The 71,223-nt window shown below is 43.3% G+C and overlaps 2 protein-coding genes across 4 annotated transcripts in view; one reads left to right on the top strand and one right to left on the bottom strand.

The window, feature by feature from the left end:
* Nucleotides 1–15,664, top strand: part of LOC138826761 (glycophorin-A-like) — a 17,121-nt gene extending 1,457 nt beyond the window's left edge. The window contains exons 2-8 of one of the 2 annotated variants that reach the window (XM_070022000.1): nt 650–715; nt 3,099–3,209; nt 9,810–9,881; nt 11,478–11,513; nt 12,968–13,053; nt 14,816–14,894; nt 15,355–15,539. In XM_070022000.1, coding sequence (XP_069878101.1) covers nt 650–715; nt 3,099–3,209; nt 9,810–9,881; nt 11,478–11,513; nt 12,968–13,053; nt 14,816–14,894; nt 15,355–15,362 — 458 coding nt within the window. In that variant the 3' untranslated portion in view covers nt 15,363–15,539. Of the gene's footprint in view, nt 1–649; nt 716–3,098; nt 3,210–9,809; nt 9,882–11,477; nt 11,514–12,967; nt 13,054–14,815; nt 14,895–15,354 lie in introns of both variants that reach the window. The other variant, XM_070021999.1, reaches the window with a different exon arrangement.
* Nucleotides 15,665–34,349: 18,685 nt separating this feature from the next.
* On the bottom strand, nt 34,350–66,482 carry Smarca5 (SNF2 related chromatin remodeling ATPase 5). Of its 2 annotated transcripts, none has more exons than XM_070022133.1 (24): nt 65,890–66,482; nt 62,457–62,531; nt 59,962–60,128; nt 59,140–59,240; nt 57,071–57,171; nt 55,514–55,693; nt 54,568–54,723; nt 54,346–54,477; nt 52,467–52,535; nt 50,706–50,815; nt 49,471–49,697; nt 46,410–46,531; nt 46,056–46,208; nt 44,090–44,222; nt 43,265–43,413; nt 42,973–43,092; nt 41,678–41,788; nt 41,289–41,402; nt 41,009–41,131; nt 39,782–39,914; nt 38,719–38,837; nt 37,744–37,956; nt 36,121–36,228; nt 34,350–35,577 (listed from the first exon to the last, which is right to left on the bottom strand). In XM_070022133.1, the coding sequence occupies exons 1-24, from the start codon at nt 66,064–66,066 to the stop codon at nt 35,512–35,514; spliced, it is 3,159 nt and encodes a 1,052-aa protein (XP_069878234.1). In that variant the 5' UTR covers nt 66,067–66,482; the 3' UTR covers nt 34,350–35,511. The 2 variants fall into 2 exon arrangements, with proteins under 2 accessions (XP_069878234.1, XP_069878236.1); XM_070022135.1 differs by lacking the exon at nt 65,890–66,482 and adding an exon at nt 64,776–64,793.
* Nucleotides 66,483–71,223: the final 4,741 nt, after the last annotated feature.

Here is a 71,223-nt window from a genome sequence, read left to right as displayed (position 1 = left end):
AAACCTGGGTCTATGGCTGACTAGCACTGTGCTTCTACACCACATTGTCTTTACCTAGTCATACAGTAGTCTACTAGGTGGATGTCATAGGCAAGCGACTATGTAGGCCTGAGCAAACCTAGGTGTGGGGCATGTTTGAGTTCATTTTCTCTGACAGTATACTCAGACGCATAGGAGATTGCTGAACCATATAAAACAGGACTGGTTTTAGTGGTGGTTGTTTTTTGTTTGTGTTTGTTTTGAACAACCTCCACAAGCACCTGTTGCTAACTGACGTTCTTACCCGCAAGGCGCAGGAGCCCCTGTGGTCACACATTCTCTCAAGCGTTTTCCTTCTTTAGTCTGAATAGTAGCCCTTCGTAGCCCTTCTAGCCGCAGCTTTGATTGGCATTTCCTGGATGACTGACCCATAGTGAGCAATTCCCTTTCATAGAATTCTTGGCCATTTGTATTTTTTTTCTTTTGAGATGTGTCCAGACCATTTTCCTATGCTTAAATCATGTGCCTGGTTTTTGGATTGTACAGTTTTTTGAATTCCTTATACATTCTGGACCTTAACCCTCGGTCAGGTGAATCATTTGATTGTCTCCTACTTCCTTCCATGCATGGGCAGTACATGTCTGAGTGATTCTCAACCTTCTCTTTGCAGGTTCTATTTTCCCATTAGCCATTGCCCAAGATAATGAAACTGCACCATCAGTTGAAGTAACACCAGGTGGGATTTTATGTTTGTTCATGAAATAGATTTACAATAAGTACTTATCTGGCAGTATGTGTGTGTGTTCATGTGTGTGTGTGTGTGTGTGTGTGTGTGTGTGTGTGTGTGTGTGTGTGTGTGTGTGTGTAACTATTGAACTACACTAAAACCAAAACTAAAAAATTGAAAGAAAAAAAACACCCTCAGGACTGGGAAGGTGGCTCAGTGGTAGAGCGCTTGCCTTGTATGAGGCCTTGGGTTCCATTCCTCAGCACCACATAAACAGAAAAAGCTGGAAGTGGTGCTGTGGCTCAAGTAGTAGAGTGCTAGCCTTGAGCTGAAGAGCTGAGGGACAGCACCCAAGGCCCAGAGTTCAAGCCCCACAACCAACAAAAAAAACCACAAAAAAACAAAAAACTGGGTGCCGGTGGCTCCACCTGTAATCCTAGCAACTCAGGAGGCTGAGATCTGAGGATTGCAGTTCAAAACTGCAGGAAAATTCATGAGACTCTTACCTCCAATAAACCACTCAGAAAACTGGAAGTGGAGCTGTGGCTCAAGAGGTAGAGTGCTAGCCTTGAGCTGAAGAGCTGAGGGACAGTGTTCAGGCCCAGAGTTAAAGCTTCATGAGTGAAAGAGTGGGGGGGGAGGGAAGGGAAAGAAAGAAAGAAGAAAGAAAGAAACAAAGAAAGAAGGAAGGAAGGAAAGAAAGAGAGAAAGGAAGGAAGGAAGAAAGAAAGAAAGGGAGGGAGGGAGGGAGGGAGGAAGGAAGGAAGGAAGGAAGGAAGGAAGGAAGGAAGGAAGGAAGGAAGGAAGGAAGGAAGGAAGGAAGACCCTGAGTTACTTTGGATGATGGAATTGTGGGTAAGCTTCTTTCCCCTGCTTTTTAATTCTTCCTTAAACTTTCTGCTGTTTTTGGTGAGGATAATTTAAAGAATAGCTAGATGGATCTGGGCACTAGATAGAGCTGCCTGCCACCTGTAATCCTAGCTGCTCAGGGAGGCAAAAACCTTGAGAGGCCCTCCCCCCTTCCTGATCTCAGCCAATAAGAAACAGTATAGTGGGATGGGCCTGTCATCTCAGTAGTGTGGAAATGGTAATAAGAGGATTGCAGTCCAAGCCAAATTGGTATAGGGAAAAGGTAAAACCCTGCTCAAAAAATAACAAAAGCAGGGCTGGGAAGGTGGCTCATTGGTAGAGCGCTTGCCTTGCATGCAGGAGGCCCTGGGTTCGATTCCCCAGCACCACATAAGCAAAAAGAAAAAAAAATAACAAAAGCAAAAAGGCAGAGGAGCATAACTGCTCTGGCAGAGCAGAGTGCCTGTCTGGCAAGCAGTTCAAACTGAGTTCAAACTCAAGCACCACCAAACACAGAAGAGATAACTCAATAGACTGATAAAAACAATCATTCACTTGTTTCAGGAAGAAACCTTTGGATTTCTTACAGTGTGTGAGGGGACTAAATGTAGGTGTTATGCTCACCCATGTCTCTTCTGGTCCAATTGGAAAACTAGACCTGATATGAATAACAGAGAACTTTGTCCTCTTGACCTTCTGTGACCTTGACTTGTCAATCTCCACACATGGAACCAATACAGCCCTTCCACTTTTACCTGTGAGCTACCTGTGACTTTAGGCATTATGCACTGAATGATATCAAAAAATCCAGTAAAAAAGAAAATGATTTCTCTGTTTAACAAAACCATGTCAGGAGAAAGCTTGCCTTCTTTTGGTTTCATATTTAATAGGGTTAGGGCATAAAATTTGGGATTTCAAATATGTCTTTTAGAAAAAATGAAAATTTGCAGACAAAGCCAAAAGTGGAGATGTGGCTCAGCTGGTTGAGCTCTAGCTTGAGGATAAATAAATAAAGCAAGCTCCAGGCCCTGAGTTCAAGCCCCAGGACTCACACGCGCGCACGCACACACACGCGCGCACGCACACACACACACACACACACACACACACACACTAGAAATTCATTCTGTAGTCTGCGTTCTCAATGAATACATTCTAATGTTTTGTTTCCCTGTACACAGTGGTCAACTGTGGTCGTGGGCCATTTGTATTTTGTATCTATTCTTGGAGAAAGGAAAAGTGAGGTGTGGGGCTTGAATCCTTACTCCAACATTGTCACCCAGTGTTCTGGCTGTTTGCATTCAGAGGAAGAGGCTCCTGAGAGTTTGTCTTCCCTTTATGGTAGTTAATGAAATACCTGACATCGGGGTGGCTACTATGTTGCGATTCTGCACATTTTTAAGGGCTAGCTAAATCTTTTCAGTGGAGATTCTCTGATGCCTTTTTTCCCCCTTATTTCCCCTCCGGGACCCTATTTAAAATTGAACACCAAATAAGAACACAAAGAACAAAACGTAAACAGCACAACTGTTTGATGTTGCAGGTGAGCATGCCATCCCGACCTCAGAACCTGCCTCTCTGCACCTCAAAACCCAGGAGAGCACCGCCCCTGCCCCCTCTTCAGCAGCTGCTGGGACTCCGCAGACTGACTCAGGTGACAGACAGCACCAGGCGCAGAGGGCTGGGGGTGCGCTTGGCTTGGGGCTGCTGTGTACCTGTTCCACCAGAAACGGGTCGGGCCAGCGGCGGGGGACATGGGGGACAGAGTTTCCATGTCCCCTGAGAATTCTTCTCAGCCAGCCCAGCTCCCTTAAGCTGATGACCACCAGGTAGATTTCAGAGACAGAAATAAGTGCTCAGGTCCTGAAAGAAAACGTCCACAAAGGAGACTCCCCTTGGACCGTGAGGATTCTGTGGGCGGTGGGCGTGAGCAGACTGAATCATGTTTGGCTGGAAAATAATGGCAGCCCTGTTAACACCACAGCTCACTGCTCTACCTTTCACCCGAAAATTCTGTGTTGAGGGTACCCTCATCCAGTCGCTATGCCAGGTGAATTGTCATTTCAATGTCCTTTCAGTTAGCTCTGCTTTGCTCCAAGCCTGCGAGTTAGTAGCAGTATATTTTGGGGGGAGTGTCATCTACTCTTAAGGTAAACCTCCTTGGGTGGGGATATGATGAGGACTGCTTTAATCCCAGCACTCATGCCACGTCCCAGAAGGCTCTGCACACGCAGGTGTGAAGCCCACACATTGTCTGAGACCCGCGCGTGTCTGGGGGCCTTGCACGGCCGCTGTCGTGCGCCTCTCACATCGGAGGGGCAGCCGAGCTGCGCCCCTGCGCCCAGCCCTCGCGATCACAGCACGCCCTTCCTCTGGTCTTTCTGACAGAAGCGCCTTCCTTCCCCTGCTGACCAGGGGTGAGCGGGCATGCTTTTGTCTTTGTGTTGTTGGTGGTGGTGGTGGTGATGGTCATTGTGGGGCTTGAACTTGCCTGGGTGCTGTCCTGCTGGACTACACCTTCTAGGCTCTTCTCACCCCGCCCAGAGGAGGGTGGGCAGTGCGGGGGAGGGGGCCGCAGCTGCCAAAGCCTGCCCGCCCACAGATAAGCAGAACGGGCAGCTGCGCTCAGCCCCTGCATCTCAGATGGCAGCGGTGAGCAGGCCACGCTGTGAGCCACAGCCACAGCCACAGCCACAGCCTGGGAAGCTGCTCAGACCAACCGAAGCCGCCGAATCACCACGCTGCCACGTTCTCCTGGGTAGCACTCCAGCCGTCAGAAGGTTCACTTCGCTGAACTGTAACTGACTGCTCTGGTTTAACAAAGCCCTCCTAAAAAAGAGAGAGAGAAGGAAGGAAGGAAGGAAGGAAGGAAGGAAGGAAGGAAGGAAGGAAGGAAGGAAGGAAGGAAGGGAGGGAGGGAGGGAGGGAGGGAGGGAGGGAGGGAGGGAGGGAGGAAGGAGGGAGGGAGGAAGGAGGGAGGGAGGGAGGGAGGGAGGGAAAAAGGAAGGGAAGGAGGAAAGAGAGGGAAGTTAGGAAGGAAAGAAGGAAAGAAGGAAGGGAAGGAGAGAGGGAAGGAAGGAGGAAAGAGAGAAGGAAGTTAGGAAGGAAAGAGAGAAGGAAGTTAGGAAGAAAAGAAGAAAAGAAGGAAGGAAGGAAGGGAAGGAGGGAGGGAAGGAGGAAAGAGAGAAGGAAGTTAGGAAGGAAAGAAGGAAAGAAAAAAGGAAGGGAGAAGGGGAGAGAGAAGGAAGTTAGGAAGGAAAGAAGAAAGGAAGGGAGGGAGGGAGGGAGGAGGGAGGCAGGGAAGGAGGGAGAAAGGAGAGAGAGAAACAGAAAGAAAGAGCAATGATAGCAGACAGGATATTGTACAATCTGACCCAAACTGACCTCATCAACCTTTCAGCTTAAGAGCAAATCCAAATTCTTCCTTTAAAGTAGCGCCTTCCGGCCACGGTTCTCAAACAGCTTTTGGCACGGCGCCCATCTGGCAAGGGGCCCATTTAGTGGAAAGCACTGTGGAGGTGTGGCAGAAGGTGTGCTGTGTGGGCAGCCAGCGGGAAGGAGTCTTGTCCCAGCTTGGTTGCAAATGGACCATCTAAACTTTCTACAAACACACTTAGCAGTCTTCACGAGGATCACAGGCCAGGAACACTGTACTTAGAAGTCCTTTCTGGCTTGGAAGCTGCTGGAGGCTTGTCTCTCGGGGCCAGATGCTGCTGTGAGATCCAAGTGCTGAGCTTCTCCTAGCCAGATGGGGTGCGTGCTTGGAGGGATCGCTCCTGGTGCAAACTGCAGGGGACGGGTGGCTTTCTCAGCACCGCACACCCTTATCGTGTTTCTGTGTATGTGGTATGTTTGAAATGATAACCCGTGGGAAAAGCCTCCCGGTCTGGGAAAAACAGAGCGTGAAGAGAAGTCAGGAGGCTGGTGCTCTATTCCCCCCATATCCCTCACAAGCCACTACACCAACTTGGCTTCACAGAAGGGCAACAGAGACCCTGTTAACTCTGTCACCAGCACCCACGCCTCATGATTACTGAGCGTAATCATGAGTCACTGATGTCAAATCAGGGGAGATCATGGAGGTAAATCATCACACCCCCACGCGTGGAAGGGAACCAGGGGGATGGAGGGAAATCGGGGGAGATGGGGAGATGGAAGGAGTAATAATGATCAGCATGCAGTGTATTCCACCAATGTTGAATTAAAAGCCCTTCCTATGGAAGGGAAAAAGAAACATATGTAACTACATCCACAAGTAAACACATATGAACGTTAAGTAAGTGAAAGGTAACTGGGGGTCGTGCAGCACTTAACTTTCTGGGAGGTCGAAAATTATATTCCACCCTACTTAGTTCAGGCCATGATGTGGAGTATTTTTTTTCCTGTGGGGCTTGAACTTAGGGCCTGGGCACCTGTCCCTGAGCATTTTAGCTCAAGGCTAGCACTCTACCGCTTACAACCACATGGTCATTCCTAATTTTTTGGTGGTTAATTAAAGAGTCCCAAAGCTGGCACTGGTGGCTCACATCTTAATCCTAGTTACTCAGGAGGCTGAGATCTGTCTGTGGATCACAGTTCAAAGCCAGCCCCGGCAGGAAAGTCCATGAGACTCTTATCTCCAATAAACCAACAGAAAAACAGAAGTGGTGCTGTGGCTCAAGTGGTAGAGCATTCACCTTGAGCTGAAGAGCTGAAGGACAGTGCCCAGGCTCAGAGTTCAAGCCCCATGACCAACAGAAAAGAAAAGAAGAGAGAAAAAGAAAAAGAAAAAAAAGAAAAGAAAAGAAGTCTCGGGGGGACTTTCCTGCTTGGACAGGCTTTAGCCACAGTCCTCAGATCTCAGCCTCCTGAATAGCCAGGATTACAGGCAGGAGCCACAGACACCCGCTATATGGAGTACTTAATACAAGGCAGCATGGAAAATTCCATTACAGTGACTCAGATGACAAATTTTAAGCCAAGTGTTTGACCAAGGCTACCTTCAATGCACTAATTTGCCTCCTGTCCGGCTGAGGCTCACAAACCATTTCCTGAGCACTTACGCTCCCTCCCTCCCTCTTCCTCCCTCTCCCTCCCTCCCTTCCTACCCCCCCTCTTGTTCTCTTTCCCCCTCCACATTTTAGTCTTTATCCTAATCCCCTCCTCCCAATCTCCACCTTAAACTCCAACCACCTTCAGTTCCAGCAGAGATTCATTTGCAAGTAGGCCTGGGGTGAGGGCCCCCCCCACCTCCCTGCCCAGCCAAAGCGCCTCCACTCATAGCCACATGTCTGCCTGGCTTCATCCCAGAGAGGTGAGGGTTTTCAGGTGGACTGTGGATGCGCTAGAGGGAAGGAGAGACAGGCGGAGCAAATGCCCCTCAGGTTGATATCGCCAGAGCAACAGCATTCTCCTCCATGGCCATGGCCCAGAGAGCTTATCCATATTGTCCAAGTGCAGATCAAAGTCAAGACCACGTGATTGCTCTGAAAAATTCTGGCTCTGAGGAGAATTCTCCAGGGATCTCAGAAGAACTGAACTGCACGTGGGGTACAACGTACCACGTGCTCACTGAGTAACATGCTAAGACAGAGAGGAAGTCGTGCTGACAAGGTCTGGAGCAGGTGGTAGGATGTGAGAGGTGCGGCCAACAGAGCAGCAGTGAAGGTCATCTCAAGGTCAGCTGCCACCGGTGGAGCTTGGAGGGAATGGTCTCAACAACCTTTTTTCAAATTATCTGAGGGCATTTGTGGACGCATTTCCTTACTCTGTTGACTTAGACAACTATCAGAAGGAATCGTATCAAAGCAGCTACAGCTAGAGAATGAAAGCAGGTGCAGAATTCTGGGAACCAAGCAGAAAGTTTCCGTGTCACTCACTCTTTGTAAGGGCACAGAGGGGAGGTCAGGGGTTCGGGGAGACTTGGATAAAGTGTACCCAAATTTTGGAAACTGCCTCAAGTCCTGACAGTTGTTCAGGACACTGTGAGATAGAAGTGAAGGTCTGAATCTGGGCAGGAAGAACAGAGTCTTTGATCTAATGTAGGACAATTTTTATTAGCATGAATTAGTTGTTCAAAAGAGCTTCCCTGTATTATTTCCATACAAGCATATAGCATACTATGGCCAAATTTATACCTTCTATTATTCTTTCCATCTTCCCTCTCTCCTTTCTTTCTGACAATTTTAGTGGATTTAATTATGCTATTTTCATCCATATATATATATGTATATATCATAGTTCTATTCTCTCTATATAGCTATAAATAGATATGAAAATAGCATAATATATGTGATAGTTGTATTTTCTCTATATATGAATTAAAATATACAATATAATATACACTATACTATGTATAGTATAGTGTATATTAATATAGTATATATTATATAGTATCTAATATACTATCTATGATTACATACTTCTATCATATTCATATTCACCTTCATTTCCCTTTCTTTTTCCCCCAGTGGTCCCCTACTTTGAGCTAAGCAAGCCTTCTTTTACGATCATGCCATATCATAATTGTTATTTTTTAAGTGTTGATTGTACATATGAGAGAAAAATGTATGCTATTTGTCTTTCTGGTGTCCATTTCTATCCATTTTCCTGTCAACACTAAGATTTCATCTTCCTTTATACCTAAGTTTTGTATGTGTTACAGATTTGTTATGCAATGACTGGCTCTTGGGCACCTGAGTGTGGAGTGTGTCCCATGCACACTCACACCGCTCTGGAGAGAGGCCAGGGAGGAATAGCAAGAGCTTGTGGCAGTCACATTTTGACACACCTCCGTACTGATTTCCACAGTGGCTACACGACTTTCCATCCTCACGAACAGCGCAGGGTTCCTTTGAGCCGGCACCGTGGCCGGCATTAGTGGCTGGCTGCTTTCTTGATGGCAGCCATTCTGACTCAAGTGAGGTAGACATTGGCTGGGAAACATGTCACAGTCACCGTCAGAGTCTGCCTCCTTCCTGCTCTCAAAAGTTGGGTACCATTTTGGCCTTTTGGCGATTTACCTTCTACTTCTGAATACTAACTAGGTGCTCTTTTCCCAAGAGGTAAAGAAAGTCTATGAAGCTGCTAGGAGTTCAAAATGAGTGTAATCAAGTTTAAAACCTATTGTAATGTTCTCTGTCTTCCCAACTGGTTTCTTGTTCTGATAACAAAGAGTTACATATACTCTGTGTGTCGATTTAAAGCCTGACTTTTTATAAAGTGCTGGCTTTAAGAGCTGTTAGTCCTGCTGGTGAAGGCTCTACTCTATTCTTGATGTAAATTCTTCTGCTCTGCTCTCCCTGCAAGACCTGGGGGCCCGGCCTTCCTCACCCACAGCCATGCCAAGGAGTGATAAGGCCTTCCGGAGGGCGGGTGCGTTGTTTGCAGCTAGGTTGCCTATCTGGGCGCGTCTTCACCCCGCAGAGGCTGGATGCTGCCTGGTGTTGATAGCTGAGCCTGTGGCTGATGTTTAAACTGAGCACAAATTGGGTTAAATGTCTATGCATTTCTTCTGGACCTCAATATGTCTTGATTGTTTTTTGCTATATAAGTTTGTTGTTGTTGTTTGTCGGTTGTGAGGCTTGAACTCAGGGCCTGGGCTCTGTCCCTAAGCTTTGTGCTCCAGTCTAACACCCTGCCACTTGGAGCCACAGCATCACTTCCAGTTTTCTAGTGGTTAATTGGAGATGAGTCTCATGGATTTTCCTGCCTGGGTTGGCTTTGAACTGCAATCCTCAGATCTCAGTCTTCTGAGTAGCTAGGATTATAGACATGAGCCAGCAGTGTCTGGCTTCTACATAATTTTGTAGCACATTCATACATAGACTTAATTTCCTCAATTTATATGCCTGTGTGAAACTACAATTGACAGTCCATATTCTGTTCTACAGTTCATGTCTACATATTTTTGTCATTTTAATATTGCCAAACCTCAAAAGAGTGACTGTTCTATTATCTTAAAAACCATCAGGCCTGATTATACCTGAGCATATTATCCCTGAATATAATTATCCCTGAGTGTGTTATATCTGATTTTACTACCTTGAGTCTATTATTCCTGAGTATATATCCTTGAGTATGTTATACCTGGGTATAATGGTCCCTGACTGTATTATCACTAAGTATATTACACTTGAGCACTTTATACCTGAGTACAATACCACCAAGTATGAATATGCCTGAGTATAATTATACCCAAGTATACTATCCCTGGGTACACCCCCCCTGAGTGCTTTCTGGTGCCTTCAGTCCCCTGAACTTCGTTCCCTCACAGGTGCTGATGTGAGGCTCAGGGCTACAGTGAACGCCACTGAACACAGTGTCACTCCAGGACCCTACCCATCAGGTTTGTTCTTTCATCTTCACATCGTTGATCTAGAGTCCCAATTGTGATGCAGTTTTATTCCTCGGGACCCAACCAGTGACTACATGAATAGTGTGACCAATACCGAGACTGGCAGGCTAGGTGGACTGCAGGCCAGGTAGCCACACCAACATGGCAAAGGAATGCTCGCGTCTCACCACACAGAGATGCCAGTACAGTTATAAGACATCACAGCCGTGTGAGGAAGGGGGAGCTGCTCGGGGACCAGGAAGGATCTTTTGAGATGTAGAGTTTTGTCTTAAACTGGTTTCTTTTCAAGATGGAACCAAGCCACGCGTCAGACTGTTCAAGAAATAGCAGAATGTGGGTATATTTTGAGACTACCTGGGCACTGCTAATGTTATTTCAAAGTCACTTTGAGTAACTGCATTTTGCCCTATTTGAACTAGCCAATACGAGCAGACTGTGAACCTGAGCTCCGCCAGTGAGAGCAGAGGGGTGGGGCCTGCAGAGGGCCTGGCCCTGCTGCAAACAGAGTCCATGGCCTTCCTCAATTCTAAAATGAAGCCACCAAGTCCTACCTCCAGTGTTCCTCTAAAGATTAACAAAGACACCAATAAGAGTGGGTAGCTCAGATCCTGGCGTAGCCCCAGGGCCTCCAGGGAGTCTGGCTGGTCACTGAGATAAATGACAGGCACATCTGCCCTCTTTCTAGAGAGGTGGTGACTTTACCAGACCTGTTTAATGATTAAAAAGAAAGCGAGAGGGGCTTCTTGGGAGGGGCTTAGGAAAGATACTTCAGATTTAAATTCACGGCGTGGGGATGGGAAGACACAGAACCATTGAGAAATGCAGGGAAATAAATGGAAGAAATGGATTTTAAAAAAGAGCACAGGTTAAGGGAGAAAAATTAGGCCAAGTGCTTAACAACTCATTACGTGGCTTCTGGGGCCAACAACACAATCCCAGCTTAACAGGAGCTCAGAGGAAGCCTGGGACAAGGTATCAGACTTGAAAGACCCACGTGCAAAGTGCCCTCACTGCATAAACAATAAACAGACGAGCACAGGACAGCACTACACTAACATTTCCTACCTTCATTCATTTTCACAAGAACCTAGAGCAATCGGCTTCACATTACCCACAAAATTACAAACACACACAGCATCAGAAAACACATCACCCCTAAGGATGACAGAAGTATAACCAAGTTCTTGACCACATCAGACAATGCTGCGTGACTTATTATTGATAATAATTAAAAGGTAGGGCTGGGAAGGTGGCTCAGTGGTAGAGCACGTGCCTTGCATGCCTTAGACCCTGGGTTCGATTCCTCAGCACCACATAAGCAAAAAGAAAAAAAGCCGGAAGTGGAGCTGTGGATCAACTGGTAGAGCACTAGCCTTGAGCTGAAGAGCTGAGGGATGGCGCCCAGGCCCAGAGTTCAGGCCCCATGACCGGACCAAAAAAAAATAATAATAATAATTAAAAGGTTTAAATACCTATGTGAGCAGTAAGAAACCCATTCAACAATCTAATTCTAAAATGGTGCTTAAAATGTTTTTTTGATGTAGTCTGTTCATTCTGACTCATTTTGAACTTTTGTCTTCTTTGAAGGGAGGAAACAACTTAAACACATTTTTTCGGAACCAGGTACGTGAATAGCTGTGGCAGACTGATAAGTGATAAATGTCCCATTTCAAATCATTTGTTGTGTGTTTCAGATACCTAAGAATTAAGAAGTGTCCATTTTAAGACAGAAAAGCATGTGTCATTAACATCTCAACTTTGAAAGAATCATTTCTTCTTTTAAAAACACTTTGGAAACAGGAGTGCATAATTTGATCCTGCTTCTCTTAATTTTTTAGCTTTCTCCTCAACCATGAGATCTTGAGAAGCCGTCACTGAGTTGATAAAATAATTGAATTTCTCTCCTCCCCAATATAAAGTGAACAAGGAGCTTGCCTAAAAACCACCCAGTTAATTAGCATTATCTAAAAATTAGAGATCTCTCTGTCTCTCTGTCTCTGTCTCTGTCTTTCTCTGTCTCTGTCTGTCTGTCTGTCTGTCTGTCTGTCTCTCTCTCTCTCTCTCTCTCTCTCTCTCTCTCTCTCTCTCTTCCATGTTTGGTCCATGCTTCCACTAGGGGGCGATCTTCACAACCTCAGATGTAAGTGATACCACTTCCTGCTCCCCTCCCCGCCTCCATACATGGGGCTTTGGTTCATTGATGTACTGATGTACTATTTCCCCACATAAGAAAAAGAATGGATGGCAGTACTTGATCAGAGTCAAAAATTATAGCCAAGTGGATGACAAAGCTGGATAACTCCAGGAAGAGGGAAAGTCTTTTCTAAAACCTATTTTAGCATTTGAAATCAAGAATAGGCCTTTCAGACATAACGTGGCCAAACAAATCTGTCTATCTGTCCTTCAGTTCTGTGGCCTTCACTAAAGCAGGGCTGCAAAGGTACCATGAGGATGGGAAGTTTTGTTTACTCGCGTGTAAAGCAGTTAGACCAATTTCCTTGCAAACTTGTGAATCTGTGATCTGTGTGATTTTCCTAGATACACTAAAATTTCACATTCTCTCTTCATGTTCAAGAATCAGAGCCTCAAGATCTTGGTTCTAGCCAGGCACTGGTAGTTGACACCTGTAATCCTAGCTACTCAGGAGGTTAAGATCTGAGGATCATGGTTTGAGGCAAACCTGGGCAGGAAATTCCCTGAGAGACTTCTATGTCCAATCCAGAAGTGGAGCTGTGGCTTGAAGTGGTAGAATGCTAGCCTTAAGCACAAGAGCTCAGGGACAGCGCCCAGCCCCTGAGTTTGAGCCCCACCACTGACAAAAAAAAAAAAAAAGATCTTAGCTCTATCAATAAATAGTTCTGTGTCCCTGAGTAAAACTTTTTATCATCCACAGCTCAGTTTCTCACAAAGTCACTCTTAAAATAACAGTGTCTGGAGACAAAATATGCAGAATATTATACAGCACTCATGTATGTTCTATGTGATGCTTCCCTCAATTCACCAGTTAGATTCTTCAACTACGAGGGGGTGATTCCTGGCACATGTGTGTGATTTTGCTATTCGCTTTTCTCTCACAGTGATAATAGCCATTGTTTTTGGAGTGATGTTTGGTATAATTGGGACCATCCTTTTAATTTCTCTTTTAATCCAACGGCTGACAAAGGTGAGAATTCAGCTTGGGGGTTGTTTTGGATTTCGTGTGTGTGTGTGTGTGTGTGTGTGTGTGTGTGTGTGTGTGTGTGTGTGTGTTGTGTGTGTGTGTGCGCGCGCACACATACGCATGCACGCATACTGGTCCTGAGGCTTGAAGTCAAGGCTGTTTTTGAGCATGCTCAATCAAAGAGAGTGAGGCACAGCAATGCTTCTGGCTTTTTGGTGGTTCATTGAAGAGTCTCAGGAACTTTACTCCTTGGATTGGCTTTGAACCATGATCTTCAGATCTCAGCCTCCTCCATAGCTAGGATTATAAACTTCAGCCACCAGCAAAAATTCAGATTTTAACCACGCTTTAAGTACCAGTATAAACAACAATTATATATTTTAGAATATTCTTTAGAAAAATACTGCATGAAATTCTACTTTTTACTGATTATAATATAGAGCCACTCTAACAGATTTCTTCATTTGCCCAATTGAAGATGATTTTCCCCAACATAAATCGATCCAAATGAATGATCTCCCAAATATTATTTTGTATATATTTATGGATAGAGATGAATTAATCAAATTTCTACTTTATTTAATTTTCAGACAAAATGTTTTAAATAATAGGACATACTTTGGTATGTTTAAAACTTTCACTTTTTGTTTTTCCATTTTTCTCATTTCCTGAAACAAATTTTTCAGTCTACCTATGAGTTTTTAGCATGTAGTTTTGTTTTCAGTCATTAGCCTAGTTTTATAGCCACATGACAGAGCCTTGCAGATTATATGAGCTTCTGCTTAAGAAGTTTAAGACACCATATACAGCTAGACTTGGTGGTCATACCTCTAACTACCCTCTCTGAAGGCAGAGGTCAGAATGAAGTTGGAGACAGGCCCTGTATAAAACCACGAGGCCCTATTCAAAAAATAATCAAAACATAAAAAACTCTGGTCAATGTTCTAAAATTGGGGGGGGGGGGGTTAATGAAATAGTTCACAAAATTCAGCAAATTTTCTCTATAAATATCTATGCATGATGGATGGAGAAAGAGAGAGAGAGAAAAAAAAATATGACCAGTCAACATGACTAAGAAATCATACCTCCTCTTTATTTTTATTTCTTTTTTTTACTATTTATTTGAATATCAGGAAAACAAGAAAAAGCAAGAATATGGGGTAATATTGTACCTACTAAACACCATATTTAAAATACAAATATAAATTTAAACCCTATTAAATTTAAATAAGGAAATGTAAATCCCTATGAAATCAAGACTTAAAATAAACTCTACCATGTAAATTTCACTAAAACAAACTTCACCAGGCACTGATGGCTCATGCTTGTAATCCTAGCTACTCAGGAGGATGAAATCTGAGGATCTCACTTCAAAGCCAGCTCTGCCAGGAAAATCAATGAGATTCTTATTTCCAATTAACTACCAAAAAGTTGGAAATGGAGCTGTGGCTCAAGTGGTACAAGTGCTAGCCTTGAGCGAAAAAGCTCAGGGATAGTACCTAGGCCCTGAGTTGAAGTCCCAGGACTAGGACAAAAGAAGAAAGAAGGAAGAAAGGAAGGAAGGAAGGAAGGAAGGAAGGAAGGAAGGAAGGAAGGAAGGAAGGAAGGAAAGAGGGAGGGAGGGAGGGAGAGAGGGAGGGGAGAGAAAGAAAAGAAAGAAAAGACACTTTGGAAAAATGTTTTAGTCTAAAGACACAATTTGAATTTTTGGTGTCTTTGCTTTAGAAAATTGTGGCGCTGATAATGTTCTGGGGTTTATTCACAGAAAAACTCAGTGGACATGCAACCTACCTTCCTGCCCAACACAGACCTACCCTTGAGTTCAGTTACAACAGTTCTTCAAGGTACGTGTGAATACTTGTCTGGCTTTCTGCCTTTGGGGATGAGAAATGGCCTGAGTTAAGACAAGAAATAACGGATCAGGATTTATTCAGTATTTATCTTTTCTGAGTCTGGCTTACTACACTTAACATGATGACCTTCAGTTCCATCCATCTTCCTACAAATTATATTATTTCCTTCTTCTTTATGGCTGAACAATATTCTACATTGTACTTCTCTGTATACAGGAGGTGCTAGAGTGGGTATGGTACAATAATTCCAGATGTAGAGCCAGGATGGATTCAGATCCATGACAGAACCTTGGCTAGCACCAAGAATCTTGAGCAAGGCACCACACCTCTTTTGATAGGATACGACTTCACAGAGTTTAATATGAATTGTGTATGCAATAATTTACTGTTGGAATTGAGTGTAACCGTGTCTTCTTCTACTGTTTTGTGTTTCCTCTTATAATTCTCACAGAAGAGTAGTTGAAGAAAATGTGTTCACCATGAGCGACTATGAAGGAACAAAACTCAAAGAAGATACAAAATTAAGTAAACTAGAAATAAACATGTAAATTGGGGTCTTCGATAAATTACACCGCATCATTCCAGGAAGGAAATTTTATCATAAAAAGTTCCAGTGAATAAATCATCAAAAACAAATCTCTGCTATCTCAACCTATGCTGTTGCATTTTAATTATAGTATTAGCAAATGAAAGGCCTGTAACATCTCATGAAATCTAAATTTTTTCTAAATTTTGTTTCAAATAAAGGAATAATGACATTGTCTCTTTCATTTCCTTCATTGAGCAGGCATATTAATATCAGTATTAATGACAGTGATATTTTGTTCCCACTAATGAAATGTGCTTAAAAGCCACCCCAGGCTGGCTTTGAACCATGATCCTCAGACCTCAGCCTCCTGAATAGCTAAGGTGATAGCTATGAGCTACCTTTATCTGGGGATAGATCAATTTCTGTGAGAAATTGGTAAGGAACTTGGAATGTGATAAGGAATGGGATATGAAATAATTTGCCTGATCACCTGATCAGGATTATATATGACATGTTACAGGCAACAGAATCCTATCTCCAGGAAATTCTGAGAATACATCTTTTGGAAGCAAATTAGCAAATCTACTCTTGTGCCTGTAATCCTAGCTACTCAGGAAGCTGGGAACTGAGGGTGATGGTTGGAAGCTACTGGGGTTGGAAAGTCCCACTTGAGCTACAGCGCCACTTCTAAGTCCAGGAAACTCTTATCTCCAGTTAACCACCAGAAAGCCAGAAGTGGAGCTGTGGCTCAAAGTGGTAGAAGAAAAAAACTCAGGGATAGCACCCAGGCCCTGAGGTCAAGATCATGACTGACAAAAAAGAAAGAAAGAGAGAGGAAGAGGGAGAGGGAGAGGGAGAGGGGGAAGGAGGGTGGGAGGGAGGGAGGGAGGAAGGAAGGAAGGAAGGAAGGAAGGAAGGAAGGAAGGAAGGAAGGAAGGAAGGAAGGAAGGAAGGAAGGAAGGGAAAGAAAAGGAAGGAGGGAGTTAGCCACTACACCTTCACAAGAATGAAGGAAGTGAGGGGAAGCCGAAAGCTTGGGTTCCTCTGTTGTGTAATTTTTCAGTCACATTTCCTTCTGCTGTGGAGTGTTCCTGATTACATATTGCATATTTTGATTGCATATTTTCGAGCTCAAATAATGCAGCATCATGACTCATAAAATAATACAAGTGATTTAAAGTCATCCAACACACTCCTTATTTCAGCAAAATGCATTGTAAGTGGTTTTTTAAGATGAATTCTGTTTACAATGGCTGCGGGTCACATGCAGGTTGGAGCCTTCAGTGAACACACTGGAGTTGTGACAGAGTCTGCCATTTTTGTTGTTGACACAGCATAGTTTAGCGAGATGACTGACAGACCCACTTCTATCCTCCTCCAGGCTCTGTACCATGCATGAACTTCACAGCAGATTGCTCGACTGGACCCCACTGGGACCATTTAGAGCTTGTGCTTTAAGATTAGCATTTTCATTTCTAAAAAAAATATTCAAGAGTTTTTAAGTTGAACGAAAGCTTTTCATTTATCTTAATAATTGCAGGCTTGTGGTTCTGGCAGGAAGAAATTGCTGGCAAGTGGAATGCTTAGCCCTGGAAAGAAGGGATGAGGTTGTGCTCTTCCCCTGATAAACACTTTGGTAAGAATGAGCCCAGTGATGAAATCTGAGGATCACGGTTCAAAGCCAGCCAGGGCTGGAAAGTCTGTGAGACTCTTATCTCCAATAAACTACCAGAAAACCAGAAGTGGTGCTGTGGCTCAAGTGGTAGAGCACTCACCTTGAGCTGAAGAGCACAGGGACAGTGCCCAGGCCCAGAGTTCAAGCCCCATTACCAACAACAACAACAAAAAAAGAATGAGCCCAGTGACATCTGTGGATTCCCTGACCATTTTCTTTGATGCGTGGGTCTAACAGTGGAGATTATTGCCACAGAGTTATGCTGTGGTTTCTTTTAGTTCCAAACCTTTCTTTCCTAATTATGATTTCCTCAAACCTCAGCAACAGCTCTAAGCCAGAGATCATCCTTTCATTGGAAGCTGGCCAGATGGGTCCCAAGTCTGGCCAAACCCACTGACAACGGCCAGTAAACCACTGTCTGTGATGGGTAGAACTGTATTTGGTGCATTCACAGGCTTCCATCTTCTTCCCTTTTATGTATATGGAGGTTAATGCACCTTGCCCTTTCCTAACCTTGATAAAGCAAACTACCCTTAGAATTCATCTTTCTTTGTCCTGCATTGTATATAAGCAAGGATAGGAATGTGGCCTTCTTGCTTCACTCTTAAGAGAATAAATGATTTGGATTTTTATCGTCCAGTATTTCAGAGCTACTAGTCACTGATATCAATACAGACCAGTGGGCACCATCTTCTGGGCTGGAGGCCCATTAGGAAGCAGAGGCTTTGGTGAATTTTCAGAAAATACCGATCTATCACATAGACTAACTTTTTCCTAGTGTCATCTATATGACCAGGGTGACATGATCAAATTGTACACAGGTGAAAACAGAGTATAAAAAAGTAGTCAAAACATTCTGTAGAAACCAAAGGCCTTGTTTTTATTATTATTTAAGAGATTTCTGTAAGCCAGTCACCAATAACTGGTAATCCTGGCTACACAGGAGGCTGAGATCTGAAGACTATGGTTTGAAGCCAGCTCAGGCAGGAAAGGCTTATCTCCAATTAACCAGCAAAAAGCCAGAAGTAGACCTGTAGTTCAAGAGGTAGAATACTCACCTGGAGCAAAAAAGCTAAAAGACAGCAGCAGTCTCTGAGTTCAATCCCCAGTACCAGCACACACACACACACACACACACACACACACACACACACACACACACACACGAGGATTTCTCTAGAATAAGAGCCTCAACCTTAAATACTAGTTCACAGACTGGCCATCTACCTAATATTTTGAAGAAGAAACTGCTATAAAAGAAGACTCTAACGCATAGCTAAAGGTATCAACTTGATTGCTGACTAAACTAAAACTTGGCTTTGGACTATGATATTGCTAGACATTTGGGTGGCTAGCTATCCCAGGCCCATGTGCCAGATCTGGAGGGAGGGAAGAAGAGGAAGAAAAGGAGGATGAAGAGGAGGAGGAAAGAGAAAGAAAGGAAAGAAACCACATCTACCTTCCGGGAAGGGCCCCCAAGGGGCCTGATTGGTTGTTCCAGCAAGTGCTCCTAAGGTTCCATTCCCCTCTGGGGTGGGTGAGTAGCAAAACACAGAGTCAAGAAGAAAGAAAGAAAATATAGAGTCTCCTGCCTATTCCTATTTATTTATTTATTTATTTATTTATTGAGACATTGCTCAGGCTGGTCTCAAACTCACAATCCTCCTCCCATCATTTCCTGAGCGTCTGGAATTAGGCGCAGGCACCACCAGGAACCACCAGGCCTGGCTCACACTGACTAATTTTGCAATGTTCCTTAGCAACTTCATTCCCCTCAGGTGTCATCCACCTCAAGCTGTGCTAGAGTTGTCTTCCCCTAATGCTCCGGGGTGCCCACTCAACCAACAGGGCCTGCACATGCCATCATGGGATCAGGTGCAATGCCAGGGAAGGAGATGAGGGGGAGCCCCTATGACTAAATTACAACCCACCCTCCAAAAGGAGGAGTCTAGGCCTGGGCCACAGCACCTGGCTGGATAAATACTTATGAGAGAATATTTTATAACAATCCCTGAGGGGTGGAATAAATAGGCAGTTTCCTCCTGGACATGTTACTCTTGGCTTCCTTAAGTGTTTGATGATATTATTATTATTATCATCATCATCATCATCATTATTAATTCTTAGTATGTTTTCAAACCATCAGTGTTGGGAGAACTGGAGCTGTGTTAGGAAACAGGAATTAGTGACCTCCTCAGAAGAAAAAAATAACAATAAAAACATCACAATAGTGTTTAAAATATCCAATATGAGATACAATAGTGAAAAAGTCTTTCAAGACCAAATTTTCCCTTCTCTACAAAATGTTCAAGAAAAAAATTCTAGTATTATTTGGTTTTTGTGTTTTTTTTCACAGCATCTGGGTTTGAACTCAATACCTTGGGCTCCTTAGGCTAGTGCTCTGCCACTTGAGCCATGCCTCCAGCCTTGCTTTTTGCCTTTTTTGTCAGTTGTGGAGCTTGAACTCTGGGCCTGGGCACTGTCCCTCAGCTCTTCAGCTCAAGGCTAGCGCTCTACCACTTGAGCCATAGTGCCACTTCCAGTTTTCTGGTGGTTTATTGGAGATAAGAGTCTCACGGACTTCGCTGCCCAGGCTGGCTTTGAACCATGATCCTCAGATCTCAGCCTCTTGAGTTGCTAGGGTGACAGGTGTGAGCCACCAGTGCCTGGCTCTTGCTGGTTATTTTGGAGATGGAGTCTAGTGAGCTTCTCTGACTGGCTTGCCTTCTATCATCCAGCTGTCAGCCTCCAGAACAGCTAGGAGTACAGGCATGAGCTGCTGTTGCCTGGCTAATGCTGTTAATCAGCTGCTCTACCATTAAGCCATACCCTAGACTCAATGGCTATTATTGTGTGTTGTGATGTTAACACTCATGATGGCCTACTGAAGCGAGAATACCCAAACTGCGCCACCTCAGGTCTCGTGATAAAGCTTGGATTCTGCAGTTGTTTCCGTGTGTGCATTCATCTCTGAGCTGACACTAGCTGTGGTGGAAAATAACATTTACTGTGATCCGTAACCCCTGCAACAATTCCTCTAGCCTCCTCACTCATCTCGGAGATCCCCACCACTGTAAAGCATGAAAAGCATTTCCAATGTAGCATGAGCAGTGTTGTATTTTGCAAATCTGCTAAGACAGCCTGCAGTTACTGGGAATTGCTCCTTTGGTCTCCTGAGGGAGGGGAGGACAAGGAGGGGGAGGAGGGGCCTCCTCTGCAGCTCAGCAGGGCGGGCAGGCTGCAGCAGGCCCTTGGCTGTCCTTTGTTCCCCCACCCAGGTATGAAGCTGGGGGGAGGGGGGAGGTGTCTTGGCTCTGTGAGCATGCTGACTGGCATGGGACTGGTGCTGGATGGGGCAGTGGTGGGAAGGAGAGGGCTGCGCTGGGCACCTGGGTCCGCCCTGTGCCAGTCTCCCTCCCAGCTCCCCACTGTTCTCCTCAACCACCCGGAGGAATTGAACAAAAGCATCTGTTGGAGCTGCACAGGTCTGTGGGTGAGATCAGACGTGTGCACACCATTTAGAAGAGGTCGTGGAGAGTGTGAAAAGGGCGCTGTCCCTTCTGGGCAGCCCTGGGGAAGCCTGTGTGCCACCAGCCTCTCTCTCCCCCTTTCCAGTGCCACCCCGCAGCGGGCTTGGTGTCCTCACCCCCTCCCTCCTCTCCAACTTCTTCACCCCCAGAGCCAACATGTCGTCATCACATAAGCCGCCCCCTTGAAGTCATCCTCTCTAACTTCTGAGCAGCTGCACAATGAGGAAAGAAAACGTGGACATAAAGGAAGACCACCCAAATGAGAGAGAAAGCCGCCTATTTGTTCATGGGGCTGAGAGTAAGAAAGGAAAGGAAGGCAGAGTAGTAGTGGGGGGGGGAGGTGCAGGTGTGCCTGGCCCAGGCAGGGATCCCATTGGCATGGGGAGCCAGGAGGTGGGAGAAGCTCAGGTAGAGAGTTCTGTGTGACTTGTTATTGCTTATCTGGCACTCTCTAGCGATCCCAAGTTAGATGTAGGGAAAGAAGAAGGACTAGGACAAGGAGGAGGATGAAAGAGGAAGGAGGAAGGAGGAAGGAGGGAGGAGGAAGGAAGAGGAGGGGAAGGAAGGAGGGGAGGAGGAGGAGAGGAGGGGGAAAGAGGAGGAGATGGGGAGGAGGAGGAGGAGGAGGAGGAGGAGAAGAGGGAAGAAGAGGAGATGGAGAAGAGGAGGAGGAGAGGAGGAGGAGATGCAGGAGGAGGAGAAGGAGAGAGAAGAGGAGGAAGAAGAGAGCAGGAGGAAGAGGAGAGGAAGAGGAGGAGGAGAGGAAGAGGAGGAGAACAGGAGGAGGAGGAGAGGAGGAGGAGATGAGGGAGGAGGAGGAGGAAGAGGGGAGGAGGAGAAGGAGAGACGAGGAGGAGGAGGACAAAAAAGAAATGTTGGGAGTGATTGATTCCATCCTGACAGTGTAGAACCAATTGCTACAGAGTTTGTGACTCAGTTTCCTGGGGTCACCGCTGTAGATTTGGGCAGGGGGAGGGGGCATCACTGCTTTTTGTTTGCTTGCTTGCTTTTTTTTTTAGTTTTTGTCGGTCTTGGGACTTGAACTCTGGGCCTGGTTGCTGTCCCTGAGCTCTTCAGCTCAAGGCGAGCACTCTACCACTTGAGCCGCAAGACCACTTCTGATTTTCTATTGGTTTTTTGGAGACAAGAGTCTCATGAACTTTTATATCTGGGCTGGATTTGAACCGTGATCCTCAGATCTCAGTCTCCTGAGTAGCTAGGATTACAGGCGTGAGCCACCAGCACCCAGTTTTATGGTATAGTTACTTCTCAGTCAGTTTCCTGAGTAGCTAGGATTACAGGCGTGAGCCACCAGCACCCAGTTTTATGGTATAGTTACTTCTCAGTCAGTTTCAAAATCTATACTCGCCCCCAATAACAGAGATTTTTTTTCCTCCAGCTCTTCTGCTCTCAATGAATATTTTGCTTTTTGAAATAAACTTTAGGAGACTCCTCTCCTTGGAACAGTCAATGAAGAGCAAACACAAAATCTGAAGCCAAATGTACAGGAACAGCATTGAATTACCCTGTGGTTTTTTTGGTCAGCCCCAAGTCAAATACACTGGAGATTTTCAGTGATTGAAAAGGATCTTGTGGTCAACCACGTGCCCAGGGCTCAGCCACTCCTCTGATTGGCCTTTTTCACATGCTACACAGGGGTTCATCATATAAGGGGGGAAAGGGAAGAAAGCAGATTGTTCTGAGGGCTCCAAGAATGTCCAGGTAAAAGATTCCTCTTTCCTTTCCTTTAAAAAATACTGACTTGAGGATAGGGACAGGAGGGGGGAAATGGAGGGGGGGGAACGGAAGGAGAACAAAGGAAGAGATGACATTAAGAAGTTTTGTAGGGGCTGAGAAGGTGGCTCAGTGGTAGAGTGCTTGCCTTGCATGCTCAAGGCCCTGGGTTCGATTCCTCAGCACCACATAAGCAAAAAGAAAAAAAGCTGGAAGTGGTGCTGTGGCTCAAGTGGTAGAGTGCTAGCCTTGAGCTGAAGAGCTGAGGGACAGCACCCAGGCCCAGAGTTTAGGCCCCACGACCAGACCCAAAAAAAAAAAAAAAGAAAGAAGTTTTGTACTCATAATCTGACTTATGGAATTGTAATCCTTTTGTACAACTACTTAATAGTAATAATAATACTCTATACATCATCTTTATGAAAACAATAAAAATATTTGGTCAAAAAATAATAAAGCCAGGGGCTGGGAAGGTAGCTCAGCAATAGAGTGCTTGCCTTGCATGCATGAGGCCCTGAATTCGATTCCTCAGCACCACATAAGCAGAAAAGCTGGAAGTGATACTGTGGCTCAAGTGGTAGAGCACTAGCCTTAAGTTGAAGAGCTGGGGGACAGCACTCACGCCCAAAGTTCAGGCCACACAACCGATGAATAATAACAACAACAACAATAAAGCCAGGCACTGGTGGCCATGTTTGCAATCCTAGCTACTCGGGATGCTGAGATCTGAGGATCATAGTTCAAAGCCAACCTGAGCAGGAGAGTCAATGTGACTTTTTTTTTTGGAGGGGGGGTGGGTCCGGTCATGGGGCCTGAACTCTGGGCCTGGGCACTGTCCCTCAGCTCTTCAGCTCAAGGCTAGCGCTCTACCACTTGAGCCACAGTGCCACTTCTGGCTTTTTCTTTTATTTTTTTCTTATGTGGTGCTGAGGAATCAAACCCAAGGCCTCATGCATGCAAGGCAAGTGCTCTACCACTGAGCCACTTCCCAGCCCCTCAGTGTGACTCTTATCTCCAATTAACCACCAGAAAAACAGAAGTGATGCTGTGGCTCAAAGTGGTAGAGCACTAGACTTGAGTGGAAAAAGCTCAGGGATAGCACCCAGGCCCTGAGTTCATATCCCATAATTGACAAAAATAATAATAATAATTTATGTTTTGCATCTCAAAGGGTATGGTGGGGCTATCTTCTTTCTGAAACACAACATATATCCTACAGACATTTCCTTCCAGACAGTTCTGCTGTAGTTTTTTAATCACAATATTACTTTCCTTGAAGTCTTTTCTTTGTCTTAAACAGATGTACAAAGGGGTTACAATTCAACCTGTCAGTTTATGAGTACAATGCATCTTGATCAATGTCATCCCTTCTGTCATTCTTCCCCATCTCTCCCAATCTCACTCAATTTACCTGGTTCCATTTTCACATATACATTGAATATTATGACTGACTCTTTCACCCTTCCTCTCTTTGCTCATCTCTCCACACACACAGTCTTGGAATTCTAGGTGGGCAGGTTTATTCCCTACACACATTTGGAAGTTATTACACCATTGTCTTCCAGCTTCCACTGTTGTTTTTCTAAAGTCTGCTGTTAGTCTAAAAGTCATCTTTGAAATGACATCTTCTACTGTTTAAACTCTTCTACAGGTATTTAATGTAGTGTGGTGAAAATTCTCGAAGCTTCACTTAAAGAGGTTTTCCTCTGCAGAGGATTTGCTTTGCTTCTTTGGGGTCCACAAGACACTATGAACCTGAGAACCTTCTGCTGCCCTGGATCTCTAGAAGTCATCACTCAGTTTCCAGTCACTCTGACAAGTGCCCCGGGCCTGAAGCCTGGTTTCAACACCTGCTTTGAGCGGGGGACCCTGTTACAGGGTTTTGTTTTAGGTCTTGGGAAATTTTGTTGTTTTGTGACCTAGATGATTTCCCTTGCTTTCTATAAGCACAGGAAAAGCCACAACAATTATTTGTACTTGTCTTGCAATGTGAGAGAATTCCAGAAAACTCAAAGATGCCATGCTGCAGCAGCCCCACTATCCTCTTCTCTCTCCCACACTTCTCTACAATCATGACCTGTCCTCCAACCCCTAGGCCTTCCTAACTTACTAGCGATGAGGTATTTTTTTTCTTTTTTTTTTTGGGGGGGGGGTCCAGTTGTGGGGCCTGAACTCTGGGCCTGGGCGCTGTCCCTCAGCTCTTCAGCTCAAGGCTAGCGCTCTACCACTTGAGCCATAGCATCATTTCCGGCTTTTTTTTTCTGCTTATGTGGTGCTGAGGAATCGAACCCAGGGTCTCATGCATGCAAGGCAAGCACTCTACCACTGAGCCACCTTCCCAGCCTGTATTTTTCTTATTAAATACTAGTATTCTGTGTTCCCAGGTAAAGAGATTTCATAGTTATATTTAGTAACATGATTTGATATAACTTACTATGTGAGTAGTATGTGTGTGCTCGTGGTATTTATCCTGAGGAGCTAAACATGAGTTCTGGACAATAATCTTTTTCCTACAACCTGTCATACCAACGTTGTGTATTCTTGATGCCTAAGAAATATGTTCTCCAACACTCAGTCTTTTTGAAACAGTTGGCTCTTTTAAAAGGCATTGAAGTACTGCTTTAAAAAATCAAAATGTTTGTTGTAGTAGTATGGCCCTTTGCTCCTTGTGTGCCCACCCAGGGGCCTCCCTGAGAAGCCAGCTATCTGGTCTTGTCCTGTAAGTGTCCTGTGGTGCCCGGTATCCATCTCCCTTCCCATTAGCTAAGGAGTGCCTGCCTCTGGTGTTTGTGCAAATGCCAGTCTCTGCCATCCCAAGAACCAGCCTCTTCTGGTGAACCTGATCTCAGAGAACTCTTTCAGGCGTCAGTGTTCCCAGATAAGATTCACACTCAAAGTTGCCTAACACTGCCCTCCCCCCATCAAATGGAGCCCTCATCCCCCATGCCTGTTCATTACTAGCAGTCTCTGCCCTCTGCCTGCCTCACATACATATGAAGACATAGTCCCAGACATCAGCTTGCAGTTACTTAAATTTAGATGATGGGGGGCATTGGCATTATCACAAAGCTGTGCATATACCACAGCTCTGAGCAAGAAAGACCAGAGTATCCAAGCCAGAACCTCACAGTGAGAGCCTCACTACTTCTTGTTAAGAAAACACATGATAGGAAACTTTGATACTTTGCAAAAATTGCTTATCTATAGTATATTGAGTAATTTTAGATGTTGGTATCATACATTAGTATGACCCCTCTTGCAATTTTAGTTCTAAATCTTTTGTGTTGCTGGATTTTTTTTAATGTTTTCATCTTTTAGTGGGACTGCACCAAGGGTCTTGTGCAAGCTAGACAAGTGCTCAACCACTAAGTTATATACTTAGCCGGATACTTTTAATAACATTAAGTCAAAGAAATTCTACTCCTATTCACTCCAGAGAAATAAAATTGCATACCCAAAGCCCAGAACTAGATTAGTCAAAGCAGCAGTATATATAGTAGCTAGGCACTAGAAAGACCTTGTCATCAACTGTAAATGAATAAAACAAACTGGGATACAGCCACACAATGGGGAACACCAGTCAGCAAGAAAGGGAAGAAAGGGAAGAAAGGCCACGACACATGGATGAGTCTCAGGGGCATTGTGTTAAATGAAAGAATCCAGACACAAAAAGCATTGTATGTGTCCATTTCTGTGCAGTTCTCATAAGGGTAAATAAGTCTACAGTGACACAAAGCAGATCTGGGGTTTCCAGAGCCTGAGAAACAGGGAAGAAGATGGATTTACATGGAGTATAGCTCAACATTTGTGGGTGTACTAAAAGTGTTCTAAGTTATGTTTTAAGTTAAGTGGGGGGTCACGTGATTATATGTATTTGTCAAAACTCACAAAATTGTGCACGTATGTTGATGAATCATGATGTCAGTAAATTTAAGGTGCACTGAGCTGAAGTGGAGATGCTCCAATTGATCCTGTACTCCTGGTATTCTAATAAGTACTTGTTGACTGATGGCATCTTACAGCAAACTCTACTCAGGATAGACCAACCCAGCAGATGATGGAGGTGTTGCCATAGTTGTCACTGTGGGTAGAAGAGGAGCCGGAGGAATGCTGTACCAGAACACTGTGAAGGATTTTCTAATCCCCACAGAATTACAGTATGCATTTTCTAATCCTACTTTCTCTGCTCCTTTGACCTCGGCTAGGAATGAAAGGATTAGGCTAAGCCAGTGCCAGCGTACAGCCACGCTTCAGCTCATTTGGTCCCTAATCTATTTATTTGTATGTCATATTGGATATATTGAATATATACTATTTAAAGGCCACTAAATCTGGGTCACATCAAAATATCAATCTATTCTGTATAAGAACTTCTGATTCATATTTGTGACTGCAAGGGAAAGTAAGCCTGCCCTCCAATTCCCAGTTGGAATTCCATGTCTTCTCATCTTCCCTGTTCCTTCTCACATTCCTGCAGGTTCTGCCATGGGAACCATTCCTTCCCTGGTGTTAGTGTCCTCTGACTATATACCTCAAGACAAGAAGACCACGCCAGCACCCTCCACTCTGACAAGCATGACTCTGAGAAGCCCTGATCAGCAACAACACCCTTTATGAAGAGGAGGAATCCTTCCTTGTTTCAGGGCCTGCCCGTGGGAGGAAAGCCCAGAGTCAAATTCCCCACCACCACAGTGACCATGCTGGCTGAGCCCGAGGATGGTAAGGCCGAGTCTTACATCCTGGCTCTTGGTAATGGCTGTCTTCTGTTCACACATTCCTCATGTTGAAAAACAAAGCTTGCATTCATCATCTTTTTTGTTTTCTTAAAAAATTACTTTATTGTAAAGGTGTTGTACAGAGGGGTGACAGTACGTAAGTAAGGTAATGAGTACATTTCTTCCTTCCTTCCTTCCTTCCTTCCTTTCTCTTTCTTTCTTTCTCTTTCTTTCTTTCTCTTTCTTTCTTTCTTTTCTTTCTTTCTTTCTTTTTCTTTTCTTTCTTTCTTTCTTTTTCTTTTCTTTCTTTCTTTCTTTCTTTCTTTCTTCCTTCCTTCCTTTCTTTCTTTCTTTCTTTCTTTCTTTCTTTCTTTCTTTCTTTCTTTCTTTCTTTCTTTCTTTCTTTCTTTCTTTCTTTCTTTCTTTCTTTCTTTCTGTTGGTCATGGGCCTTGGACCTGGATACTGTCCCTGAGCTCTTCAGCTCAAGGCAAGAGCTCTAGCACTTGAGCCACTGTGCCACTTCCAGTTTTCTGGTGGTTCATTGGAGATAAGAGTCTCATGGACTTTCCTGCCTGGGCTACCTTTGACCCATGATCCTCAGATCTCAGCCTCCTGAGTAGCTAGGATTACAGGTGTGAGCCACCGGTGCCCAGCTAGCAAGGATTTCTTTTAGTAAAATAGTTAATGTAGGGAGAAATGGAGAAGAGAAACATTTCTTCTCCTTATACATGGGACTTAAAACATTGGTTCTAACCAGTTGCTTTCACGCTTTGAGCTCAGAGAATACACATGGGTGTGCTGGTTTAGAGACTCCTAATCCTTAGACAATAGTTGTAGTAAGATGGGTGAGGCCGGCTTCAAACCCAGGTAACCTTTGGAACTTCTTTTTTTTGGGGGGGGGTCCGGTCGTGGGGCCTGAACTCTGGGTCTAGACACTGTCCCTCAGCTCTTCAGCTCAAGGCTAGCGCTCTACCACTTGAGCCACAGCGCCACTTCTGGCTCTTTTCTTTTTGCTTATGTGGTGCTGAGGAATCGAACCCAGGGCCTCAGGCATGCAAGGCAAGCACTCTACCACTGAGCCACCTTCCCAGCCCCCCTTTGGAACTTCTTGTTGCCAAATGTGCAAGACCTATCTATCAATTTTCTGCTAGATTTTCCCGGAAGGAAATCAAGAAGAGAACCTGAGTCAAGTATCAAAGTTCCCATTGAGGACCACCCAACAAGCAGCGTGTGAGTTTTCAAAGGGCGCAGGGTGCCTGGAGCTCCTTGTGTGGGCATCTGGGGAATTTGGCTCCAGGCCCTGGAGAACCCAGCTGAAATTGAGCCAGAGAAGAGAAAGGCTCTTCATTCCTCAACACCAGCTCTCTCTTCTCAGATGTAATAAGAAGCATCAACTGTAGTGCTCCTTTCTCAAGTACTCACTTCTCTTTCTATAAGGAGCATGTTTAAAAGAGAATGGTAAAATAATATATAAATAAATAGACAGGGACAGGATCAGACTCTTCATTACCAAATTAGACCGAGGGCTACATCTCTCAAGCTGTCAGGGCTTGAGCGCTGCAAGCTGCTTGGCTCAGGTGTAGGCAGGATTAGACTGGCACTTGCAGACCCCAAATTAATATGATTGTCTCATGGATCCAGTGCAGTTTCCTTTAGATGGAGAGCAGGGTACATACTCTCTAGGCAAGTACAACAAACAAGCATGTACTGTGTTGTTCTGTTCAAAAATTTACCTTTGATTGCGCTGGGAAGGTGGCTCAGTGGTAGAGCACTTGCTTTGCATGCATGAGGCCCTGGGTTCGATTCCTCAGCACCACATAAGCAAAAAGAAAAAAGCCAGAAGTGGCGCTGTGGCTCAAGTGGTAGAGCGCTAGCCTTGAGCTGAAGAGCTGAGGGACAGCGCCCAGGCCCAGAGTTCAGGCCCCATGACCGGACCCCCCCGCAAAAAAAACTATCTTTGAAATGACCACAGGGGCAAAAAAACCCAACCCAATCCTTATAGGGCAAGGGAGATCAACAAAGATTTGTTCTCAAGCCAGGCACTGGTAGCTCATGCCTGTTATCCTAGCTACTCTGAGATCTGAAGATCATGGTTCACAGCCAGCCTGGGAAATAAGTCCGTGAGATTCTATCTCCAATGAACCAGCAAAAACAAACGAACAAACAAAACCTAGAAACTGAGGTGTGGCTCAGGTGGAAGAGCAACCAGCCTTGAATGAAAAAGCTAAGGAACAGTACCCAGGCCCTGCATTCAAGCCCTAGTACCAACATGTTTGTGCACGTGAACACACACAACCATATGTGTTGAGGACTTAGTAGACTGGAGGCTGACTTTCCTAGAGAAGCGCAGTGTCTGACATGAGCTCTTGGCTCCTTTCTTGGGTGAGCAAACAAGAGGAGCCACTTTGGGGTTTAGCAGGATTGCAGAGTCTAGCCAGGCAAAGGATGAGTCACAGTGAAGAGCCAGCACGGGCTTGCTGGAGGTCTTGTCCAAAAGCGCCACCTAGGGGGATGAATGGCTCTCAGCAGAGGCTTTGCCCAACATGAAGTGACCAAGGGGAAGGAACCGCAGCAGAGAGATGCCCAACTATGGGAGCGGCAGACTTCCCAAGAACCCAGAGCGTGCCCATGAGAAGCCATCCACTCTCCTAACACCTCCTGTGCTCAGAACAAGCACTGATCGCCTCGAAGCCACCCGTCAGGAAAGACGCACCCGGCTTCTCCCGCCCCTCCTGTTCCAACCTGGAGACTCCAGAAACATCCATTAGCAAGCACTGATGGAGAGGAAGGTGTGGGTAGGGAAAGAAAGGATGACCCCAGGACCTTTCTGAGTGCAGGTCCCCCCCAAGTCCCTTCCCTGAGCACAGGGCTCAGCTATGAACCCGGTTCATCTTCTAGGGAAAATCGCAGAGCAAAAAATTGTTCATGTCTTGAAAGAACCAACTGTGTCTCATCCCAGTGCAGAACTCGTTATCAGCGTGTTAAGGAAGAGTTGGGCATTCCTTCATGAACTCAGCACAGGCTGTGCTGGCTGCATTCTGAGCTGTTTGGTGTAATGCACTGTGGGGTATGGTTTCCGTGGGTTTGTGGGGGGATGGACTCGATTCAGATTACAGCAAGGCTTGTGTGGTATGGTAACATAGTATAACTTTGCTCACCCTTTACAAGATCCAATAAACGATATCCCAGGCAAACAATGCTTGTTAAGTCTGATTTCTACCAGACCAATTTTTCATTCAATGTACTTCCTCACTATAAAGTCGGCAAAGATGTCATCCTTGTGACTTGATTTTCCACCTGGTGCCTTTAAATCATCCCAAAGGCATTTGCTTCACTACCTTTTCAAGGATGGTGTCTCCATAGTTAGTGGCCAGGCTGTGCACAGGTTTCAAATAGTCAGAAGCTCCTTTTCAGAAGAGTGAACCAAGGACAGGGGCTTCGCTGGAGCCTGGTTGGGTCCCACTATGCCTCCGGCCCTGTCTCCATGGAGCCTCTTGCCTCTAGGGAGAGTTTCTAGCATGTGAGCATCTCAGCTGACACAACCCACCTCCTCTAGATCTCTTACTTCTGTGGCCAGCAAAGCTGAGGTCCTGACTCAGAAGCCTTGCCCAAGTGTCATTCAACATAGAACCATGTTTTTCTTTCTGCAGAGAAAAACGCTGAAAACTCCTTAACTTCCCATCATCTTTTCCAATCAACTGATGATCTGTAAGCTACAGCGCACTGGCCAATTTCGGTTTGACTGAAACCTCCTAACATAGAAACAAAATGAGTAAGATCTCCAACTGATTTTATTTCCCAGCACTTCCTGGAGTCAAAGTGATGGCATGTCTCTCTCTGATACGGTCTTTTCTCTCCCAGACCTGTCAGAGAGGGGAACTGTAACATACTCATAAGGACAAGGCCCACACAGGACCAGAGACAGAATGCCTGAGAAGCATAGCATCGCTGCTGGATCTTTGTCGGCCTCCCTGAAGCCTGTCTCACACTTTGAGGGAGCTGACGGGGTGGGCCACGTGGGAATGTTTGGCGAACGGGCACTGATCTTCCCTGACCATCACCCATCAGCGTACCCTCTGGGAGCACAGGGCAGAGCCCAGTGGAAGATGAGCACCGTGGGATGAACAGGCATGGGGTGTGTGCAGGGGAAGCGGGGTGTCTGTTGGGTACAAGCATGCCTCATCTTTGCTGACCAGCTCCCATCATTTCTACTACCCGAAGCCGGGTACCAGGGGCTCATGCCTGTAACCTTAAGCTCCTCAAGAGGCTGAGATCTGGTTTTGAATATCAGAATATATCAGGAGTATATGTACACATACCATGTGTGCATTTATATACATTATGAATGCATATAAATGTGTATATTTGTATATGTATTGTATTACATAAATATAATTTTGAAAATGAGTGTCCAATTATGAATAAACGTGTGTGCACATTACAAAGGTATATAAATAGTATACTCTAGATTATGTGGGCATCAGCTGACACCTAGACTCTGCCCCAGGAGTGGTCGTGCAGACAAGCCACGTGACCATTCTGGATGAGCAGAAGCAGCCCATCCTGGAGGGCCCAGAGAGGATTCAGTTATTTCTCTGGGTATCACCATCAATGACACCATCCCTGTGGGCCGAGTGCTGTCAGCGCCCACACTGGAAGATGGTAGAGAGTAAGTACCAGGCAGCCAACAGTCTCCACAGCAGAATGAAATGCTGTTTCAGGCTTAACGACTGTGGGAGAAAGGAGATAGTGTCACTGGTACCATGTGCAAATAAACTTTGTGACTGCATGGGTATACATACATACATATACTTATGTATCTATATATGCATATATATACATATATATGTGCCTACACACACGTGCGTGTGTGCGTTTATGGAACTGATTGAGCCTGTGCAAAATGACACTGTATGTTTGTCATCTTTTTAGGCCAGTCCTGGGGCTTGAACTCAGGTCCCTGAGCATCTCTATGCTCACTTGAGCCACAGCACCACTTCTGGCTTTTTGTTGATGTGGTACTGAGGGCTTCATGCATGTTAGGCAAGCACTCTACCACTAAGCCACATTCCCAACCCTCATCTTCTATTTTCTTCTACTTTGTTTCTAAACTCAGTAGAAGTCCATCACTATCAGTTAAATCAACACTTGGGACTAAAAGAGTGACCTCTTAATGTTGGGCAAAAGCACTTACACACACACACACCTTATTTTAGATTTTCACATTTGATGTGAGTGCCCTAAGACATTTGCAAGTAAGCCCAAAGCTTATTTGGGCAGAGCCATGGAAGTCGGAAAATCTTTTCCTCTACTCTCCCTTTGTCTCTAACAGTAAAGTGATAAAATTCAAAAACAAAAAACAAAAAACAAAAACTTGAAAATTAACATAGCCCCCAATTGCCTAATAACTAGTTGTCGATTAGTTTTAAGCTAACAATAGCAATGGTCATAGGTATACCTTGCCTGTATCTGATAAAGACTTGGAATTTAGTCAGAAACCAATTTTGATTTTCCATCATTTTCTTTTAGGTATTTCTTGTAGTTTTGTTTTTGTTTGGTTAGTCATGGGGCTTGAACTCTGTGTCTGGGCGCTGTCCCCGAGCTCTTCAGCTCAAGGCTAGCACTCTACCACTTGAGTTACAGCACCACTTCTGGGTTCTAGTGGTTCACTGAAGTCTTACAGACTTTCCTGCCCATGCTGGCTTTGAACTGCAATCCTCAGATTTCAGCCTCCTGAGTAGCTATGATTACAGGAGTAAACCAACAAAGCCCTAATGTGTTTGTTGTATTTGGGGTGGGTGGGGGGTAGATAGCATCTTGCTATGCATATGTAGCCCTGTCCTTGAACTCTTCATCATTCTGCCTCAAGATCCTAAGAGCTGAAATTATAGTCATGTACCACTCTACTTGGCAAAGTGTACACGTTTTAAAATTGACCTTACAAATTAAAAATATTGATCCCTAGAAAAGTTACCTCTAGCTAAACTAGCTAAACCACAATGCTCAATTTGGTTATTACCTTAGATGATTTTTTTTCATTGGAGTTTTTTACATTTGTTGTTAATTTGAACCTTCAAGCTTAAGACCTGACAATAAACTGTTTCCCCTCTGTATCTTTTCCTCTCAGTTTCTTCATCACTTTTGGGAGCTTCATAAGGATATTTTTTGTAGGTTGTGGGACTTGAACTCTGGGCCTGGGTGCTGTTCCTGAGCTCTTCAGCTCAAGGCAAGCACTCTACCACTTGAGCCACAGCACCACTTCTGGTTTTCTGGTGGTTCACTGGAGGTAAGAATCTCACAGACTTTCCTGCACAGGCTGGCTTTGAACCACGATCCTCAGATCTCAGCCCCTTAAGTAGCTACAATTACAGTCGTGAGCCACTGGGGCCCTGCTGTCCATTATGTTTTTTTCTTTCTTTTTTTTTTTTTTTGTCAGTTGTGGAGCCTGAACTCTGGGCCTGGGCGCTGTTCCTCAGCTCTTCAGCTCAAGGCTAGCGCTCTACCACTTGAACCACAGCACCACTTCCAGCTTTTTCTGCTTATGTGGCGCTGAGGAATCAAACCCAGGGCCTCATGCATGTAAGGCAAGCGCTCTACCACTGAGCCACCTTCCCAGCCCCATCCATAAGGTTTTTTTTCTTTTCTTTTTTTTTGGGGGGGGAAGGGGGTTGTCGTGGGGCTTGAACTCTGGGCTTGGGCACGCTGTCCTTGTGCTCTTTAGCTCAAGGCCAGCGCTCTACCGCTTGAACCACAGCGCCACTTCTGGTTTTCTAGTGGTTTATTGGGGATAAGAGTCTCACGAACTTTTGAACCGCGATCCTCAGATCTCAACTTCCTAAGTAGCTAGGATTACAGGCAGATCTCAGCTTCCTGAATAGCTAGGATTATAGGCGTGAGCCACCGGCACCCAGACATCCATTAGGTTTTCTACAGCTTTACATTTTCAATCATTTTCAGCAACAGTGAGTTCACACTCCTATTAAAACCCCAAACCTTATACACAAGTCAGCGTAGGGGAGCATGGAGTGAGTTCAAATTACTTTGGAATTAACTTGCCAAAAAGAGCGTGGTTAAGGGCGCCAATGCCCACATCTCTGGAAGATTATGCAGAGTATTAGTCATACTGTAGAAAATCAAAACTTTTAATGACTTGTGAGGGATAATTAAAAACAACAAAAAATCGAGAAGAGGAGACCATTTCCTAAGGAAGAAAGTAAAAAATTAAATGAAAAAAATTAAAGAAATGGAAAGAATAGACCACGTTAAGGATTATAAAAGTTATATTTATTCACGATGCTACATTTATTGCATTCCCTTAGAAAAATGGAGAACTGTTTATGTACCCAATTTGCACATATAAAACTTTATACAAATTATGTGTAGCACATAAAGGCCTCTGGTACAGCTAAAATCCTGACACTACAATTTGGGTATTCCTGCTTCAGGGTCTCCAGTTCATCAAGTCTGTTCCATAGAAATAAAAACTAGAACTATACTCAATCCTAACACTTAGAAATTATGTTAAAATATAATAAAATAAAATTTGCATTTACCCTAAAAACTCAAAAATACTATCAACTGGGAGGGGATACATTCTGTTACCAATTTTAACAGTATGGTAAGGTCATACCTTAGTTTGGCTGATTCTTTCAAAATAAAAAAAAAATCACCTTAGTTCTGACATTATCTTTCTAAGTTGTGGCTGTGTGGGAAGGTCATTTGTCAAAATATTTACCAAATACTTAAAAAAAAATATTCCTTTTACAAAATGGTGTAATACTAAATGTCTTTGGCTATACAACTAAAAGGCCACCCGTCCAACGGAGGAGGGCGTCTTTACTCCAGAGCCAACTACAGAAAAGAAAGAAAGCGCAACAGATATATGCACAGAAATGATCATTTGCTTGTCTTTCCCCCTGTTCTACAAGAAGCAAGGAGAATGGAGTTTACATGATCTTTTGATGAGACTCAACAACATTACAAAGAAAATACCAACATTTCTGCAAAGGCAAAGGGAGTTAAAGCAAGTCCACCACTAAGTGAGGAGGAGCAAAGGGACAAGCGCTATCTGCAATGTCATTACTTGTTTGCTTGTTTTTAAGCCACACAAGTGTAGAAATCATAGCTGATAACAAAAAGCCACAAACTTCACAAATGGAACTGTAATAGAAAAATAAATCAAATGAAACATTTATTAATAAATGAAGCCTATTTTATTACTTCAAGTTAATGATAAAAAAATTTTCAGCACAGCTGTTGCATTTAAAAAAGTGAAACTACATACTACGTTTCTAGCTCAGTAAACAGATGAACCTGATGTCTTTGAATGACATAACAATTCAGCATTGTACAGTACATCTTATGAAGACCCGTAAATTAAAGAACTACTAGTTTAAAGTTAGTGATGATGAAACAAATACGCGTTCATAGTTTCAGCTTCTTCTTCCTCCCTCGACCATCAGGTGCTCCATCCATCTTACGTTTCTGTGTCTATAAACAAACACAAAGATTACTTCTCATGACAAGACATAGTAACCATGAAATATTCAGACACATGACTGCCCTTTATAGTGACTGCTAAGTACATTTTCCTCTCCAAGACATAATAAATCTTTCAAAATTAACTATCCAATCTCCAAATTTTACTAAGTTACAAGACAACTTTTTTCCCCTTAAAATGCTTGTCTTCACATTGCTAAGACAGAGCTGAGCAGTAAATCACACTTTAGAAGTCAATCTTAGAGGTTATAAAACTATTTCTGTCATATTACGAAATAAATACCCTAAAATGATTGCATGTATTCCCAAAGAGAAATGCACATCCTGACATTCTTAGGACATACTTTCCCAAACTTTTAGAAACCCCTTATAAGATTTTCCCTATACAGTGTAATCAAGTTTTAATTTATACTTTTTTTTTTTTGCAAAACAAAGAGGCTAATAATACACATGAAAGCCATAAGTTTAACTACTTAAGAAACAAATATATAGCTTATATAATCTTAAAATCTTCACATATTCATGAATACTTACTGTAGGCTTTGGTCCACGTTTCTTTTTCTCTGCCTTCTCTTTCTCTTCTAGTTCCATGTTTTCTCTTTCAATCAAGGTAATTAGGGTATTACACCTCCTCTGCAGTTCCTGCATTACAAATACCCACAGTAAACTTGTACCTGCCATTTGCCTGTGGTCAGGATTTCAATGTCTAAACAAGACTATGCTTTACTAGAAGGAAAGGTATATCATAAACAAGTTTTCATTGTTTGTTATTGCTGAAGCTGTCTTCACACCAAGTTCTACAGCTAGGTAATCTAAATATAACTATACACATTTTCCCACAAAAAATTCAGCATAACTAGAACTGCTCTAAGCTCATGTAAATGACATTCTCAGTTAAAAATGTAGCCGGTGCCAGTGGTTCACACCTGTAACCCTAGCTACTCAAGAGGCTGAGATCTGAGGATTGTGGTTCAAAGCCAGCCTGGGCAGGAAGTCTGTGAGACTCTCATCTCCAATAAACTACTCAGAAAAAGTCAGAAGAGACGCTGTGGTTCAAGGGCAGGAGCAATAGCCTTGAGTACAAAGAGGCTCAGGGACAGCACCTAGGATCTGAGTTCAAGCCCCAGGACAGGCAAAAAATTAAAAAAAAAAAAAAAAAAAGAAAATACCATACACAACTCATTAAATATCTGAAATAATAACATAGAAGGTAATAATATCTAATTAGTTTCCCTTAGTAGGCAGGCATATATTGCCACTGGGCTACTGATAGGCTAAAGTATAGTTTTCACTTTCAGAGCCCTGTATGTTAATGACTTTCTCTAAAAAGGATATCAAAAAACAATGATATCAGTCATCAAACACAAAAACACTTTACTCCGTCCATTGCTGTGTTGTGTGACAATATACTTAAAAGGCACTGAGAACTATAGAAATATTGGAAGACTTGCTCATCCCAGTATGTCCAAACCTAGCACTAGAAAATCTCTACATTTTCATCATCTTGCACAATCAAGGAGTTTAAGAAGTTCAAAACCGCTCAACTACTGAAGGAAAAGAGCCATCTCTTTTTTAGACACAAATGGGATAAACAAAACCCAGAGTTAGATCTCCACCAGGCCAAGTGCTTCTCCATATTGGCCACTTAGAAACACACTCACAAACTAATAAAATGTCAAAAACTAGCAATGCTACAAGTACGTGGCATTAATGGATGGGACTAACAAATAAGCTTTTTAAGTTATGTGTTAGATTTGCAAGCTGTGGATATGAATTACTTTTCTAAAAAAGTTTACAATTTCTGATATCACCTCAAAGTTAAAAAGTATAGGATATATATATATACATATATACATATATATATACATATATATATATATATATATATATATATATTCTGAAGGGCTGGGAAGATGGCTCAGGGGTAGACTGCTTGCCTTGCATGCATAAGGTCCTGGGTCAATTCCTGAGCACTACATAAGCAGAAAAAAGCCAGAAGTGATGCTGTGGCTCAAGTGGTAGAGTGCCAGCCTTGAGCTGAAGAGCTGAGGGACAGCGCCCAGGCCCAGGCCCAGAGTTCAGGCCCATAAAAAACAAAAAAATAAAATTATATTCTGAATTCTGCTCTATTACACAAAAACACAATTGAAAACTCACCATTGCAGTTCTGGACTTAAGAAACCAATCAAATCTAAACTGAGGGGAGTTTCGAATACACTGTCGCAATTCATCATAAACATTTTCCTTGTCAAATCCGAGTTTGTGAAGCATGCAGATGAGAAATCGATCCTCCTCTTCAGTGTAGTTTTTCCCTTTGTTAGTGCCATACGATATTCTCAGCTGATGAAAAGGTGCTTTGTACCGGCCAATCTACGGAAGTCAGACTTGTTAGTAACTATAAATACCATCAGAATATTCTGTCCGAGAATCTCAATTGTACTTCTCCTATAAAACTTTGATGGTGTTTATCATTTTCTAGAGAAATATAAACTCAGACCACCTTCCTGATGCTACTTAGGAAGGACTAAGCTGAGTGTCTGTGACCCAGTATCAGTCAATTCACAGGCTCTTTAACAGTTAATCATTTTTCTCTGAAAAAATTTTAAATTCTCATTTTTTTTAAAGTTACTTTAAGAGGATGGGAATGTAGCTTAGTGGTAGAGTGCTTGCCTAGCATGCATGAAGCCCTGGGTTCTATTCCTCAGTGCCAGAAGCAGCGCTGTGGATCAAAATCTCAAGTGGTAGAGTGCCAGCCTTGAGCAGAGAGAGGCTCAGGGACAAAATCCAGGCCCTGAGTTCAAGCCCCATGATTGGCCAAAAAGTTACTTTACGCCACACATTTGTGACTTGCATGTATAATCCTAGCTTGCTCAGTAGGCTGAGCAAGATATGAAGATCGTGGTTCAAACTCAGTCTAGGCAGACAAATATGAGAAACTCAACTCTAAAATACCACAGAAAAAGACACAAGTGGCAAAGTGCCAGTCTTGAGCGAAAAGGTACAGAACAAAATCAGGCTGAGTTATTAAAGTCCCAGTACCAACACCCCTCCTACCCTAAAAAAGTTACTGCAACTCACAGATAGGAGTTAGGACAGCAACCATCATACTTATTAATATAGTACCAACTGTACCTTTGTATCAAGTGCTTTTTTGATACTTATTCTTCTTTGGATTCTTGCCTCTCCCCTCTCTATCTGAGCCATAATCTTCTCTATGTCCTGGAGCTCATTGCATCTTTCCCAGAACACAGCTATGGAGGAAACGTTGGACAGATGGAGGGAATGAAGGAGAACATTAAAACAAAAGCTTGCCAATACAGATATACATGTGTAATTGATTTGCAAAGGACTAAGAAACATTTTCACTTATTCTACATTTTGTTTCAGTTTTCTTAAATGTGAGAAAACAATTCTGGGTGTTAAAAGTTTACTTCCACTTCTTAAATATTGCTACTCTAAGATTCTGTACATTCTTACCACAGCATATTCAGTATGAAACAAAAATTGAAGTGCCACTGTGCAGTGACCTATTCTGGGTCTTGTGGCTATAGTTAGTTGACCTAAACAACAACAACAACAACAACAACAAATCTAGCCAGGTGCCTGTGGTTCACACCTTTAATCTTAGATACTGTGATTGTGACTCAAAAAAGTTTGAAACTCTTACCAAAAAATCTGTGAAACTATCTTCAACTAATCAGCAGTAAAGGTACACTGGAGATATGGCTCAGAACCACCAGCCACAAGAAAAAAGCCAACTGAAAACTGAGCACTGGTGGCTCACGCCTGTCATCCTAGCTACTCCGGAGGCTGAGATCTGAGGACCACGGTTCAAAGCCAGCCCAGGCAGAAAAGTTTGTGAGACTCTTATCTCCAATTAACCAGCAAAAACCTAGAAACAGAGGTGTGACTCAATTGGCAGAGCATGAGCCTTGAGCAAAAAGGCCAAGCAAGAGTTCAAGACCCCGAGTTTGCCTGTGCCAGCATGCTGCACATACATGAACGTGGATGCACATGCACGTGTGCACGCGCCCACACACACAGTATTTTTAAATAAAACAATTAGGTCCTATCTTAATGAACATACCAGGCTATACCATAATCAGCTGAGATAAAGAAGAGCAGAAGCTTCTACAACTGATAACCTCCAAAGGCCTAATAACACACTTGTTCATTCAATTAATAGAAGTATTACCTGAGTATTCAATGACTTCTTCCGGAGTTTTCCCTTCCACTTCTCTGGCTATGTTTTCAATATCATCACGGCCCCACTTCTCATTGGCTTTGATAAACTGGTTAAAATCTCTCTTATTCCAATTAGTAAATCCCTACAGAGCAATGAATAAAACAATCACAGCATGTTACACTTGGGATAGACTTAAGTTTTTTGGTTTTTTTTTTGGTCGGCTGTGGGGCTTGAACTCTGGGCCTGGGCACTGTCCCTCAGATCTTCAGCTTATGGCGAGCGCTCTACCACTTGAGCTACAGCGCCACTTCCGCATGTTACACTTGGAAACAAAGCCATTACACTTTACCTATGCATTTGAAAATTACAGATAAAGTTTCAACTGCTCCTACTTCAATTAAGTTCTTTTTACAGTGGTTAACTTACTTGTACAGATACACACTTTTACCAACACTTTGTGTTTACTAAAAGAAATAACATTCAATGTGAGGGAGTAAGGTGCAGATGGCATTTTTTTCTGAGCTTTGAAGTACGACTGGGAGTTTTTAAGGAAGGGTCAACATAAGCATCTCTTCAGAGCAGAGATGCCCACAGAGAGAAATGAGAGAGCAGGAAGCTCCAACGGGGGATCACAAGATGGATTCTGAAAGGCTCCGAATGAACCCTGAAGGCTGACAACCAGCACCATGAAGATATCTGTAATTGAAAGTAACTTTGCTGCAATGGGAAACATTCCGGGAAAGATGTGAACACTGAAAAGAAGGTCTTGAAAAATAAACCCTCCACCAATGACTAATCTAGAATCTTCTCAACCATGGTGACAAGTTAACAAACCAAACAATTCAACCATGGTTTACCATCTTCAATCAGTCTGTATTTTCCCTCAACAGGGTATTTTTGTTTGTTTGTCAGTTGTGGGGCTTGTTAGGCACTGTCCCTGAGCTCTTTTTGCTCCAGGATGGTGCTCTATCACTATAAGCCACAGCTTTCCTGCCCAGGCTGGCTTTGAACATGCAATCCTCAGTTCTCAGCCTCCTGAGTAGCTACGATTACAGGTGTGAGCCACCATCACCCGACTCTCACAGTGCTTCTTGCATGGTAGGCAAATGCTCTATGATTGAGCTACAGAACCTTCAGTAACTGTTCTTTGAAAGTAGAAACTTGTATGTACAAATACAACCTTAAACAGCAATTTACAAAATAACTGTTTGCAACTGTGTTGATTGCAGCCTATACCTGTGTCAAAAGCTTCTCTTTTTCTTCTAATTCTTCATCGTTAAGTGGTTCTGCCTCATCGATTTTGAGCTGTTCTTCCTTCTGGGCCTGGGCTGCATTAGGTAGGTCAGGACTTCGAGGTACCTAAGAGAGATGCCATCAATCAGCACACTTAAAGGACATGTAACAGATTAACAGATTTCTCCTCAGGAGAAAGGGTATTGGCTCTACCCTAGTTTTATATGTTTAATATATGAAATTGGTTTTCATTAAAAAACATAAAGTGTAGAATTTCACTTACCTTGTACCCAATAGTTTTTCTGTAATACAGAATTTCTTTTTCCAATAATTCAAATAAACGGGGGGGAAAGAACTGGAAATCCTGAACATTGGGTTGTTTTGGAGGTCTAGGAGCCTAAGAAAAAATAAAACACAGTATTGTCCATTAAAATATAAGCAACAAAAAAACCCTCGACCTACTTGCGTTTGTCATTTCGTAAACCATGACAGCCAATTTTTAAGGAAGTGAAAGCATAGCTCAGTAACGCTGAACCAAAAGAGCAAAAGGATCACCCCAAAGAACTTTTCAGTATTTAAATAATAATGGAAGGGGAATCTGTACAAAAACACACAGAATGTAAGTCTCAATCTTCCTTTGTTGTAACAATGTACGAACAAGCATCAGCTCACCTTGGGTGCTTTCGGTTCACTGACTCGAAGCGCTTCCCTGAAATAGGCATCGACAGCGTAGTTAGCCTTCCTCTCTCGCTTAGGAGGTTCAATCCACTCTGTGAATGCAATCTAGCAGTGGGAAACAAGTGGAATGGCCACTGTTCATTATATACGGTAACAAATGTTAGGGCACATGATGGGCCTAAGTAAGGTACTGATGAAACCCTGACGGCAGGCAAAGGCAGTACAAAAGTCGGGACTATCTTTTGTGCCAGTGAATAATTCTGCTGGACAAGGGTGAAAATACTACAAGATGCAGGTATGTTTAATCCAGAAAAAAAAAAATCTGAGGACATACTTATCAATGTTAACCAGAAAAACTCTACAGAGAATTACATTTTTCTTTTTTTTGACATGTCCTAATTTCTCTCCACATTGGCATGTAGTATTAGCGAAATTAGAAAAAAATTGTCTTAATCCCTACCAATTCTGTTAAATAAAATCCAATTTGTGACATTTTTCTTGATTTTCATTTTCAAGTATCTCAAATTATACTCACTGTACACAAGAAGGTATGTTACAGTACAATCAACTTAACTGCATGAACTTAAGAATAAAAAATTCAAAGCCGGACGCTGGTGGCTCACGCCTGTAATCCTAGCTACTCAGGAGGCTGAGATCTGAGGACTGCAGTTCAAAGCCAGGCTGGGCAGGAAAGTCCGTGAAACTCTTATCTCCAATAAGCCACCAGAAAACCAGAAGTGGTGCTGTAGCTCAAGTGGTAGAGCACTAGCCTTGAGCTGAAGAGCTGAGGGACAGCACCCAGGCCCAGAGTTCAAGCCCCACGACTAACAAAAAAAAAAAAATTCAAGCCAGAAGCTGGTGGCTCACACCTATAATCCTAGCTACTCTGGACTTAAGATCTGAGGATCAGGGTCCGAAGCCAGTTTGGGCAGGAGAATCCATGAGACTCCAATTAACTACTCAGACAAGGCTAGAAGTAGTATTATGGCTCAAATGGTAGAGTGCTAACCTTGAAGAAGCTCAGGGACAGTGACCAAGCCCTGAGTTTAACCCCCAGGACAGATGCACATGTGTGTACACAGATGCACACATAGCGCACATGCACGGGCACACTTACACACACATACACATGCATACACTATCAGAGCTTACCACACAGAAAGTGTTAAAAAATTAGATATGAACAAACAGAACTGTTACTTAAGACAAAATTACAAAGCATTGAAAAACAAAATTCCAAGCTTTCAGCAATATATAGCGCAGGTAATTAAATCCTCATTCTGCAATACCTTTTGTTTTTCTCTGTAGTCTTCCCCTTCAAAGTTATAAACACTTGACTCAGTGTCCATTGTGAAGTTCCTAAGGGAGCTTTCACCCATCTTGGAGAGCTTTTCATTCATTTCTGCAGTCTGAATTGAAGACCAAATGAAGAGCATGAGATCTGTAATCAAGACAACCTAAGATTTTACAGTACATACAAAAGCTTTCTTTATAGGAGGACTATAGGCAGATAACCCACGCCACGGGTCGAGTAGGAAGCACGTCCGCTTAAAAGCAGTGTGTGTTCAGCCTGCAGCTCACCTTCTTTGCACCTCTTTCCAGAATGCCATCGATGTCCTCGTCAGTGATTTCACTCTCCTTTGAGGCGAATACATGAGTGGCTCCATGTCGTATCATTTGAAGCATTTCATCTTTCCCAATTTTGTTCAGATTCTGATCTACAAGCCTCCCTGAAAAAGATGGTGTTAACAATATCATTTTACTGGAAGCATGGAATCTTCAATGTTAGATGTTAATTCACTTCAGATCATTTTCTTATTTATTAACTTGTTAATGCCAAATTTTCATCTTAGGCATTATTTATTGATAAAATGTTTTGTGAAAGGTAAATATAATATCTGAGATATTTAAAAATCAGATTGGGGGGAAAATTTCAACATATATGAAGCATTACAAACACAGTAACTCATTTCTGGTGAGCAGAAGATGCCACTCCTAATCTTCTCAAGGCAGTTTTTTCTTTAAAAAAAGTGAAAGTTAAACTGCAATAAAAACTTATAAAATTCTATTATTTCAATCAGAACAAACACTGCCAGGAGCTGGGGTAGCTCATGCCTGTATTCCTGGCTACTCAGGAAAAGCTGAGAGGATTTTCGTTTGAAGACTTTTACCTTGAATTAACCAGCAAAAAGCCACAAGAGATGTGGCTCACGTGATAGAGCCAAGAGCCTTGAGGGAAAAAGGTAGGAGTGGGACAAGCAGCATTCTAGCTCAGTACATGCACGCACGCACGCGCACACGCACGCACGCACGCACGCACGCATGCACGCACGCGCACACGCCGAGTGTCCCCACCAAAAAAACAAAACAAAAGAATAACAACAATAATAAAGTTCAAAACATTACCTTGCTGAATAACTATTGAGTCCAGTCTGAGTTTCATCTCGGCACGTTCCACTATTCTTTCTTCCACTGTGTTATCTGTTATAAAGCGGAACACTCTGACTGTCTTCGTCTGTCCAATTCTGTGAGCTCGGTCCTAAGTGATTTACCATGTTATTTTGAATACAGTGAAAAAGTCAAATAATAGACAAATGTATACACTGACAAAATTTAAATATTCTTCAAGTTTTTCAAATATGTCAGAGCAACCTATAATAAAAAGATTTGTATTGATATTCCTTAAAATTCTTGGTCAAGGCCGGGCATCAGTGGCTCACACCTCTAATCCTAGCTACTCAGGAGGCTGAGATCGTAGGATCACAGTTCCTGCCAGCCCAGGCAGCAAAGTCCATGAGACTCTTTTTTTTTTGGGTCCAGTCGTGGGGCCTGAACTCTTATCACCAATGAACCACCAGAAAACCAGAAGTGACACTGTGGCTCAAATGGTATAATGCTAGCCTTGAGCTGAAGAGCTAAGGGACAGTGTCCAGACCTCAAGTTCAAGGCTTATGACAGACCAAAAAAAAAAAGGTCAAAGTAATTGGTTTTCTTACAGGGAAAACTTCTCTAAGCATAAAACACGTCAGAATAGAATCTTTCAGAAACCATCACATAAATGATAAAACTATCCAGATAATACAAGCAAAATTCTAAGTTTGATGATAAATGATAGTCTAGAATCTCTTAGGTTTAAATTCAAAGTATGTTTCTATCTAAATCAAGTCTTAATTTTCATTTATTAGGGAAAGAAGTGACATAAAAATAAGTTCCATAAACTACACCAATCAATCCTAGTCATTTGCTTACATGTGTGAAAATTCAACAATGAAACATTCAGAAGCAGTTGAGGGGGAAAGCAGGACGCAGGAGAGTGAGGGGTGAGGGTGATGGGCTGCGATGTGACATGTGGTAAGTCACAGTGAAGCCCCTTGTACAAATAATACAGGATAATCAAAACTGCAATTAAAAATGCTAATCTTTAAATATCACACAATCAACTAAATGTAAGGAATCAAGATATTTTGGATGCCATTTGTATTTGCCTTCTGGGTAAAAGCACAAAACCACATTCCTATCAAACACTGTTCTAATAATGTCAATTTTGCTAGCTGCCCTTACAAAGAGTTTAACGTGAAAGTAACTAATGTGAAGTTTCAATAAAATTGCATTTATGGACACTAGTATCATTCTTCATGTTAGTGAAAGAATTTGTGCCTCTTCACGTTAGTTTATGGGTCATAAAATCTCTCAATGTAAGAATTACCTTCCTGATCTAATCAGATGTTCCCCAAAGGCCATGAATTTTACGCTTCCCAAATGGTAGAGATCAAACCATTTCCCTTTTCTCCTAGCACAGAACTATACACTCATTTTAGCAGTGTCCTTCCAATCAACTACACTTCTGTTCTGGCCAATCAATCTGAGAATGCTTTGAGATCTAATCCATTAAAAATTTCCTTGGCAAGCCTTATTTTTCTCAGGATGTAGAGGCTGTGGAAGGCTCTGGGTTTTGAGAGCCATAAAATGGACATAACTTGATTCAGAGAAGAAAATGGTGTTCAAGGGCTGGGAATGTGGCTTAGTAATAGAATTCTTCCTTAGCATGCATGAAGCTCTGGGTTTGATTCCCCAGTACCACATAAACAGAAAAAGCTGGAAGTGGTGCTGTGGCTCAAATGGTAGAGAGCTAGCCAAAGAATCGCAGGGACAGTGCCCAGGCCCTGAGTTCAAAGAACTGGCAAAAAAAAAAAAAAAAAAGGTGTTCAACATACCCTCACTGAGCCATTAGGTCTGGAAATATAAATTTAGTAGAAGTTAGAAGTACACCACTATAACTTCATAAGTGGAAATGTAACCCTGCAAAATTATTTTGCCTGAAAATAACAAAATAACATCTACTAAGCACAGATTAAATTTCTTTATTTCTTACCATCGCCTGGAGATCCACTTGGGGATTCCAATCTGAATCATATAAAATGACCACATCAGCAGTAGCAAGATTGATGCCAAGGCCACCAGCCCGCGTGCTTAACATGAAAACAAACTTGGTACTGTTTGGTTCATTGTACGCGATGATGGAATCCTACGGATATAAAGCAAGACAAGTGTCAAAGTGATTTTTGTTTTGTTTTGTGAGATGGGGTCTCATGCTGCCCAGGATGGCCTCAAACTCTTGCCTGAGCCTCCCAAGTAGCTGGGACTCCGGAGGCATACCACGGTGCTCAGCATAGAGAATTATTTTACTTGGCTTGGTTTTGTCTTTCTTCCCTAGCATTTTACTCACCTGTCTTTCATCATGGGGTGTCTGTCCATCCAACCTACAGTACTCATAATTTCTCCACATGCAATAATCTTCCAAAATGTCTAGTACTCTTGTCATTTGACTGAAGATTAATACTCGCGAACCTGTTAATATAGAAGCCTATCATGAGAAGCTCCCAAAGTAGAAAAATTCAAACTAAGACTAATACGTTATCCTTTAATTCTAGGTTACTTTGCAAAGAAAAAAATGGCATTATTAATGTCACACAAATCAATCATTACCCACTACTTTTCCATCATGGCATAAATAAAAAAGGAATGGTCATCCAGCCCTCTCAAGCAGATAGAAAGGACTCCATCTCTCCTATGGGAACTTGAGAGAATCATTCGCTTGTTATCTCACACATTTTCTATCACCTGACCAAAACTCTTTCATGCATATCATTCCCTACATCTCCAATGCACATTCTGGTTCTGGAGACACAATCCAACTTGAAGGACCACAAATGTATTTTATATAGATATATGTATATATATATATATATATATATATATATATATATATATATATATATATATATATTTTGGTCGGTCATGGGGCTTGAACTCTGGGCCTGGGCGCTGTCCCTCAGCTCTTCTGCTCAAGGTGAGCGCTCTACCACTTGAGCTACAGCACCACTTCCGGTTTTCTAGTGGTTTATTGGAGATAGGAGTCTCAGCCTGCCCGGGCTGGCTTTGAACCATGATCCTCAAATCTCAGCCTCCTGAGTAGTTAGGATTACAGGCGTGAGCCACCGGCGCCCGGCTTGTATTTTATATTTTAAAGCCCTACACTTCTCTGAACCTCACGCTTACAATAAAATTAAATTTAAAAAAAAAAAAAGAAAAAGCCTTTCACGTAAGTCCTGAGCACTGTCTCTGAGTTTCTTTTGCTCAAGGTGAGCGCTCTACCACTTGAGTCACAGCACCACTTCCAGCTTTTTCTGTGTATGTGGTGCTGAAGAATCAAACCCAGGGCATCATGCATGCAAGGCAAGCACTCTATCACTGAGCCACTTTCCCAGCCCCACTTAATAATTTTTTAAGCCTTCAGAATGTTTGAAGATGAAGGGATCAAATAGCTACTCGTCATATGCTCCTCTCTCAATCTCCAGTCACACATTCACACACCTGAATGCATGAGAGTCGAGTGTCCACTCTCCCTATAGTTTAATGCAGCTTTCAATAAAATCTAGGCATTGCTACCAAGTTCCTGCCACTCTTTCCCGTAAAATCCATTTCTTTAATTATTGAGCTTTCAAAGAAAGCAACAGAAAATATACTTTTCACAAAAAGTTGTAAAAATCAGGTAGTTGTGGCGTAAGTGATAGAGCACCTGTCTAGCAAGTCTGAGGACTACAGTCCCTGTCATCAGAAAGAGAAAAAAAATTCACCAATAATCTTTATATTTCTGACAAGTCATTATCAAAGGAAACCATCTCGGACAATTACCTTTCCTACCCAAATAATACATAGAAACACAAATGGAGAAATATGAAACCCAATTGTATTCTATTCTTAATATGGAATCACTACAATTTTGCAGAAGTGTTTTTCTTTTCTTTTTTTTTGTCGGTCTTGGGGCTTGATCTCTGGGCCTGAGCGCTGTCCCTCAGCTCAGGTCAAGGCTAGTGCTCTATCACTTGAGCTACAGCGCCACTTCTGGTTTTCTGTGTGGTTTATTGGAGGTAAGAGTTTCACAGACTTTCCTGCCAGGGCTGGCTTTGAACAGCGATCCTCAGATCTCAGCCTCCTGAGTAGCTAGGATTACAGGCCTGAGCCACCAGCACCCAGCTTTTTGTTGTTGTTGTTGATTGTGGGGCTTGAACTCTGGGCCTGGGCGCTGTTCAGCTGAAAGCAAACACTCTATCACTTAAGCCATAGTACCACTTCCCATTTTCTGGAGATAAGACTCTCATGGACTTTCCTGCTCCGTCTGGCTTTGAACCGTGATCCTCAGATCTCAGCCTCCTGAGTAGCTAGGATTACAGGCGTTGAGCCACCAGCGTGCAGCCAAAGTGTTTTAAGAGCCATATAATAAACAATTTATGAAATACTGCAATGTTTAGGGTACATTTCGAATGCTCTAGAAGGAAAGGTGTAGCATAACAAGTTTTCATTGTTAATGCTGAAGCTGTCTTCACACTAAGTTCTGCAGTTAGGTCATCTAAATATAGCTATGCATGTTTTCACACAAAAAAGTCAGCATAACCAGAATGTTTCTAAGCTCATGTAAATGACATTCAGTTAAAATTTTAATTGGAAAACACCCTAACCAACAACAAAAAACCACCATTATCCAACAAAGCATATGATATGCATTATTGATATTAAAAAAATGAAATTTCTCAAAAAGCTTATATAAAATGAGAACTTGTCCCTAAATCTAGGGACTTTGGCTGTTGTCACTATTTATTACCTTCTAAAAGACTTAAGGCCAAGCCAGTGTAGGTGGCTCACACCTGTAATCCGAGCTACTCAGGAGGCTGAGATCTGAGGATCGCAGTTCAAAGCCAGACCGAGCAGGAAAGTCCACGAGACTCTTATCTCCAATAAACCACCAGAAAACCGGAAGTGGCACTGTGGCTCAAGTGGTAGAGTGCTAGCCTGAGCTGAAGAGCTCAGGCACAGTGTCATGTCCAGGCCCAGAATTCAAGCCCCAGGACCAACCAAAAAAAAAAAAAAAAAAAAAGACTTAAGGCCCAAAATTAGGATAGAGGTGGTTAGCCAAAATGTATCTAATATGGTTTTGTGGGGTCTTTTGGGGTTTTTTTTGTCAGTCCTGGAGATTAAACTCAGGGACTTCCACTTGTTCATCTAGCACTCTAACACCTGTACCATTCTGCCTTGATAGACCTTCAGATATCAACCTCCCAATCACAGCCTCCAGTGTAGCTGGGAATACAGATTGTTAATGTTTCACACTTCAACATTAGAAAGTGGAAGAGCAGTCATTTCAAAGTACTGTGTTCCTTTCCTTGTTAACATTAGGACTATTAGTCTTCATTACCTCTCAGTTTGATACCAATACCACAGATACATACCTTGTTCTTTTAATTTGGGGAGCAACTTGTCTAGTACCACCATTTTGCCACTGTTGGTAACCAGATGCATATCTGTTGTGTAAGGTGGACCAGGTTCAGCTCCATCGAAGAGGTATGGGTGATTACAGCACTTCCTCAACTGCATTAGGATATTCAATAACCTCATTTTATCCATCTTTCCTGCTGAGTTTAGTATGTCTATGTCCTTCATTAATATCCGAGTATACCTATTGATAAGAAAAGTATTTTTAAGAGGGCACAAATGTTCCCTGACCGTTCTCTGTCACTTTATATACTTAATCCCTCTCCCCACCTGAGCCCACAAATAGCTATAATGAAAAAATTATGAAATGCTGTAATTCCGGGATTGGCTTCAAGTGATCTAAGAGGAAAAAAAGTTTTCCATGACACAGGTGTGATTGAAAATGTTACCTACTGATGCTTACCTTACAGGTAAGCAATTATGACTGTCACACACCAGGTGGTCTGTAAGATTTCTCTCCAGCTAACCAACCATGAGGCCAGTTGAAGCTCAACTGGTAGATCACCAGCCTTGAGTGAAAAAGCCAAGCAAGAGTAAGAAGTTCTAAGTTCAAGCACTAGTATAATACTGGCCCAAAAATAAGTAAATAAATACAAATAAAGTTAAAATCCCAAATTGAGTTCTCTTACAGCTTGATAAATTGCATCTTAAATTTAATTTTTAGATTCATGACTCCATAAATTCACCATACTTCCATCCTATATATTCCATTCAAGACTCTGTGAATGTGATGGCTAATTCCTAAGTCACTCTAATATTCAGCTCAATTCAGCCAACAGGAATTCCATGAAAACACAAATTAGAAAATACCATATAAATCAGCATGTGGTTCAAGTGGCAGAGAGCCTACCTGCCTGTCTAGTAGTAGGCCCTAGACCCTCAGTTCAAACACCAGTACTAATCAATTATTGGTCAAATGAAAATTAGAAAACAGTAATATCAGGGGCTGGGAAGGTGGCTCAGTGGTAGGGTGCTTGCCTTGCATGCATGAGGCCCTGGGCTCGATTCCTCAGCACCACATAAGCAAAAAGAAAAAAAAAGCCGGAAGTGGCACTGTGGCTCAAGTGGTAGAGCGCTAGCCTTGAGCTGAAGAGCTGAGGGACAGAGCCCAGGCCCAGAGTTCAGGCCCCACGACTGGACCCCCCCCCCAAAAAAAAGAAAATAGTAATATCAAGCATCTCAGAACACATACCATTCCCTTTGCATTTTGCTGAGACCTACGTAGATTTTGACTTCCTTCTTTGGAGGCAAACTCTTTTCCACATCAGCCTTAATTCGACGAAGAAGAAATGGACGCAAAACCTTGAGGAAAATAGAAAGTAACAGACATAACCTTATGTGTAATGTTGATATTATTTCAAAAATCTTAAAATCTTGTGTTAAATACATGGAAAAGAAATTTCTCTTTAAATATTAAATGAATTTAAGACTCCTCCTTTTCAAATTTCTGATTGGCTACTTAACACCCAGAAAGTAATAATACAATTAAACTTACTCTCACAAAATAGTAGAAATGGTACACTTTGAATATGTTTTCAGAATTAGAATTAGTTACTTGCACACAGACTTTGTGATAACGCTTCAGAAATGGCTAGGTGATTACAATCTTTTTTCTTCCCACCCCTGAAGACTTATCCAGACCAAAATATCAACAGTCACCAAAGTCCCTGCTGTAGGTAATGAAAGAACCTTATATAAGGTAGTTGGTAAGGTTCTGCTTCATACTCCTGAAGAAGGGTATCTCAAGCATAGTAAGATAAATTTCTCTAACAACTATTTTGTGTCAATTTTTAAAGGAAGGAATAAACAAAGCTATCTATCAAAGTAAAACCTACAGTATGGACCCCGTTACTAATTCAGCTATTTGTTGCTTCATATCCTGTCATTAGATTTGCAAACAACATGATCATTAGTCCTTTCCACAATGTTAGATTCATCTATGGAATCGAAATAACACTAAGCTTTAAAAAGCTGTCTTGGAGCTGGGAAGGTGGCTCAGCGGTAGAGTGCATGCCTTGCAAGCATGAGGCCCTGGGTTCGATTCCTCAGCACCACATAAACAGAAAAAGCCAGAAGTGGCACTGTGGCTCAAGTGGTAGAGTGCAAATTTGAGCAAATGAAGCTAAGGGACAGTGCCCAGGCTTGAGTTCAAGCCCTAGGACTGAAGGGAAAAAAAACACAAAACACCAAACAAACAAAAAACTAATTAATCATTAAGTGACTCTTCCACCCTCCCACTGTGCTTTTCCTGACAATTAACTTAAAATCCATCCCAGGTTTCAACAGTTAAAACCACCACACAATCGCTTCACTACCCCATTATACGATCAGTTAGATGGCAAAATGCAAACTGATCTGATGCTACAGTAAACATGCTTTTTTCTTTTTTTTTTGGGGGGGGGGGGGGGCGGGGGTCCGGTCATGGAGCCCGAACTCTGGGCCTGGGCACTGTCCCTCAGCTCTTCAGCTCAAGGCTAGCACTCTACCACTTAAGCCACAGCACCACTTCCGGCTTCTTTCTTTTTGCTTATGTGGTACTGAGGAATCAAACCCAGGGCCTCATGCATGCAAGGCAAGCGCTCTACCACTGAGCCACCTTCCCAGCCCCATGCTTTTTTCTTTTTTTTTTTGGTCAGTCGTGGGGCTTGAACTCTGGGCCCGGGCGCTGTCCCTCAGCTCTTCAGCTCAAGGTGAGCGCTCTACCACTTGAGCTACAGCGCTACTTCCGGTTTTCTGGTGGTTTATTGGAGATAAGAGTCTCATGGTCTCTCCTGCCCAGGCTGGCTTTGAACTGCGATCTTCAGATCTCAGCCTCCTGAGTAGCTATGATTACAGGCGTGAGCCACCAGCGCCCGGCTCCCATGCTTTTTTCTTAACTGGAAAATAACCTACTTATTTAAATCTCAACTTTCTTCCTATTAGAATGTATTGGATACTGCTCCAAAACACTTACCATATGAAGCCTCTCAACTAGCTTCTGATCCCCAAGGCAGTTGTTGGTATCAAACCAGGAATCAAAGTCCTACATTAACAAAAAATATCTTAAGCCACTAATTTTTTCAGATTCTGATTATAGAACAATTATTTCCTAAGTATTTTACTCAAAAATATAAAGAAAGCACAAAGAAATTTAAAAAAATATATAAAGACGACAGATTTCATAATAAAGGGTCTGAAAACGTTTAGTAGAAATAATTAAAATCCTCAATACAAGGTTTCTTGAACATTGCCAATTTTGATTAACAAAAGGAGGTAAAAGGCATTTAGTTAGTATTTGGATAGGATTTGAATAAAGACAATTTCCTTACCCGTACCTCAAACATTCAGTTTAAACCTTCCAATCTGACTAAATATCTTTGTGTATGTACTAGTTATTGGGGCTTGAATTTAGGACCTCACACTTCAGCTTAAGGCTGTCATTCTACCACTTGAGCCACACCTCCATTTTCAGCTTTTAGGTAGTTAACTAGAGGTGACAGTCTCACAATTCTCTTGCCCAGTGACCTTGAATCACAATCCTCAGACCTCAGCATTCTGAGTAAGTAGGATTTAGGTATGTGCCTTAAGCATCTTTTTATAACACAAATTTCTGTTTTTTAAAAACATCCTTAAGCCAGGAGCAGTGGCTCACGCCTGTAATCCTAGCTACTCAGAAGGCTGAGATCTGAGGATCCTGGTTCAAAGCCAGTCTAGGCAGATTGGAGATTTTTATCTCCAATAAGCTACCAGAAAACTGGAAGTGGCACTGTGGCATTGTGGCAGCCCAAGCAATAGCCTTGAGCTGAAGAGCTGAGGGACAGCGCCCAGGCCCAGAGTTTAAGGCCCATGACTGACAAAAAAAAAAAAAAAAAAAAAAGATCCTTAATAAATCAAAATGAGTATCTTTCTAGAACTTACTTCTATACATGTACTAACATGGAGCTCTTCAAAGTTTTCTGTATACACACTCCAGATGAGGAAATCAAGGCTCAACAATGAACTATGGCCCAGCAAAATCCAATTACTAACATCACAGACTCTTGGTATACAAAGTGTATGTTCCTTCATGTGACTAATAATTAAGTACTGCTACCAAATCTACTATGCAAATAATCTATAAAGAGACTACAACGTGAAAGAGGTTAGAAAGATATTACCACATCTGAAGCCACCTCTGAACTTCAAAACACAAGCATTGTGCAATTAGCAATTCACTTGCAAATGCTAGAAAAATAAGCAGTCTATCTTAAACCCTTACTTACAGAGTTAAGCCAACATGATTGTTAAGTAAGATCCCACTGTTCCAATGGAGAAAACTGATGTAACATACTAAACCCAAAGGCTCAAAAGTAAATTAACAGATTGTATCATCAAATTTAAGACCAGCCTTACTACACAGAAGCATGTAAAAATGAATGAACTAAAAAGGCAGACTATGTTCTACTATAAAAACAAATGGAATCAGAATGGATGTGCTAGTGCACACCTGTAATTCAGGTACACAGGAAACAGGTCAGTCTACAGGAAACAGGTTATAGTCAGTTAGGCAAAAAATTAGCAAAACCCTGTTCTCAACAAATAAGCAGTGTGACAGTAAACAGCTATATAGTGAACAGCTATAGGCTGTAGGTAAGAGTTCAGGCCAGGCCAGCCCTGAGCCAAAACACAAGATTACGTAAAACAACAATAAAAATCTAAAGCAGAAAGGGCTGGAAGCAAAGTTCAAATGGCAGAGTGCTAGTCTAGCAAACCCAATGTTGTGAGTTCTAACCATATTTTTTCCTCTGAAGGAAAAAAAAGCAGAGAGCAAGATAAATCATTAAACAAAATAGAAAACTATTAGAAATACTTACATCAGCTGAATTAAACACATCTGGTAACAAAAAATTCAGAAGTGACCACAGCTCATGTAAGTTATTCTGTAGAGGTGTTCCAGTGAGTAACAGCCGATTTGTGGTCTTGAATTCCCGCACTATTTCTGACAGCTGAAAGAGTCAAATTCCATCGAGACAACATTTTGAATATGGGACAGTCTCAAATAAAGGCAAAATTCTCACATGGAAATAACGAATTACCTTAGATTTTTCATTTTTGATCCTATGAGCTTCATCTATAACCAAGTATCTCCAGTTAAATTTTTTGAACACAGACTTCTCCTTAATAAGCATCTCGTAAGATGTCACACACACATCCCATTCTCCTGGTAATAAAACATCCCGGACAAAAGCAGCCTGTATAGCAAGAGAAAGAAAATTTACCACCCAGGAATCAATTAGACACTTATTTATAAAGTAAACACATAAAAAAGGGAGTGAGAATAATTCTAGTGGTATTATGTAAAATTTAGAACTAGTTCTGTCACCAATAAAATAACTTCATTGATCATTTATGTGACAGATTAAAAAAAAAAAAAGGAGAGAGAGAAAAGATAATCAACCAGCACAAAACTTCGTAGCTAGTGGCTCACATCTGTAATACTAGAATGATTAGACAACTGAACTTCAAAAAAAAGCAAGTTGATAACTTAGAATACCCTAAGTATCTATAAAAGGAGAAAAGATATAGAAAGTACAGAAGCATCAGATAGCTAACTGAAGGGAAAACAAAAATCATTTATAATACACTGTGAATAATTGCAAGTCTGAACTCTATATTAAATGTTTATTTCTATATTTTCTTTCTAAAAGAGTATCCTAACAGTCCATCAAATTACCATGATATATTAATCTCAAAATCCAGCTCCTGAAAGTTCTTAGTAACTTCACACATTCAAAGCCTCTTTAAAAACAAGATTATACTTCTAATCATTTCCAAAAAGAGAAGCAAACAATATTCCTACAGATCTGTCTTTGCCGTCTTTTCCAAATAACCACTCCCTTGAAGAGTACCACTTATAAGTTCCTAAAGCTTACCTTTGTAAATGTTGAAAAAGGTTTTCCTTTTCTCTCCCTATTCTCCCACCCCAAGTCCCAATTCCAATTCCTTTAATATCCCAAGTACAATGAAATACTATAAACTTACTCTTTGTTCTTTATCTCCTATCAAACAAACAGATCTAAGTGTTGGTACCCATCTCTTGAATTCACTCATCCAGTTGTGTAATGTAGACTTAGGAACCAAAACCATATGAGGACCAGGAATGTTTCTATAGTGTTTCATGTATCCAAGCAGAGAAATGGTTTGAAGAGTCTTCCCCAGACCCTAAAAATTCAGCACATACACAAAGCAAAGGAAGACACAAAAAGTATTTCGTATTAATACCTCCATAAATACATACATATGCATATAGACATTGAAAAGAAATGTTGTGTTTAGTGGCTATAACATATGTCACGAAGCTAACAGACAGGAAAGCTGACAAATGCTGTCACCTAACCCTCCAAGTCTATGATCATCACCACCGAAGGCCCAGAAAAGTGTGTCATTCCCAAGGAGCTTAGCACACCTAGAACTAAAACACAGTTCTTCTGATTTCATACATCATCCCAACAACAAATTGCTTTACCATTGTAAAGATAAGGAACCTTTTTCCACCTTAATCATGTAACTAGTAAGTATTAAACAGGAGACTGTTTTATGAAACAAACCTGGAAAGCATTCACATTTATAGATTATTCACAACCAATGGCCCACTTGTTTCTTTTTCAACAAAAGAGCAGAGAGAGAGTCAAACTATTGTAGTACTAAAGTAAAACAAAGCCAGGTACTACTGGTGGCTTATGTCTATTATCCTAGATACTCAGAAGGCTAAGCTCTAAGGACTGCTGTTAAAAACTAGTCTGACAGACTAATCTAAAATATGCAAAATGTGTTATTTTAAAGCCTTTTCTCTGACTGAAGGACTAAGACTGATCAATATGCATTGAACACGCCAGGTTTATAGTTCTAGCGACCTAGGAGGCTGAGATCTGAATATAACAGCTTAAAGCCAAACCAGTCAGGAAAGTCTGAGAGACTCTTATATCAATTAACCATGAGAAGTCCAAGTGTAGCTGTGGCTCCAGTGATAAGAGTGCTGGCCTTGAGTACAAAAGCTGAGACAGCGTCTGCCCTGAATTCAAGTCCCAGGACCAGCACACATTAAAAAAAAGTGTTATACATGTATTAGACACATAATATGTTGAATTATACAACTATGTAAAGGTTTTTCTAAAACTTTACTCTCATAGATAATTCTTCACAAGTGAAGCTCATTTATGAAAATAAAGCAAGTTGGGCTGGGAAGGTGGCTCAGTGGTAGAGCACTTGCCTTGCATGCTCCAGGCCCTGGGTTCAATTCTTCAGCACCACATAAGCACAAAGAAAAAAGCCGGAAGTGTGGTGCTATGGCTCAAGTGGTAGAGTGCTAGCCTTGAGCTGAAGAGCTGAGGGACAGCGCCCAAGCCCAGAGTTCAGGCCCCATGACCGGACCCAAAAAAAAAAAAAAAAAGAAAAGAAAGAAAGCTGTTCGTAGTGGTTTGAAGGAAAATTAGTTATCAGCCCTAGATTATAATTTACAAAACTGCGAATCTTCTACAAACTTTATAAACAGTATCTTTATGAAATATGGTCTTGAAAGAAACACTACTGAACACATACCATTTCATCTGCAAGGATACCATTGATGCCGTTCTCATACAAAGAAATAAGCCAATTCAATCCTCGGACCTGATAATCTCTTAGTTTACCCCATTTGACATCTAAGAACAAAAGAAAAACCATAATGCAGATTTTTAAAACATCAAATACCACACCTCCTTTATCTGACTCAGAGGTTTAACTAGAGGCCCATGTGTTTACTAACATTACTTTCACTTCAGGAAATTCTGTCACTAGGGCAAGTTTTCACAGGTAGATGATAAGGTCTGGAACAGAACAGCAGCAGATGGACAGGCAAGACAGCTTGAGCAGACAAATTGGAGAGATTCTGGTCTCCAACTAACTGGCAAAAAATTGGAACTGGCTGGGTGCTAGTGGGTCATGACTATAATTCTAGCTACTGAAAGCTGAGATCTGAGAATCAAGGTTCAAAGACAGCCCAGAGAAGGAAAATCCATGAGTCTTATCTCTTATTAACCAACAAAAAGACAGAAGTGAGAAGTGGCTCAAGTGATACAGCACCAGCCTTGGGCAAAAAAGCTAAGGGATAGCTGGGAAGGTGGCTCAGTGGTAGAGTGCTTGCCTTGCATTTCATGCATGAGGACCTGGGTTCGATTCCTCAGCACCACATAAGCAGAAAAGTGGCACTGTGGCTCAAGTGGTAGAGCGCTAGTCTTGAGCTGAAGAGCTGAAGGACAGCGCCCAGGCCCAGACTTCAGGCCCCACAACCGACCAAAAAACAACAAAAAAAAAAAGCTAAGGGATAGAGATAGACAGATAAAATTAAGTATTAAAAATTAGCATGAAAGCAGGTCCTAGCTACTCAGGAGGATAAGCTCAAAGGATGGCAGTTCAAAAAAGTCTATGAGACTCTCATCTCCAACTAGCTGCCAAAAAATGCTGGAAGTGGAACAGTGGCAAGTGGTAGAACTGTAGCCTCTGAGCAAAATAACCTCAGGGGCAGAGCCCAAGCCTTGAGTTCAAGCCCTGGATCAGCACCAAAGGGGGTGGGGAAGGGAAATGGAGGGGGGGAAACATAAAAAATATATTAGGAAATGAGTAAGTCAAATTCTTCATTATTTTTTGTTTGTTGTTAATTAGTTTTCTTTTTTTTTGGGGGGGGGGGGGGTCTGGTCGTGAGGCCTAAACTCTGGGCCTGGGCACTGTCCCTCAGCTCTTCAGCTCAAGGCTAGCGCTCTACCACTTGAGCCACAGCGCCACTTCCAGCTTTTTTTTTGCTTTTTGCTTATGTGGTACTGAGGAATCAAACCCAGGGCGTCAAGCATGCAAGGCAAGCGCTCTACCACTGAGCCACCTTCCCAGCCCTTAATTGGTTTTCTTTACCTGTGACAAATACATGGCAAAACAATTCCAACTTTCACATGTGCCTTAGGACAATAATAAATTAAATGGCATTTTATACACCTCTGAAATATAATGCCACTCTTCTATAATATAGTACCATCTCCATTAAAAAAAAAAAAAACACCTCTCACAGGGCACATACCTATGGTACATACCTATAAACTCTACTTGGAAGACTGAGGCTCAACAATCTCAAGGCCAACCTGGGCTACCTTGTGAGATGCTATCTCAAGAAAAGGAAAATAAAAGAACCAGCAATGAAGGTTCATGCTTGTAATCCCATCTCCTGGAAAGGCAGAGATAGGAAGATCACCATTCGAGAGTAGCACAAGGAAAAAAGTTCGTGTCACTACCTCAAAAAAAAAAACAAGTTCTGTCGTATGGCACATGTCTACTGTCCCAGCTACTTGGGAGGCAGAGGTAGAAGGATCGCAGCCAAAGGCTAGCCTTATGAAAAACACAAAGTCCTACACAAATATAGTAAAAAGGGGATGGGTGGCTCAAGTGGTAGTCTTTGCCCACCCAGCCTCAATGCCATGAGTCTGAATTCAAATAGATAATTCCCAAATCTGAAGCTTATTCACAACCAATACAAATATCAGATTACTGAAGATGCCCTTTGTAAGTTACAGCAAAGGCAAATCCAAAATATGTTTCCAAGGAAAATATTTTTTAAAACAATCAATGAGATATATTTGACATACATGAGGGAGAATCTTCAAATCGAGTGCACACATTGGTTGCTTTGGAGCTTTCTGTTAGTAATTCTTCATCCTCCTCTTGCTCTGTCCTACGGTGTCGATAGCTATAACAATGAAAAGAAAATCAAATGTGAATTTTGCCTTTTCAGTTGAACTCCCAGGTACTATTCTCAACCTACTAGCCAGACAGCTAACAGATAGCCAGTGACCCTTCCCAGGCCAAGAACAGGAGCATTCCTCAGAAGCTCCTCCTCAAGGGCCTTCCTGCTTGTCATATGAGTTTCTAATCGGAATGTGTCTTAGTATTACTTCCTGTACTCTTCTGCATCTAACTCGAAATGGAGAGCCAATCTCTACTCCACCCAAATTATTCTCATAAACTTTGACATTTTTATAAACTCTCCCTAACAATATAGCTTTTAAACTAAGAGGTGCAAAACTGCTGTGGCATCAATTATCATGATACCCACCAGACTAGACTTCCAAGTACCCCCTTCAATTATGTATGTGGTTTAGGAGACCACAACATACACCCCAGCCAGAGCCATGCTCAACCCTGGTGATACCATCTACTTTTAAGAGATGCAGAATAAAACACTTAACTTCTACATTGATAATTTCTCTAAGGAATGGCACAGCCTCTGAATCCCATGTTCAATACACCTGTTAAAATGCATAAAGCACTTAATGATGTAAAAGATTAAGAATACCTATTTGAAATACTTGTAACACTTATGGAGACACTCTGACATTCTAGTCAGGCCAAACTACAACACATTTTAAGCTTTACTGAGAATAATTAAGTTGGGTGATTTTATTACTCACTCGCCAACTGAGAGTAAGTTCTGTTTCTCATCCTTCTTTATTCGTGGGCGCCCTGGTTTCATCTTTAAAGGTGAGGTTGGAGTCTTCTGAGCAGCAGGCTGAATGAAATGTGCAAACAACTCTGTCTGCTTTAATAAATACTCAAATCTATTTGCTCGGTCGGTTTGCTGCAACAACAACCAAAAAAAGTTAACACACATTTCATCAAAACTTCAGAAACCAGTTTAAACTTGGCTCTACATGATGAACTTAGATTTAAAAAAAATCAAGCAATTAAAACCTGCAAATAAATGGGACTCAAAAGCACATTGCCAAATGACAAGCACTAAATACAACTGACTGCTGTAGGAGTCTACTAACTGTATATGAAATGCTAACTTATGATGAAAACAGATTCGAATTGACATGAGCTAGAACCAGGAATGACAGCAAAGGGGCAGGAATAAACTCTAAGATAATGAAAACTGCAATATCTTAGTTGTACTAGTGTGTAAATTACTCCGTTTACAAGCCAAAACTTATCAAATTGCAAACCTAAAACTTTACGTAAATTATCCTTTGAGATACCTGGTGAGGAAAATGCTACAGCATGAAGACATTGAGCAGGTATGGATGGGTAATGCTTGTAGTTCTAGCTACTATGAAAATGTTACAACTTTAAAAGACATTGAGTTAGGCGTGTGACCGCTAAACCTAGCTACTGATATCTGAGGGGTGTGGCTCAAAGCCTGATTGGGCCAGAAAAGTCTGAGACTCTTATTTCTAATTAAGCACCAAAAAAACAGTGATAAAGTACTAGCCTTGAGCAAAAAAGCTAAGGAACTACACCCAGGGCCTGAATTCAAGCTCCAGGACCTGTATAGCAAAAAGGAATAATGAAGCAGGGCGCCAGAGGTTTATGCCTATAAATCCTAGCTACTCAGGAGGAGATCTGAAGATCTAAAGATCTAAGTTTGAAGCCAGACCAGACAAAATAGTTTGTGAGATTCTTATTTCCAATTAACCAGCACAAAGCCAGAATTGGAGGTGTGCTTCAAGTGATAGAAATACTTGCTTTCCAACAGTGAAGCCGAGTTCAAATCCCAGTACCACTAAAAAGAGCGAAGTACCGGCATAGACGCCTTGGGCATATATTAAGGGGAACTTCCCCTCATTGAGTTAACAATAAGTATATGCATTCATTAGTTAGATGCATTCATTAGTTAAATGGCCTGTAGATCCATCACTTGCAGTAGAAAATTAACTTAGATTTACTTTTAAACTGTAATCACTTTAATGTTCATTCTAAAAAACAGAGCTGCAAATGTTTTTCCTTTAAATAAATCTGATTGTAAGAGGAAGCATTTGTATAACAGGTAGAAGAATTCCTGTTAACAATCATTTGTATCTTAAACTGTACTGGAATATGTTTACATACATCATCTTTGTATGTCCACTTATATGTGTACATAAAATATATATAACACAATTTTAAGATTTTGAAGCTATTTAAGAGAATCAAAAATATCTGTTGATTTTGAAGTGAAGGACAAGGTAAAAATCACATTCCATGCCAGATACTAAAGATTGGTATACTGTTCCTACTTTCAGCCACATGCCATGTAACAATGTTACTAATGAACACATTGTAACTTTCTTTCCCTCAAGGCTATTTCCTTTACCACAGGAGCCATAGCTCTACTTCTGGCTTTTTCTGGGTTAGCTGGAGATAAAAAGTCTGGGACTATCCCACCCAGGCCTGCAAACCTAAGTAGCTAGGAATATGGGAGTAAGTCACCAAGGCCTGGCACATTTTAACTTAAGAGTTCAATGTGATTGAGTTCACACCAAGTAATCAACAGAGCCTGATACATAGCAAGGATTCACTGTCAGCCATTACTGTTATCCTTAAAAATAAATTTAAATCCAAAGTGCTTTGTAGACAATGGCTGTCAAATCATAAAGTTCCCTAAAAGGAACAGGGTGTAAATTGGGTATGTAAAGGAGTAAACATCTATTCGCAGGATGGGCGGGCTACTGAGCTCACAAGTCACCTGACTACCATGTAAGAGTGTGATTCTCCAGCACCTCAAGAAGTAAAAGTAAAGAATGCTGTGGACAAGGAGCACAACACTTACTCCTTAAAACCAGTAGAATGCAATGTCAGATGGGCACTGTCCCTGAGCTCCTTTTGCTCAAGACTAGCACTCTGTCACTTGAGCCACAGCACCACTTCCGGCTTTTTGTTTATGTGGTACTGAGGAATTGAACCCAGGGCTTCATGCATGCTAGGCAAGCACTCAGCCCTTTACCTCACTCTTGATGTTACAATCTTAACGATAAGCTAATTAATTATCACATTATTTCTATTTACTTTATGCAAATAAGAGAAACTGTAACACCCCATGTTATACATATTTTAGATAACTATGTTCCGTTAACACTAAAAGAGATATTTTCTGCATTTAATTTTTTAAAAAGTTTTTAATAAGACTATTCAACTGTCTACAACATACCATTTTCTCTTCATAGGTAGGGTCTGGTTCTTGGATTTCTTTCTGCTTTCCAGGTGAGGCGTCATCAAATACTTCCTGATAGGAAGGAAAAACCATGGAATGATTCAAGATTTCTGTCCAAAACACATTCTACATAATGTTACTGCGGCCTCAACCGCCTTAGATATTTAAAATGCCTAACCAGACAGGAAACCTGTTGCCTGAAAACTGCAAGAACAACAACACAGATGTAAACTGTAAAACTACTGCTGAGATTAAAACAAAATGTAATAATCAACATCACCCTAAAATGTCTTTCAGTGTAAGTCATATGGGCAAATCTGCACCTTTTCTAACAGTGCCTAAATCTACTGTGCTGGTATACAAATGCACACATAGAAGGCAGCATTAGTCACTGACTTTCATTATCCAGCCTGTTACATAAGCTCTATCATCTAAATCAAGTACTCTTAACAATCGCCTGTTTCCTAAATTAGTAATATATCCTATCCTTTCGTGTGTGTGTATGTGTGTGTGTGTGTGTGTTTGTGTGTGCGCGCGCGCAGGCGCACAAGTGTGTGTGCGTGCGCTAGTCCTGGCTCTTGAACTCAGGGCCTGAGTGCTATCCTGGAGCTTTTGTGCTCAAAGCTGCTGCTCTATCACTGAGCCACAGCTCCAATTCTGTTTTTTTGGTGGTTAACTGGAGATAAGAGTCTCATAGACTTTCCTGTCTGGGCCGGCTTCAAACCAGGATCCTCAGATCTTAGCCTCCTGAATAGCTAGGATTACAGGCATGAGCCACCAGCATCTGACAATAAATACTATCCTTGTAGATGATTCATTCCGACATTCAACTGCCACAAACAGCAAAAATCAACAACAGCAGGCAATACAAAACTTTAAAAGTTGACAAAATATAACTTTTTATCAATCCTGTACAATACTGTGATTATAATCAAACAGAAAGTGATTAAAAAATTGAGGGGCAGGGTCTGCTGTGTTACTAATATGAGGGTTCAAATGACCTCATTCCATGTTGAACTTCATTGCTAAGACTTGTAAGCCCCTGTGACTGTTGTGCTCATCATAAACCCCTCATATCTACATGTGAAAGTGACAAAGCCAAACTATCTTGTCCAGTTTACGGAGTTCCTTCTGGAATACAACAGATATACCCTACCTAAGTAAAATGTCACTTGTTCTTCTGTGGTCTAGTGTACAATTATTGCCACTTAGTATGCCTATCTACCAATGTCATTAATAGTGAGAAATGAGAATGAATGAAAATAGGCTGAATATTCTCAAAAGCAAAATAAGAAATGAGATTTCTCCCTTTACCTAGTACTAATGGAAGAAAAAAATTTAATGAAATACACTGAAATGCATTACTTCGGCCTAAATGCGCTTTATCATTAAAAAATTCACAAATGCTCAATTTACTTCTGACTTTGAAAAAATTCACTTTAAGTTCTACTTTCAAACAAAAAAGGGCATTTTAAAATCTTTTTTTTCCATTGCAAAACAGATTAAGATCATCAGATATTATGCATGTGTGCTCAAACCTAGCTTTTAGTAAATCTCAGTGATCCTCAATTAAGGAAATAAAAACAAACTGAGGGTAAATTGTTTTAAAAGAAACACAAATCCACCAAAAAGATGGGGGGGAGGGGAAGGGTGAGTGGTCAATGAATTGATAAAAGATACAACTATCGATATGCCTACACTACCTAGGCAAAAATACTAAGTCACTCTTCAATAAATGAGATTACCAAGTATCTATTTTTAAAGTATTAGACAAGACAAAGAAGTGGAGGGAAAGGCTCATTTTTTGGAGCCAAAGCTGAATTCTATCACAGGTTCTACTTATCCTCATCTGGCAAATACCTACTTTGAATTTTAAAAACAGCAACTCAAAGCCACAGCATTCTGTGTGCGCTTTAAAGGACTGTCCTTTCTGACATTTAAAACAGGCCTCTGGTGTGAGGTCATTCAAAATCTGAACTGCAAACTCTCAGCTCCAAAGAAATTTTGCATTTGCACACACTTGCTTTTAACCTCCCAGGTTTTCGCACCCCTTAAATCACAAAGCTGTAATCCCAAAGAGACTACCTAACCCGAAAGAACTACTTAATACCTTTAAGGGAAAGAAAATGCAACCATGAATACATCTAAGTTCAAACAAATCTAGATCGCTGAAAACTGCCAACTGCCTCTGGGAATGCACTAGGGCCCCCCGGACCTATCCTTACCACCAGAAGTTATTTCAAAGACGGGCAGTATTACTTCACCCGGGAGCCCCGAGAAGATTGCGCCAGGGCCTCGGTGGTAACCTGTCCTTACCATTTCCTTCCAGTGTCAATTCTGCACTACGGCAGTATGAACTTCTCATTCTGAGGATGAAAAGCCCATAGATCTTCGGACTGGGACGACAAAAAAAAAAAAAAAACCCTCAAAACGGATCGAATGCTGAGAATAAAAGGTGGAAGCAAGCACTTTGTGCCCAGACGTTGCTAGGCCTGGGAACACACCCGAGGCACCAGCCTGGCAGCCCCCTGCCTGCTCGCCCCGACGGCAGGCAGCACCGGCACCAAAGGGCTAAGCGGACAGTGGTGCCATTTCTTTCAAAAAAACAAAAGAAGAAGAAGAAAAGATCTCAAGTCCCCCGAAGACAAAAACTGCGTGGCACGGACAGCCCACCCACCACCCCCGGTTCCCCGACACATCCTCCCGCCCTCCACCCCCCAGACTAGCGGGGGATCCCAGACAGCTGCTGTCAGGGCCGCCGGCCTCCCCGGCCTCCCGGGGGAGCAGGGCGCGGGCGGGGCCTCCTCTCCCCGGGCGGCGGCAGCTGCGCCCCGACGATCCCCGGCGCGCACGGGGCCGTCCAGCTCTCGCCATTGTTTGTACCCAGAAACGGAGAGATATCGACCCCCGCCCCCCGCCCCCCGCCCGGACCGGGACGGGAGGAAGACCGGGCGGCGCGGGGTGCTCCGCGCAGAGGGGGCCGGCCCGCCGGGGCCACCGACCCGGCCCCGAGGCGGGGGGGGGGCATCTCCCTCTCCCATCCCGGCTCCAACTTTTGCTCTCCACCTAAAACCCGGCATCGGGGACGAGAGGGAACTGTGGGGAGTGGGCGCGGGGCGGAAGGAGTAACCAAGGGCATCTGGTGGATAAAAAGCACTCCAACATGTGTCCAGATGTGCCTGGGGAAGAGATGCGGGGGGGGGGGGGGGACAGAGAGAGGAACGCGAAGCGCCCGGCGCCGGCTCGCGTGGTGGGTTAAGCTCGAGAGCCCAGGAAGGGAAGCATCTCCTGGGGGTCCAACGGGTCCCAAGCAGGACGAGGAACGGCTCTGCGTCCGAACCCCAGACGCGGGGGCGAGGGGAGCGGGGAGCGGGGCCGGGGGGCGGCGCGGCCCCCGGGCGGCCTCTCCCGCGCCACCAGCCGCGCTCACCTCCATGTCGGCGTCCGCGGGGCTCGCGGCGGCGGCGGCGGCGGCCGCCTGGGCCGCGGCGCCCTCGGGGCCGCCTTTGTTGCCGCCGGTGGTCCCGCCGCTGGCGGCCGAGGCTGCGGGCTTGGCGGGCGCGCTCTCGGGAGGCGGGGGTGGCGGAGGCTCGGCCGCGGACGACATGATGTTCCTTCTGCGTCACCCGCTGCAGCCGGAGGCCGGGCCGGCGGCGATGGAGGCGGCCTAGGCCCGGGCGGCGACGTCGCCGCGGCCCGGTGGGGGCGCGAGACCCACCCGGATGCTCGCCCGCGCCGCGATCCGCGATCCGCGACGGGCCTGGCCCGGCCCGGCGGCCCCTGGGGTGGTCCGCCTGCTCCGCGGGACTCGGGGTTCGGCCGGCGCTTACCCCCACGGCGGGAACCACGTCGAGAGGGTGGGCGGGGCCAGCAGGGTCACCGAGGTCAGAGAGGGCGGGCTGGCCTAGAGGAGGGCGGAGGGCTGCGGGAAGGGGGACCGACACTCGCGGTGCCGCGGCGGGGAGCGCGCTCGCGTCGTCGTCTTCCTCTCGCAGAAATCATCTATCTCCCAGCTCCCAGGACAACCACCTACGCCACGGGCGCCCAACCATCGCGAGAGTGCTGCCGGCCTCGCCGGCCGGGTCCTAAGTGCGCGTGCGCACGTCCCGCCTCTCCTCCTTGGCCACGCCTCCTCCCGGGCTTTAGCGGGCTCCGGAGCGGAGAGTGGGCGGGGACACGGGGGCGGAGCTCGCTACGTAGTTCGGAGCGTCGGCTCCTGGGCATGACGTCAGCGTCGCCTTCCGCGCGTTTTCGGCGGCGCCGCGGCCTGGGCCGCCGCTGGTTGTGGGCCCGGCTTCCGTCGTCGGGACTTGGCGGCAACACTGCTCAGGTTTGGCGCTGCCGAGGCCGGAGGCCTGGGCCGGCCGGCGCACTTGTGCCGCCGTCGCCGTGAGGCGTGACGTGTGTCTGCCCCGGTGACGTCTCGCTGGCGGCGGTCGGCTCGGGGCGGGGACGTGTGGGTGCGCGGGTCTCGGCGCGGTCCCCGCGGCCTGCCGTTCCCGGGGTCCCGGGTGAGCGTCCGCTCGGGGCTGCGGGCGGAGCGCTGGTCGTCCCGGGGCGGGCGGCGGGGAGGAGGCACGGGGGTCCTCCGGGCTCGGGCCGTGAGCACCGCGGGGCGCCGGGGGCCCCCGCCCGTCATCCCACCTACCCGGCAGCCTGAGACCGGAGGCTCGCGGTTCGAAGCCAGCCCGGGGCGGCAAAGTCCGAGAGACTCCCATCTCCAGTTTTAACTACCAAAAAGCTGGCCGCGGGGCGGCGGCTCGCGACCCTCCGCAGCCTGGAGCTAGTACCCAAGATGAAACAATAAAACTTAAAAGTCCTGGCTGGCTTTTGATTACAGTTGGTATAGACACCCCCTTTGACACGCATGCGCGCACACATACACACACCACAGTAAATAAAAGCGCACACGGAGGCTGAGACCTGAGGATTGACCTCCTGGCCCGGGAGACTCTTACCTCCGGATAACCATCAAAAATAGCTTAGGAAGTGCGAGTGTGACTCCAGGGGTAGCACACTGGCCTTGAGCACAAAAGCTCATGGACAGTGCCCAAGGCCTGAGATCAAACCTGAAGGCTAGCAGAAAAAAAAAAAAAATCCCGGGCTGGGAAGGTGGCTCAAGTGGTAGAGCGCTAGCCTTGAGCTGAAGAGCTGAGGGACAGTGCCCAGGCCGAGTTCAGGCCCCACGACCAGATCCCCCCCCCACCCCCCTCAAAAAAAAAAGAAAAAAAATCCCCAGATTCTCTTACCTCAGTCACAATGACTGTCATCAAGAAAACTATTGGTGAGGATGTGGGAAGAAAAGAGCCCCTGTGTGCTGACAGTGAGACTGTAAGGTGATGCAGCCAAGAGAGGATGTAACTTGACTTACAGTAGAGATACCTGTACACAAGTATGTGAACCATCTTAATTGCCCATTAAGAGATGTATCAAGAAGATGTGGTTTTTGTACACAGTGGACTATTCTGCCATCAAGAAGAATGAAATGTCATTTGCATCCTTTTTTTCATGAAAATGGATGGATCATGTAATGCAAGAAAGCTCACCTCAGCGGGGCTGGGAAGGTGGCTCAGTGGTAGAGTGCTTGCCTTGCATGCTCGAGGCCCTGGGTTCGATTCCTCAGCACCACATAAACAAAAAGAAAAAAGCTGGAAGTGACGCTGTGGCTCAAGTGGTAGAGCGCTAGCCTTGAGCTGAAGAGCTGAGGGACAGCGCCCAGGCCCAGAGTTCAGGCCCCACGACTGTACCCCCCCCCCAAAAAAAAAAAAGAAAAGAAAAAGCTCACCTCAGAAAGGCCAAAAACACATGTTTTCCTTCATACTCAGAATGTAGGTCCATAAATACAAACAGTAACGCATGAGCCCAAGTGAGGCATTATTTGGGGGACCTTGAATGGAGATAAGGGAGGTGATGTGGGGTATGGAGGATCAAAGCACTCACGCCTGTAATCCTAGCTACCCAGGAGGCTGAGACCAGGATCACGGTTCAAAGCTGGTCCAGGCAGGAAAATCCATGAGACTCTTTTCTCCAATAAACTACTCAGAAAAGCAGAAGCGGTGCTGTGGCTCAAGCAATAGAGTGCTAGCTTTGAGCTGAAGAGCTGAGGGACAGTGCCCGGGTCCAGAGTTAAGCCTCATGACCAACAACAACAACAAAAAAAAACCCATTCTTTTGTATAATAAAAAGGAAAAATGAGGTGGATGGGAAGATGGCTCAGCTGTTAAGTGCTTGCCTCCCATGCACGAGGCCCTGGTTTCAATTCCTCAACACCACATAAGCAGAAAAGACTGGAGTGGCACTGTGGCTCAAGTGATAGAATGCTAGCTTGAGCTGAAGAGCTCAGAACAGTGCCCAAGCCCACTGTTCAAGCCCCACGACTGACAAAAAATAAAGGAAAAATGCAACTTGCCATTCACTTTGGGAAGTCAAGCTGTGTCAGCTTGTAGCTCATGGGAGTAGAGGTTTTCTTTTCCTTTCTTTCTTTCTCTTTCTTTTTTGCTTGACTTTGCTCAAGATTGGTGCTCCTTCACTGGAGACTCAAGAACAAATAAAGGCTGTTACTCAAAGCTTATTCTACCAGCAGTCAGCCACCATCCCCAGCTCTTCTTGGCAAGTAGCTCTTCTTGGCTTTCTGGTGGCATGCCCTTGTGACAGGTTGTTGGCTTGTTAGAGCTGGAGGTGGACATGGAGAAGCAGGACCTTTTGGGTGACTGGTCTAGGAGCATATGAGGCCTTCCGGCTGGCCCTGAGCTGGCAGTAAAAGTAAGTAGATGGGGTGAGCATGTTTCAAACACTTAATTACTTCCGGGGCTGTGGCTTGGCTTCTGCTAAAACCTCAAATTCCTATGTTGAAATTGTGACCTGGAAGGTGATCATTTCTGGAGGGGAAGAGTTTGGCAGGTGATTAGGTTGAAAGGGCTGTGCAGAATGGGATGAAGGTTCTTATAAAATAGGCCATGTGAGGATGCCACGAGAAGGCCTTCTTTCTAAACAAGGAAGTGGGTCATCACCAGATACCAAGTATGCGGGCATTTTATGCTGGCATGAGTGACTTCACTTTGGTCTGTCAGATCTAGTACAGAAACTCAGCCCAAATCAATGGCTTCTGATAAACTTTAACACTACATTTACATATTTTAAGTAAAGCTTACTTTGCTAAGCTAAGGAGAAGCTAAGCACACAGCTGTGTTTGCCATATTTAAGTCTTGGAGGAGAAAAGATGGTTAGGGCTAATATTAGCTTCAGAGCCGGCCCTGTGATTAAGGTTTCTGTGGGCATAGAATGGGAAAGGGAGGAGCTAGAACTCTCGGTAGCTCCCAGCTTTAGTGAAAGATCGAAGGTTGGTAAGGGACTGGTTTTAAAGGAGGGAAAAGCCACTGCATTTGCCAACAAGTGATGAGCAGTAGAGATCAGTGCTCAGCTAGTAGAAGGGGGGGGGGGGGGGCGGGGACAGGCCCGGGGCAAATTCTTACCTTGTCCGGGAGGCTAGAGCTCCAGACTGGCAGCATGGTCTATTTCCCAGTTCCAAGCCATAAAATTAGAGAGGATAAGAAATAGAAGCTGTGTTCCTGGCTCTCTGATAGGGAAAAATTTAAAGAGGAATGAAAAGGGGAAAATAGAAGAGAAACAATTGGAAACCAAGCCCTTCCAGAGCAGAGTGAAGAGAGGAGAGCCCTCCAGAAGACTCGCTGCTAGTAGTGAACTGACTGCTGGAGGGCAAGAAAACTTGGAGGTTGGGGCTGAAGCCTTGTGGGCTGGGTGGGACACATGAATTTCCTCCCTCTCACTGAATCTCCTAAACCAGTACCCGAATGGGAGTCTTAGTTTCACTCACACCCCAGGCAGATCCAGATCTCAGTAACACCAGTACTCCATTTCAAAGGAAAGGCGAAAGTCATATAGGCCTTGTCCAAATTTTAATAGAGCTATGCCTCACACTTGAGGATGATAATATTGGACATCATTCACCTTGTTTCTTTCCAGAATCACCACTGAATTTTGTTGCAGGGAGGTTTGGGTTTATCATTTCATCCTGCCATCTGCAAGCTGTATAGACTGCGATTCCCTGCCTGTTTCCTCAATAACCTGTTATTTTAGTCAGTCTCTGCCCTTTCGAATGGGCAAAGTATTCTCATAAAAGAAAGGTCCATTAAGGACACACAGAAGGAAGGTCCCAAAGGCCAGGTCGTTTACTGATTCCTTGATCTTGAATTTCCCAAGAACTCTGAGCAATAAATTTCTGCTGTTTATAAATTATCCAACCAAATGCTTTTTCTTATAACAACCCAAATGGACAAAGATAAACACTTGTTCTTATTTCTCCAGTGAGTTCTGGAGAGAGATGAAAATTTCTATATAAAATGCAAGATATTGTCTGTATCCTAACATTGATACCTTGACTAGTATGCTGTACCTATAACTCCTGAGTTAAGACTCAATTGAAAGGACTTGGGTGATTCACAAAGTAAGGCACCAGTGTTTTCCTCTCTTTCAATACTAATTCCTCAGTTAAAAAGCTAACTAACATGAGATGGCCATGGGTAATTCTTGGCTACACCAGAGGCTGAGATCTTAGAATCTAAATTTGAAGTTGACTCTAATTGATAAATATGAGACTCTGATTTCGAAGTAAGCAGTAAAAAGCAGGACTGGAGGCATGGCCAAGTACTAGCTATGAGCAGATGAAGCTGAGGAACAGCATGAAGGCCTGAATTCAAGACCCAGCGTGGGCACAACTACCAAACAAGTTATCTAACTGTAATGG

Source organism: Dipodomys merriami, unplaced genomic scaffold (genome assembly GCF_024711535.1).
Source record: "Dipodomys merriami isolate MVZ:Mamm:240054 unplaced genomic scaffold, mDipMer1.0.p SCAF_15, whole genome shotgun sequence".
NCBI classification, from domain to species: domain Eukaryota; kingdom Metazoa; phylum Chordata; class Mammalia; order Rodentia; family Heteromyidae; genus Dipodomys; species Dipodomys merriami.
This window is presented reverse-complemented; position numbering and strand designations above follow the sequence as displayed.

What these genes read in the sequence shown, in the direction of transcription:
- Smarca5 (XM_070022133.1), bottom strand. Translation starts at nt 66,066, where the DNA reads ATGTCGTCCGCGGCCGAGCCTCCGCCACCCCCGCCTCCCGAGAGCGCG. An exon ending in CCCCAAATTAAAAGAACAAG is followed by an intron (nt 46,532 to 49,470) that starts GTATGTATCTGT and finishes CTATATTAACAG; the next exon opens with GTTCGCGAGTATTAATCTTC. An exon ending in AAGAGAAGCTTTTGACACAG is followed by an intron (nt 39,915 to 41,008) that starts GTATAGGCTGCA and finishes ATTGCTCTGTAG; the next exon opens with GGATTTACTAATTGGAATAA.